Genomic DNA, 72,089 nt, shown 5'->3' with positions numbered 1-72,089 from the left:
ATTAGATGGCCAAAATTCATAAAGTTTTAACTGGAACATTATTTCTTTCAGATGGTTTCCATTTGCCTTCAGCCTTAGTAGGAACAGAGGCAAACATGTTGAAGACCCCATAGGTGGGAAGATGCAAACAAAAGCTCATATGAAAGCCAATTCTGAACCAACCTGTTAGGCAGGTGCTAGATTTACTAAGTTGGTAGCCAGAATGTTATGGTGCTCAGAACAACTGCAACCATAGAAAAGAAGGGACAGGTATGATGTAATCAGGTTTTGACACTCTACTACTAGGGCTGTTTCTCTAGGAGAGAGAAAAGAGTAGGGAGACATATGTAACTTTAAAAATCTCTCATTTCTAAGCTGTTTAAACTCCCCTCTGTCTTTTTTATTTCCTCCCTGCCAAAATACACCTCAAAGAGGGCCACAGATTAAATGACCCAATAAAGTCTGTTTGCCAGATTTGGAAAATACATGGCTTTGTCCCAGGCTTGTCAATCTAGGGATATTTTCATCCTTATTTCCTTCCCATCTTCCCACTCCCTCACCAAAATCTAAAAGGCATGTATCTATCCATAGACCTGTACAGCACACTGGAACAATGCAATGGTTTGGAAGTTCTCACAGTAGGAGCAGGAAAGCCTTAACCAATTTAGTCTATGTGTAATTCATTATAGCATTATAAAAATGTTTCTTTCATTTTCCCCATTCTTGCTCCTTCCCAAAGGACAACTTCAGCATACTATAGAATATATAATATCCTTATCTTCTTAGCTTACAGTCTTGTAATCAGTAAGAGATTTCCCTTTTGCCAGAAATTTTTGTTATATCAGCGAGTACAGAAAAAAAAAAAACCCACCAGGTTACTAATCAGAATTATGCTGGAAATAACCTTAGATATGACTGGAAGTGATGTACTTATGTGTGGCAGAGTTGGGCCTAGAATCAAACTCAGTTCAGGTTTGTTTTGTTTTGTTTTGTTTACCATTCATGGTTGTTTAATCTCAGTAGTTTCAGCAATCAGAAATGTAACTATTTTGTGCAGTTGATGTTAATCATTTATGGGCCATGAATCCCAAATGAATCTGATGAGAGTTGTGAAAAATCAATCTATAAAATGTACATATTCTTATGTGAGGTAACATACATAAATATTTGCAGTTAATTTCAGAGGACTAAAAAGAACATTAACTTTCAAGTATCCACAATTAAGAGCTATTGTTATGACAGATTGTCAGGAGCTATGACAAAATAAAACAAAACAAAACTCAAGATGATCTAGTTCTAAGAGTTTCATTTCTGATACATCATCTTGAAAAGAGTTACTCTGCTAATGTTCTGCATAATTATGCAAAGAAAGCTGTATATACTCTAGACATTGCATGGAAGTTCCCTGGTGACATGAATTATAACATGGTGAATTCAGTTTTGTCCTGTTTTATAATCGTTATTTAAAACAAATCTAAATAATGGAGAGGAAGATGGCCACAGGGTAGGAGGACACTAGGCTCACCTCGTCCAACTAACACTACTAGATAACTATCAAATCATTCTAAATACCCCAGAAACAGACCTGAAGACTGAAAGAAAAAAAAAAACAACTACAGAATTAAAGAGAGAGAAGAGGACACATTGATGAAGGCAGTAAGTGTGGAGATGGGATTAAGGGGAGAAATGGATGGTGTGTGCTGCTGAGTGGAGGGAGCTGTGGTCACAGAGAAGGGTGAGAGAGAAACAATGATTGCACAAGGAGAATATTTCACCAAAGCCATTGGCTTGGAAAATAAGAAGGACTGAATTTCGTGAGTTCTTGCAAATAGAGGGCTTAAACCCTGGAGTTTTAAAGGTCAGTGGGTTTAGTTGGGATAGAGCACAGAGGGCACTGTCCTGCTCCTGGAGAGAAGGCAGGGAAACACAGGGGCAGACACCATAGAAACAATGATCTGAAGAGTGACTGTATCACACAGTGGGGAGATTATTTACACTTCTTGGAGTGCATCCCTGAGAAGCAACCTTCACTGAGACAGCTTTCCAGGAATAAAGGATCTGGCTGGCACCATTTTACTCCCCTGCCTCTCAGCATAAACACAGAGCCACCTGTGGGAAGCAACAAAGCAAATGGTGGCTGCCTAACTTGCTTATACCAAGCCCACACCCCTGTGGTCAGGTGGAAGTGCCCTTCTCAGTCTCACTTTCCCCAGTCCCAGGGCAGCAGGTCCCTATCCCAGAAGACCAACACAAAACCCTACCCCCACCACATCTCCAGACCAGAGAGTTCTGCAGGGCCTCAGTTCTGGTAGAGTTGGTGACAGATCTCATTTCAAAAACAGATCAGAGCACACTTAGTTAAAACTCAGGTCAGGGACCAAACTGCCAACAGCAAGAGAGGAGAACCTTTGTAGATGAATAGCATGAAGGATAAAGCAGACAAAACAGCAGAGTGCATGCAGCACACACCAGAGACACTACCTGAAGCGTCAAGCCCTAGGCACAGAGATAGAGTTAAAAAAGAATCACTCAGAAATGAAGAGTACAATAAATGAGATTAGAAACAAGCTTGATGCAATGAACAGCAGGCTGGAAGAAGGAGAGGAAGGAATTAATGACCTAGAAGACCAAGTAATGGAAAGCAAAGAACATGAACAAAAGAGAGAAAGAAGAATAATTCAGTAAAAGAATAGACTTAGGGAAATCAGTGACTCCATTAAATGTAATAACATTAGAATTATAAGAATCCCAAAGAAAAGGAGAGAGAAAAGGAGGTAAAAATTTATTTGAAGAAACAAGAACTGAAGATTTCCCTAATCTAGGCAAGAACACATATATCCAGAATAAGGAGACAAAGAGAACTCTTAACAAAATTAACAAAAGCAGGCCAACATTAAGACATATTGTAATTTTTTTAATTTAAAAATTTTTTATTATTTATTTATTTATTTTTAATTTTATTATGTTATGTTAGTCACCATACAATACATCATTAGTTTTTGATGTGGTGACCCATGATCCATTGTTTTCCTATAACACCCAGTGCTCCATGCAGTACGTGCCCTCCTTAATACCCAACACCGGGCTAACCAATCCTCCCTCCCCCCAAAAAACACCCTGTTTGTTTCTCAGAGTCCATGCTCCCTCATGGTTCATCTTTCCCTCTGGATTCCCCCCCCCCTTCATTTTCCCCTTCCTTCTCCTAATGTTCTCCATGCTATTCCTTATGTTCCACAAATAAGTGAAACCATATGGTAATTGACTTTCTCTGCTTGACTTATTTCACTTAGCATACTCTCCTCCAGTCCCATCCATGTTGATGTAAAAGTTGGGTATTCATCCTTTCTGATGGCTGAGTAATATTCCATTGTATATATGGACCACATCTTCTTTATCCATTCATCTGTTGAAGGGCATCTCGGCACTTTCCACAGTTTGGCCATTGTGGACACTGCTGCTATGAACATTGGGGTGCATATGGCCCTTCTTTTCACTACATCTGTGTCTTTGGGGTAAATACCCAGGAGGGCAAATGCTGGGTCATAGGGTAGCTCTATTTTTTAATTTTTGAGGCACCTCCACACTGTTTTCCAAAGTGGCTGTACCAACTTGCATTCCCACCAAGAGTGTAAGAGGGTTCCCCTTTCTCCACAACCTCTCCAACATTTGTTGTTTCTTTCCCTGTCCATTTTTGCCATTCTAACTGATGTAAGGTGGTATCTCAGTGTGGTTTTGATTTGGATTTCCCTGATGGCTAATGATGATGAGCATGTTTTCATGTGTCTGTTAGTTTGTATGTCTTCTTCAGAGACGTATCTGTTCATGACTTCTGCCCATTTTTTGACTTGATTAATTGTTTTTTGGGTGTTGAGTTTGAGAAGTTCTTTATAGATCTTGCATACCAGCCCTTTATCTGTAGTGTTATTTGCAAATATCTTCTCCCATTCTGTGGGTTGCCTCTTTGTTTTGTTGACTGTTTCCTTTGCTGGGCAGAAGCTTTTTATCTTGATGAAGTCCCAAAAGTTCATTTTTGCTTTTGTGTCACTAGCTTTTGGAGATGTATCTTGAAAGAAGTTGCTGTGGCTGATGTCCAAGAGGTTACTGCCTATGTTCTCCTCTAGGATTTTGATGGATTCCTGTCTCACATTGAGGTCTTTTATCCATTTTGAGTTTATCTCTGTGTATGGTGTTAGAGAATGGTCGAGTTGCATTCTTCTGCATGTGGCTGTCCAATTTTCCCAGCACCACTTATTGAAGAGACTGTCTTTCTTCCATTGCATGTTTTTTCCTGCTTGGTAAAAGATTATTTGACCATAGAGTTGAGGGTCCATATCTGGGTTCTCTATTCCGTTCCATTGGTCTGTATGTCTGTTTTTGTGCCAGTACCATGCTGTCTTGGTGATCAGGGCTCTGTAATATAGCTTGAAATCGGGCAACGGGATGCCCCCAGCTTTGTTTTCCTTTTTCAACATTTCCTTGGCGAATCGGGGATTTTCTGATTCCATACAAATTTTAGAATTGTTTGTTCCAGCACTTTGAAAAATGTCATTGGAATTTTGATCAGGATGGCAGTGAAGGTATAGATTGCTCTGGGTAGCATAGACATTTTTTTTTTTTTAATTTTATTATCTTATGTTAGTCACCATACAATACATCATTGGTTTTTGATGTGGTGATCCATGATCTATTGTTTTCGTATAACACCAGTGCTCCATGCAGTACTTGCCCTCCTTAATACCCATCACTGGGCTAACCAATCCCCCCTCCACCCTCCCCTCCAAAACCCTGTCTGTTTCTCAGAGTCCACAGTCTCTCATGGTTCATCTCTCCCTCCAATTTCCCCACCTTCATTTCTTCCTTCCTTCTCCTAATGTCCTCCACGTTATTCCTTATGTTCCACAAATAACTAAAACCATATGATAATTGACTTTCTCTGCTTGTCTTATTTCACTTAGCATAATCTCCTCCAGTCCCATCCATGTTGATGTAAAATTTGGGTATTCATCTTTTCTGATGGCTGAGTAATATTCCATTGTATATATGGACCACATCTTCTTTATCCATTCATCTGTTGAAGGGCATCTTGGCTCTTTCCACAGTTTGGCTATTGCCGACATTAGCATAGACATTTTAACAATGTTTATTCTTATCCATGAGCATGGAATATTTTTCCATCTTTTTTTGTCTTCTTCAATTTCTTTCATGAGTGTTCTGTAGTTCCTAGTGTATAGATCCTTTACCTCTTTGGTTAGGTTTATTCCGAGGTATCTTTTGGCTTTGGTGCTATTGTAAATGGAATTGTTTCTCTAATTTCCCTTTCTACAGTTGCGTTCTCAGTGTATAAGAAAGCAACTGATTTCTGTGCATTGATTTTGTATCCTGCCATATTACTGAATTGCTGGATGAGTTCTAGTCATTTGGGGGTTGAGTATTTTGAATTTTTCACATAATGTATCATGTCATCTGCAAAAAGATTTTGACTTCCTCTTAGCCAATTTGAATACCATTTATTTCTTTTTGTTGTCTGATTGCTGTTACCAGGACTTCTAGTACTATGTTGAACAATAGTGGTGAAAGTGGGCATCCTTGACGTGTTCCTGATCTTAAGGGAAAGGCTCTCAGCTTTTCCCCATTGAGGAGGATGTTCGCTCTGGGTTTTTCATAGATGAATTTTATGAACTTGAGGAATGTTCCCTGTATCCTTATAATCTGAAGAGTTTTAATAAGGAAAGGATGTTGTATTTTGTCAAAAGCTTTTTCTGCATCAATTGAGAGGATCATATGGTTCTTCTCCCTCTCTTATTAATGTGTTCTATCACATTGATTGATTTGCGAATGTTGAACCACCCTTGCATCCTGGGGATAAATCCCACTTGGTCGTGGTGGATGATCCTTTTAATGTATTGTTGGATCCTATTAGCTAGGATTTTGTTGAGGATTTTGGAATCCATATTCATCAGGGATATCGGTCTGAAATTTTCCTTTTTGATGGGGTCTTTGCCTGGTTTGGGGATGAAGGTAATGCTGGCCTCATTGAATGAGTTTGGAAGTTTTCCTTCTGTTTCTATTTTTTGAAACAGCTTCCATAGAATAGGTATTATTTCTTCTTTGAATGTTTGGTAGAATTCCCCAGGGAATCCATTAGGCCCTGGACTCTTGTTTTTTGGGAGGTTTTGGATCACTGCTTCAATCTTGTTACTGGTTATTGGTCTATTCAGGTTGTCAATTTCTTCCTGTTTCAGTCTTGGCAGCTTATAGGTTTCCAGGAAGGCCTCCATTTCATCGAGATTGCTCAGTTTCTTGGCATATAGTTGTTGATAATAATTTCTAATAATTGTTTCTATTTCCTTGGTGTTAGTCATGATCTCTCCCTTTTCATTCATAATTTTATTAATTTGGGTCCTTTCTCGTTTCTTTTGGAGAAGTCTGGTCAGTGGTTTATCAATCTTATTAATTCTTTCAAAGAACCAACTGCTAATTTCGTTGATCTGATCTACTGTGTTTCTGGTTTCTAATTCATTGATTTCTGCTCTAATTTTAATTATTTCTTTTCTAATGCATGGCTTAGGCATCGTTTGTTGCTTTTTCTCTAGTTCTTTAAGGTGTAGAGTTAGTTGGTGAATTCGGGATTTTTCTAATTTTTGAGTGAGGCTTGGATGGCTATGTATTTCCCCCTTAGGACCGCCTTTGCAGTATCCCATAGGTTTTGGACCGATGTGTTTTTGTTCTCATTGATTTCTTGGTTGATCCAAACATTCTTGAGCAGAGTGGTCTTTAGCTTCCAAGTGTTTGAGTTTGTGTCAAATTTTTTCTTGTGATTGAGTTCCAGTTTTAGAGCATTGTGGTCTGAGAATATGCAGGGAATAATCTCAATGTTTTGGTATTGGCTGACCGATATTTGTGACCCAGTATATGGTCTATTCTGGAGAACGTTCCATGTGTGCTCGAGAAGAATGAGTATTCTGTTGTTTTAGGGTGGAATGTTCTGTAAATATCTCCGAGGTCCATCTGATCCAATGTATCATTCAAAGCTCTTTTTTCCTTGTTGATTTTCTGCTTAGATTATCTGTCCATTGCTGAGAGTGGAGTATTGAGATCTCCTACAATTAACGTATTGTTATCAATATAACTCTTTATTTTGGTTAACAGTTGGCTTATGTATATGTCTGCTCCCATGTTGGGGGCATAGATATTTACAATTGTTAGATCTTCTTGTTGGATAGACCCTTTAAGAATGATATAGTGTTCTTCTGTGTCTCTAATTACAGACTTTAGTTTAAAATCTAATTTGTCTGATATAAGAATTGCTACCCCAGCTTTTTTTAGATGTCCGTTGGCATGGAAGACGGATCTCCATCCCTTCACTTTCAGTATGGATGTATCTTTAGGTTCAAAATGAGTCTCTTGTAGGAAGCATATGGATGGGTCCTGTCTTTTTATCCAATCTGCAACCCTGTGCCGTTTTATGGGAGTGTTTAGGCCATTCGCGTTGAGAATGATTATTGAAAGATATGAATTAATTGTCATCGTGTTGCCTGTGAAGACGTTGTTTTTATAGATTGTCCTTGTAAATTTCTGTTGTAGATCACTCTTGAGATCTTTCTCCTTTTAGAGAACCCCCCTTAATATTTCTTGCAGGGCCAGCTTAGTGGTCACATATTCTTTCAGCTTCTGCCAGTCGTGGAAGTTCTGCATCTCTCCATCCATTCTAAATGAAAGCCTTGCCGGATAAAATATTCTTGGCTGCATGTTCTTCTCATTTAGTACCCTGAATATGTCTTGCCAGTCCTTTCTGGCTTGCCAGATCTCTGTGGATAGGTCTGATGTGATTCTGATGTTCCTCCCTCTGTACGTAAGGAGTCTCTTCCCCGTAACTGCCTTTAAGATGGTTTCCTTGGCTTGTTTTGCAAGTTTTACTTTTACATGCCGGGGTGTTGGCCTGTTTTCCTTGATCTTAGGAGCCGTCCTCTCTGCCTCTAGGACTCGAATGTTTGTTTCATTCCGCAGATTAGGGAAGTTCTCAGCTATGATTTGCTCAAATACATCTTCTAGCCTTCTCTCTCTCTGCACTCCCTCCGGGATTCCAATTATTCTGACATTGGAATGCCTCATGTTGTCACTTATTTCTCTGATTCTATTTTCATGGATTCTCACTTGTTTTTCCCTGGCCTCCTTTTTTCCCTTTTTCTCTATTATACTGTCTTCCAGATCGCTTATTCTCTCTTCTGTCTCAGTTACCCTAGCTGTTAGATTATCTAGATTGGATCGGATCTCATTGATAGCAGTTTTAAGTTCTGCCAATTCACCTTTTATTTCTGCCTTAGAGACTCTATGTTGCCATTAATTGATTTCTCCATTCTAGCCATTGTCTTCACAATTGCTAGCCTGAATTCCATCTCTGATATCTTGGTTATGTCTGCATCCATTTGTAAATCTGCAGCATAAGTCATAATCTCTGAGTCTTTTCTGTTTTGGGGGCTCCTCCTTTTAGTCATTTTGTTGATGGGTGTTTGAGGGAATGTATAGAGTCGAAATTATTGACCAGAACCCAAGCAAGATGCACCCGTTTTCTTGGGACCCTAGGGTTGCTGGCCTCTTGTTTTCCCAGCCGGTCTTCTGTGGGCGGGGCCTGCCGCGCTTTTACTCAGGCAACCCTGTTTGGGCGGAGTTGCCCTGCGCCCCTGTGGTGGGGGATGGCCTCAGTGGGAATCAGTCTTTGGGGCTTTTGTTCTGTAGCGCCTTTCTCTGGCGGCTTTCCGCTTCTCTTCCGCGAGTCAGAGCAGAAGAGACTGTTTCCAACCCTCTACCTCAGAGCAGGGAGTCCTCAGTCTGTTCTTCAGTGAGCTCTCCAGGCCATACCATCTCCGTTTCTGTCTGTGCTGCTATAAACTACAGCGTCCTGGGTTGTGTGCCCCTCCGCAGTGCTCCCAGTCCTGCCTCCATATTGGGGCACATCTCTGCCTTTTGTGCTTCTAAAACCACAAGCGGATCCCAATTCGTGCGCGCCTGACTCTGCCGCTTGGCGTTTCCATCCCCGTGGGTTGCAGTTCACCAGCTGGACCCCGGCGCACCGGGTTTCCGTCTCGGAGCCTGTAGTTCGCGTGCGCGTGACCGTCGCTCAGGTTTCTGTCCGGGGGAGGGGCTGCAGTTGGCGTGTGCATGATCCCAGCAGTCTGGTTCCCCCCCCCCAGGGGCTGCCCTAAAGTTCTTTCCCGATGCTACCGGTCTGCGAGTCTGTGCTCCGTCCGTAGCGCGTGAGGCTGTCACTCACCAGCAGTGTAGGATCCCCACGTCCAGGCACCCTCCCTCCTCCGTTTGTCCTCTGATATCTGCCCTCAGGATCACGGCTCTTTGCTTCACATGTCAAAACCAACTGCCTGTGATATTCTGTTTGTAGAGATCCAGATCTTCTTACATCTTAGGCTGGTTTCGTGGGTGCTCAGTGTGGTCTGGTAGTTATCCAGCTCAATTCCAGGAACCAGTTGAAATAGGGTCCCCTACTCCTCCGCCATCTTTCCCCTCCCACCCTCAGACTATGTTGTTAAGTAAAAAAATGATTTCAGAATATCAAAAAGAGAATGTTCCTGTAATTTAAAATTGTATATTATTTCTAACCCTTGCCAAAGGACAGAGAAATGGAGGATGTTCTCTTAGACAGCAGTGGTTATCTTTAAAGGCAGAATTTGAGGTAGATTTTACTTTTCTTTTTTTCATTGTATTTTGTACGTTATTTTAATATTTAAATTAAATACATATATCATTTTTTAACTATAAATGTATAAAGAAAGCCTGAAATTGAGGGATAGGTAGTAGCATTGATGCTTTATGCATCTTACAAATCCTCAAAGAAGTCTGGATCAGTAATGATGAGGAAAGTGACATATCACTTCATAGCTAATTTAGCAGGATAAACTTCTATTGCCAAATGTAGAACAATATGTTAAAGATAAAGTCAGAGTGTTATTGTATATCTTGTCTTAACACGTGCTTCAGGGTATATTTAATAGTTTACACCATTAGATCAGTTTCATCATCTGCTTTTATGTGGTATCTTAAGTACAGTTTCTATACACAAATTCCTTGAAATATTTAAGTAAATACATAAAGGGCAGGGTTTTTGCTCAGAAGATGTGGTCCCTTCAGAGATGAGAGGAACTTTCTCCAGGCAAAAAATAAATAAGTAAATAACGGTGATGATGATGTTAATGATTATGATGATAATAATAATAATACTGACGAAGAAGAAGAAGAAGAAGAAGAAGAAGAAGAAGAAGAAGAAGAAGAAGAAAGAAGAAGGAGTAGGAGGAGGATGGGGGAGGAGGAGGAGAAGGTAGGTGGGGGTAGGAGGAGCAGAAATAGTAGTAGCCATTGTTTTAGAGTATATGAAGATGCTGACCTGAATGTATGCATCTGCCTCCCTTTCCTGCTCCAAATCCCTAGATATGGTAGAAAAAATACATATACATATATAACAATTCTTTATACCACTAATTGTGTGGACTCCCTGAGATATAAACACAAATAAGACTAGGTTGACAAAGAAAACCATAGTCATAAGGGCACCTGGGTGACTCAGTTGTTAAGCGTCTGCCTTCAGCTCAGGTCAGGATCCCAGGGTCCTGTGATCGAGCCCCGCATTGGGTTCTCTGCTCAGCAGAGAGCTTGCTTCTCCCTCTCCCATTCCCCTTGCTTGTGTTCCGTCTTTCTCTGTGTCTCTCTCTGCTAAATAAATAAATAAAACCTTAAAAAAAGAAAACCATAGTCATATATGTAGAAGAGCTCATAAAAGATAGCAGTGGTTCAGAGGAGATATAAACTTGAAGCAGAAAAATATAGTATGCAGCAGGAGCTCTGGAGGTCTTGGAACAATTGTCAGTATGATTTTCTGAAGCATTATATTTAAAGTGGCCATACAGGACACCCCTCCAACCCCAATCAAGATTTAGATAGCAGAGGGTTTTGCTACTAAGCTATAGCAGTAGATGTAGATGATTAAACCGGAAAGGACACAAAATGCTTTGAATGGTGGTGATAACAGAACTGTTAAATCCACATACCCTTTAGATAAGTGTAAGCTGCTTGTACACCTTTCCTGGTGGGAATATATTATATTATATTATATTATATTAAATTATATTATATTATATTATATTATATTATATTATATTAATTGTATAATACTCACAAAGATATAAAAGGAGATATCATACCTATCAAATAAGAAGAGGAAATTATAAATAATTGAAGATTGTGCAAATAAAAATGAACACAGGTAAGTAGTGAAATAATGAACTGAAAGATTAAGTAGAATATTTATTACAAAATGCATTGCAAATTAAAAATTGGGCTAGAATGCATGAAACAAAATTAAGAGACCCTCTAAGGTACTTAGCACCATGCCCACCCATACATTCTGACACCAGGTCAATCTCCTGCAGACCCTGGCACCAGGCCTGACTGCAGACTGCAGCACCAGCCCCCCCCCCCCCAGAAAATGGTGTAAATTCCACATGCCTGTGAAATCAGGAAGCAGCCAAACCCACAGACCCACCTTGTAGTCCACATATGGAGTCTTCCAGGTGGCCTGTCTGTGGACCCTGCCAGCCAGCTTACCCATGGTTCTACAACTAGACCACATAGAATCTCTGGGAAGACTGAGTAGGGATGGGCTTTCCCAGATGAATCTAGTCTGTAAAGACTGAAAGAGGTGACTGCTTCTTTAAATGCATGGACAGCAGTGTAAAATTATAGATATCATGAATAATCAGGTAAGAATCACACCAATGAAAAAATAAAATGAAGATCCAGTAGTTTAAAGAATTTGAGATCTACAAACTGCCTCAAAAATTAAAAAATAAACATCATAGAGGAGTTCAGTGAGATACAAGACAACACAGATAGACAACTAAAGGAATATGGAAAACAATATATTAACAAAATAAGAAGTCTTACAAAGAGAGAGAAACCACATAAAAGAACCAAATAGAAAATCTGGGGCGCCTGGGTGGCTCAGTTGGTTAAGCGACTGCCTTCGGCTCAGGTCATGATCCTGGAGTCCCAGGATCGAGTCCCGCATTGGGCTCCCTGCTCGGCAGGGAGTCTGCTTCTCCCTCCGACCCTCCCCCCTCTCATGCTCTCTCTATCTCATTCTCTCTCAAATGAATAAATAAAATCTTTAAAAAAAAAAAGAAAATCTGGAGTGGAAGAATACAATGACTGAACTGAAAAATTCAATAAACAGCTTCAATGGTGCTGTAGTTTTAATGTTTTTATCACCCATTCATATGTTGAAATCCTAATGCATAATGTGGTATTATGAGATGGGACATACAAGAATTATAAGGTCATGAGATTGGAGGCCTTATGAGTGGGATTAGTTCTTATTAAAGATATCCCACAGAGTTCCCTGTTCTTTTTCCATGTGAGGATACAATGAGAAGTGTGCCATCCAGAATTCACTCACTTGACCATGCAGACACCGTGAACTTAGACTTCCGGACTTCAAAACCAGAGAAATTAATTGTTTAAATGTTACACATCTTATTTTATTTTTCCATCCCTTCCCCTATGTTCATCTGTTTTGTTTCTTAAATTCCACATATGAGTGAAATCATATGGTATTTTTCTTTCTCTGACTGACATATTTCGCTTAGCATAATACCTCTAGTTCCACCCACACCATTGCAAATGGCAGGATTTCATTTTTTTGATGGCTGATATTTCATTGTATATGTATACTACGTTTTCTTTATCCAGTCTGCGGTATTTTGTTAGAGATGTTAGAATGGAGTAAGACAAACAGCATTCTCAAGCAGAAAAAAAAAAATCAGTGGACTCAAAGACAGGACATTTGAAATTGTACAGATAGAGTAACAAAAAGAAAAAAAAAACGACATAGTGTACAAGAATTGCTAAAAGGAGTTCTTCAAGTTGCAATGAAAGGGCACTAAATAGAAACATGAAAACATATAAAAGTATAAATTTCACTGCTAAAGCAACATGAAAGCATATAAAAGTATAAATCTCACTGCTAAAGGTAAAGGCATAAACAAATACCAAATAATATAATGTAATGGTGATTTGTAAATCACTATTGACCCTGGTAAAAAGACAAAATATGAAAGTATTAAGAATAATTATAACCAGATTTTGAGGAACCTCCATACTGTTACCAAACTGGGGAAAGAGCCAAGATGTTCTTCAACAGATGAACTGATAAAGAAGATGTGGTTTATATATACAATGGAATATTATTCAGCCATCAGAAAGGATGGATACCCACCATTTGCATCGACATGGATGGAACTGGAAGGGATTATGCTAAGTGAAGCAAGTCAAGCAGAGAAAGACAATTATCACATGGTTTCACTCATATGTTGGACATAAGCCATAGCACAGAGGACCATAGGGGAAGGGAGGGAAATCTGAAGGGGAAGAAATCAGCGAGGGAGAAGAACCATGAGACACTATGGACCTCAGGAAACAAACTGAGGGTTTCAGACAGGAGGGATTGGGGGAAGGGGGTAGCAGGGTGATGGGTATTAAGGAGGGCATGTGTTGTGATGAGTACTGGGTGTTATGCATAACTGATGAATCGTTGAACATTACATCAAAAACTAAAGGTGTACTATACTGTGGCTAATGGAACATAATTTAAAAATATATAACCAGATTTTGGTGTAGAGAGATGTCGGGAAGATTATAGAATAGGAGCTCTTTCACTTGTAACCCATCTCAACAACAATAATTTGACAACAATATATGGACAATAGTGCCTTTGTAGGTGTTTGGGGATCTAGGTAGAAGATGTTGAAACTCCAGTGGAGTCCAAAACTAAAGAGAGTCATTTTGAAAGGGGAGGAACAAAACCAGTTGGCTGACTCTCCAACTGTTCTTCTGGCTACAGATAAAGAAACAGCTCTGTCCCATTTACTTGGCTACAGCCCCATTTGATCTTTGTCCTGCTACCACTAATATTTGCCAAGGGACCCAGGACCCAGAGTCAGGCCCAGCCATGCTTCAGGTAGTAGGTCTACAGGTCTCAGTTCCAGCTGTATATCCAGATGTGGCCCATGACCTAACTCCAACATTTCTCAGTCATGGATCAGGAGCCCCTGGAGGCAAACCCTCCAAATTCAGTCTGACTGTAGATTCTGAAATGATTCTGTCACTGGGCTCAAGCCCCTCACAGCTGCAATTGACAACTGGTGTTGTGGGCCTGGGGATCCCCTGGGAGACTCCAGAGATCCTGAAATGGCCTTGTATCAATTTAGATCCCCCCATGGCAATTCAAAATAAATCTTACCATTCTTGGGACCTACCAGGAGACATGTCCATTTGAACCCCTAGAATCTTGAAATGGCCCTATAACTGGCTCCAGCTACTGGGACTTTTAGTCCATAAGCAGTCTTGCCAGGATAGGGATCCAGAAGGAAAAATGTTGGTCTGCACCACTGGAGATCCTGAAACAGCACAGTAACTTTGCTATAGTCCTTCTCAGATAAAGTCAATTAGCAGCCATGTCAGCCCAGGAGACAACAGGAGACATGCTCATCAGTGCCCATGAAGATAATCCAAGGAACATTGGTTGGTTAGCAGATCCTGAAATAATTCTGTGACTTAGCTACAGCTCCTCTCAGCACATACCCTCCCCAGTGTGTATCACCCAGTCACCCCATCCCTCCCACCCTCCCCCACTCCAGCAACCCTCAGTTTGTTTCCTGAGATTAAGAATTCCTCATATCACTGAGGTCATATGATACATGTCTTTCTCTGTTTGACTTATTTCGCTCAGCATAATACCCTCCAGTTCCATCCACGTCATTGCAAATGGCAAGATCTCATTCCTTCTGATGGCTGCATAATATTCCATTGTATATATATACCACTTCTTCTTTATCCATTCATCTGTCAATGGACATCTTGGCTCTTTCCACAGTTTGGCTATTGTGGACATTGCTGCTATAAACATCGGGGTGCATGTACCCTTTCGGATCCCTACTTCTGTATCTTTGGGGTAAATAGCTAGTAGTGCAATTGCTAGGTCGTATGGTAGCTCTATTTTCAACTTTTTGAGGAACCTACATACTCTTTTCCAGAGTGGCTGCACCAGCTTGCATTCCCACCAACAATGTAGGAGGGTTCCCCTTTCTCCGCATCCCTGCCAACATCTGTCATTTCCTGACTTGTTAATTTTAGCCATTCTGACTGGTGTGAGGTGGTATCTCATTGAGGTTTTGATTTGGATTTCCCTGATGCCGAGCGATATTGAGCTCTTTTTCATGTGTCTGTTGGTCATTTGGATGTCTTCTTTGGAAAAATGTTCATATCTTCTGCCCATTTCTTTGTTCTTTGGAACAAAGATTCTTTGGATTCTTTGTTCTTTGGGTGTTGAGTTTGATAAGTTCTTTATAGATTTTGGATACTAGCCCTTTATCTGATATGTCATTTGCAAATATCTTCTCCCATTCTGTCGGTTGTCTTTTGGTTTTGTTGACTGTTTCCTTTGCTTTGCAAAAGCTTTTTATCTTGATGAAGTCCCAATAGTTCATTTTTGCCCTTGTTTCCCTTGCCTTTGGCGATGTTTCTAGGAAGAAGTTGCTGCAGCTGAGGTTGAAGAGGTTGCTGTCTGTGTTCTCCTTTAGGATTTTGATGGACTCCTCTCTCACATTGAGGTTTTTCAACCATTTGGAGTCTATTTTTGTGTGTGGTGTAAGGAAATGGTCCAGTTTCATTCTTCTGCATGTGGCTGTCCAATTTTCCCAACACCATTTGTTGAAGAGAATGTCTTTTTTCCACTGGACATTCTTTCCTACTTTGTCAAAGATGAGTTGACCATAGAGTTCAGGGTCCATTTCTGGGCTCTCTATTCTGTTCCATTGATCTAAGTGTCTGTTTTTGTGCCAGTACCATACTGTCTTGATGACAGCTTTGTAATAGAGCTGGAAGTCCGGAATTGTGATGCCACCAGCTTTGCTTTTCTTTTTCAACATTCCTCTAGCTATTTGGGGTCTTTTCTGGTTCCATACAAATTTTAGGATTATTTGTTCCATTTCTTTGAAAAAAAAGTGGATGGTATTTTGATGGGGATTGCATTGAATGCGTAGATTGCTCTAGGTAGCATTGACATCTTCACAATATTTGTTCTTCCAATCCATGAGCATGGAATGTTTTTCCATTTCTTTGTGTCTTCCTCAATTTCTTTCATGAGTATTCTATAGTTTCCTGAGTACAGAATCTTTGCCTCTTTGGTTAGATTTATGCCTAGGTATCCTATGGTTTTGGGTGCAATTGTAAATGGGATCGACTCCTTAATTTCTCTTTCTTCTGTCTTGTTGTTGGTGTATAGGAATGCCACTGACTTCTGTGCATTGATTTTATATCCTGCCACTTTACTGAATTCCTGTATGAGTTCTAGCAGTTTTGGGGTGGAGTCTTTGGGGTTTTCCACATAAAGTATCATATCATCTGCAGAGAGTGAGAGTTTGACTTCCTCTTTGCCAATTTGGTTGCCTTTTATTTCTTTTTGTTGTCTGATTGCTGTGGCTAGGACTTCTAATACTATGTTGAATAGCAGTGGTGATAGTGGACATCCCTGCCGCGTTCCTGACCTTAGGGGGAAGCTCTCAGTTTTTCCCCATTGAGAATGATATTCGCTGTGGGTTTTTCATAGATGGCTTTTATGATATTGAGGTATGTACCCTCTATGCCTATACTCTGAAGAGTTTTGATCAAGAAAGGATGCTGTACTTTGTCAAATGCTTTTTCTGCATCTATTGAGAGGATCATATGATTCCTGTTCTTTCTTTTGTTAATGTATTGTATCACGTTGATTGATTTGCGGATGTTGACCCAACCTTGCATCCCAGGGATAAATCCCACTTGGTCGTGGTGAATAATCCTTTTAATGTACTGTTGGATCCTATTGGCTAGTATTTTGGTGAGAATTTTTGCATCCATGTTCATCAGGGATATTGGTCTCTAGTTCTCCTTTTTGATGGGGTCTTTGTCTGGTTTTGGGATCAAGGTAATGGTGGCCTCATAAAATGAGTTTGGAAGTTTTCCTTCCATTTCTATTTTTTGGAACAGTTTCAGAAGAATAGGTATTAATTCTTCTTTAAATGTTTGATAGAATTCCCCAGGGAAGCCATCTGGCCTGGGCTTTTGTTCTTTGGGAGATTTTTGATGACTGCTTCAATTTCCTTAGTGGTTATAAGTCTGTTCAGGTTTTCTATTTCTTCCTGGTTCAGTTTTGGTAGGTGATACATCTCTAGGAATGCATCCATTTCTTCCAGGTTATCTAATTTGCTGGCATATTGTTGCTCATAATATGTTCTTATAATTGTTTGTATTTCTTTGGTGTTCGTTGTGATCTCTCCTCTTTCATTCATGATTTTGTTGATTTGGGTCATTTCTCTTTTCTTTTTGATAGGTCTGGCCAGGGGTTTATCAATCTTGTTAATTCTTTCAAAGAACCAGCTCCTAGTTTCATTGATCTGTTCTACTGTTCTTTTGGTTTCTATTTCATTGATTTCTGCTCTGATCTTTATTATTTCTCTTCTCCTGCTGGGTTTAGGCTTTATTTGCTGTTCTTTCTCCAGCTCCTTTAGGTGTAGGGTTAGGTTGTGTACTTGAGTCCTTTCTTGTTCCTTGAGAAAGGCTTGTATTGCTATATAGTTTCCTCTTAGGACTACCTTTGCTGCATCCCAAAGATTTCGAACAGTTGTGTTTTCATTTTCATTGGTTTCCATGAATTTTTTTAGTTCTTCTTTAATTTCCTGGTTGACCCATTCATTCTTTAGTAGGATGAACTTTAGCCTCCATGTATTTGAGTTCTTTCCTACTTTCCTCTTGTGATTGAATTCTAGTTTCAAAGCCCTGTGGTCTGAAAATATGCAGGAAATGATCCCAATCTCTTGGTACCAGTTTAGACCTGATTTTGACCTAGCATGTGATCTATTCTGGAGAATGTTCCATGGGCATTAGAGAAGATTGGGATGGAATGTTCTGAAGATATCTGTGAAGTCCATTTGGTCCAATGTGTCATTTAAAGTCTTTATTTCCTTGTTGTTCTTTTGCGTAGATGATCTGTCCATTTCATGAGTAGGGTGTTAAAGTCCCCCACTATTATTTTATTGTTGTCGATGTGTTTCTTTGCTTTTGTTATTAATTGCCTTATATAATTGGCTGCTCCCATGTTAGGGGCATAGATATTTACAATTGTTAGGTCTTCTTGTTGGATAGACCCTTTAAGTCGGATATAGTGTCCTTTCTCATCTCTTATTACAGTCTTTAGTTTAAAATCTAATTTGTCTGATATAAGGATTGCCACCCCAGCTTTCTTTTGGTGTCCATTAGCATGGTAAATGGTTTTCCACCCCTTCACTTTAAATCTGGGGGTGTCTCTGGTTCTAAAATGAGTCTCTTGCAGACAGCATATTGATGGGTCTTGTTTTTTAATCCAATCTGATAGCCTGTGTCTTTTGTTTGGGGCATTTAGCCCATTTACATTTAGGGTAACTATTGAAAGATAGGAATTTAGTACCATTTTATTGCCTGTAAGGTGACTGTTACTGTATACTGTCTGTGTTCCTTTCTGGTCTATGTTACTTTTAGGCTCTCTCTTTGCTTAGAGGACCCCTTTCAATATTTCTTGTAGAGCTGGTTTCGTGTTTGCAAATTCCTTTAGTTTTTGTTTGTCCTGGAAGTTTTTACCACTCCTTCAATATTCAATGACAGCCTAGCTGGATATAGTATTCTTGGCTGCATATTTTTCTCATTTACTGCTCTGAATATATCCTGCCAGTCCTTTTTAACCTGCCAGGTCTCTGTGGATAGGTCTGTTGCCAATCTAATGTTTCTACCATTGTAGGTTACAGATCTCTTCTCCTGAGTTGCTTTTAGGCTTTTCTCTTTGTCTTTGAGACTTTTAAGTTTTACTATTAGATGTTGGGGTGTTGACCTATTTTTATTGATTTTGAGAGGGGTTCTCTGTGTTTCCTGGATTTTGATGCCTGTTTCCTTCCCCAAATTAGGGAAGTTCTCTGCTATAATTTGCTCCATTATACCTTCTGCCCCTCTCTCTCTTTCTTCTTCTTCTGGGATCCCAATTATTCTAATGTTGTTTCGTCTTATGGTTTCACTTATCTCTCGAATTCTGCCCTCGTGATCCAGTAGTTGTTTATCTCTCTTTTTCTCAGCTTCTTTATTTTCCATCATTTGGTCTTCTATATCACTGATTTACTCTTCTGCCTCATTTATCCTAGCAGTTAGCGCCCCCATTTTTTATTGCACCTCATTAATAGCCTTTTTGATTTCTACTTGGTTAGATTTTAGTTCTTTTACTTCTCCAGAAAGGGTTTCTCTAATAACTTCCATGCTTTTCTCAAGCCGAGCTAGTATCTTTAAAGTGATGATTCTGAACTCTCGATCTGACATCGTACTAATGTCCATATTGAGTAGGTCCCTGGCAGTCGGTACTACCTCTTGTTCTTTTTGTTGAGGTGATTTTTTCCATCTTTTCATTTTGTCCAGAGGAGAATATATTAATGAGAGAACAAAATGCTAACAGCATAACAACGTTTCCAGAAAATATACTCTAAACAAATCAGAAAAGACCTAAAGCAACGGGAAAAGAAAGGGAAAGAGAGAAAAAAGAAAAAAAAAGGAAAAGAAAAAGATAAAGATAAAAACAAACAAAAACAGAAGAAAACAACAAAAAAAACAGAATGTGATCAAATATGATCAGGCAGGTATATAGATTAGTGCCACACACTAGATTTTGGGTGTATTTGGTCTGTTAGAAGAAAGTGCCTCCCAAAATTTTAAAGAAAGAAAAACTTATATATGTACAAAAATAAGGGTTGATATGATGAAGGGATGGAATATGACTGTAAAGATGGAAATTATAAAAAATTTTATAAAAGGAATTGATAAGAAGTTGTTTGAAAAAAGAAAGAAGAGGATTTAAAAAAAAAAACGAAAAAAAAAGGGAGAGAATGTGATCAGGCAGGTGAGTAGAAAAAAACTATACACTAGAGATTTAGGGTATATTTTGATCTGTTAGAAGAAACTGTCTCACAATTTTAAAGAGAGAACAACTTATATATATATGCCAAAAATACGGGTAACTACTATGAAGGGATAGAATATGACTCTAGAAATGAAAAATAAAAATGAAAAATAATTTTTTTTTTAAAAAGGGATTGATAAGATGTTGGTTGAAAAAGGGAAAAAGAAAAATAAAAAAAAAAAGACAGTTAAAAAAAATTTAACTTTGAAAGACTAAAGAATCATGGTAAAAAAGCCATGAATTCTATGTGCATTATTCCCCTAGCGATGGAGTTCTGCCCTTCTCATTGATCCGTAAGCTTGGTCTTGGCTGGCTGTTCTCGCTGATCTTCTGGGGGAGAGGCCTGTTGCCGTGGTTTCCAGAAGTCTTTGCCAGAGGCGGAATTGCCCTGCCCTTGCCCCGTCCGGACTAATTAATCTGCTCGGGTTTGCTCTCCGGAGCTTTTGTTCCCTTCAAGCTTTCCGTACAACTCTGGAGGCAGAGAGTGAAAATGGCGGCCTCCCAATCTCTGCCTTGGAGGAGCCGAGAACTCGGGCCCCGCTCCTCAGTGCGCCCCCAGAGAAAAGCCGCCAGTCGCTCCCGCCTCCCTGGTCTCTGGCCACACTCCATGCTCACCCGGCCTGTGACCACGCGTTTTTATCTCTGGCACCCGACCCCGTGTGGAGTCTCCAAATCCAGCAGATTCCTGCAGTGTGCTCCCGTACCTCTCCTCCCAGGGGAAGAAAGTGAGTCTCCCCGGATCTGCCGCTTGTTGGGTCCTTGCTGGAGGAGCAGTGGCCCGACTGTGCTGCGGATCACGGTTTATGGCAACCCTGAGCTGAGAGCCCACGCCTGGGCTCTGTCTCTGCAGCCGGCTTCCCCGCTCTGATACCTGGGAGCTCTGCTGCACTCAGGCACCCCCAGTCTTTCTGTGACCCTGAGGGTCCTGAGACCACACTGTTCCGCAAGGGTTCCACCCCTGCTTAGCCACCGGAGTGACTTCCCTCAGCAGAGCCGACTTCTAAAAGTTCCGATTTTGTGCTCCATGGTTCTATCACTTGTCAGAAGCGGCCGACGTGGCCCCTTCCCTGCCGTCTATCCTCCCGAATATCGCTTCCGATTCACTTCTCCGCACGTCCTACCTTCCAGAAAGTGGTCTCTTTTCTGTTCAGAGAGTTGTTGCTCTTCTTTTCTTCAATCTCCTGTTGAGTTTGTAGGTGTTCAGATTGGTTTGATCCCTATCCAGCTGAATTCCTGAGAGGAGACAAAATCCAGGTCTCCTACTCATCTGCCATCTTGCTCTGCCCCCTCCTTTTTAAAAACTTTTTAATTTAAATTCAATTTAGTTAACATGTAGTGTATTGTTAGTTTCAGGGGTAGAATTTAGTGATTCATCAGTTGCATATAACACCCAGTGCTCATTACATCAAGTGTCCTCCTTAATGCCAATCACCCAATTACCCCATCCCCGCCACCCACCTCCCCTCCAGCAACCCTCAGTTTATTCCCTATAGTTGAGTCTCTTATGGCCTGCTTTCCTCTCTGTTTTTATTTTATTTTATTTTATTTTTCCTTCCCTTCCCATATGTTCATCTGGTTTGTTTCTTAAATTCTACATATGAGTGAAATCATATGGTATTTGTCATTCTCTGACTGACAGATTTCGTTTAGCATAATACCTTCTAGTTCCAGTCAAATTATTGCAAATGGCGAGATCTCATTCTTTTTTGATGGCTGAGTAATATTCCATGTATATATATATATATACCACATTTTCTTTATCCTTTCATCAGTCAATGGACATCTGGGGTCTTTCCATAGTTTGGCTGTTGTGGACATTGCTGCTATAAACATTGGGATGCATGTGCCCCTTCGATTCACTATGTTTATATCCTTTGGACAAATATCTAGCATTGCAATTGCTGGTTCATAAGCATGTTTTATTTTTAACTTTTTTAGGAATCTCCATACTGTTTTCCAGAGTGGCTGCACCAGTTTGCATTCCCACCAACAGTGTAAGTTGTACCCCATTCTCCACATCCTTGACAACATTTGCTGTTTCCAGAGTTGTTCATTTTAGCCATTCTGACCAGTGTGAGGTGGTATCTCATTTGGTTTTGATTTGTATTTACCTGATGGCCAGTGATGTTGAGCATTTTTTCATGTGTCTCTTAGTCACTGTATGTCTTCTTTGAAAAAATATCTGTTCATGTCTTCTGCCCATTTCTTGACTGGATTTTTTTGTTTTTTGTTTTTTGGGTGTTGACTTTGATAAGTTCTTTATAGATTTTGGATACTAGCCCTTTATTTGATATGTCACTTTTGAATATCTTCTCCCATTCTGTAGGTTGCCCTTTAGTTTTTTTTTTTAAAACCACACATCTTTTTATTGTTAAGTCAAAAAGAGGTATCAAAAATAAAAGAAAAGATTATAGGGTAAGAGTTTTTTTTTTTTAAAGATTTTGTTTATTTATTTGACAGAGAGAGATACACAGCGAGAGAGAGAACACAAGCAGGGGGAGTGGGAGAGGGAGAAGCAGGCTTCCCGCAGAGCAGGGAACCTGATGTGGGGCTCAATCCCAGGACTACAGGGTAAGACTTAACATAACTACTAAGAGCATCAAAAGAAGTGAAAATGGGACTAGGCGCAGGGCAATATGAATTAATGAACATGGGAAGGACAAGGATGGGGAGAACAGTGAGCATGTGCTGAAGAAGATACTAGGGGAGAGGATCTGGTGAAAATTTTGATCTTAGACAAGCGCCTAGGTAAAGAAATAATGGGAAAACATTTCTAAACCCCACTATGTGCTTAAGAGTCATCCTCGCCATTGGCGCTGTCTCTGTCATCCTCTCCTTCCTCAGCCTCTTTTTCATCATCCTTGATCAACTCTAGCTGGTTATCCCCCTGATCTCCATTATCATCATCCAGTAGGTCCCCCTCCTCAGCAGTGTCATCTGCACCCCCCTCAGACTCCATCTTTACATTAGTCTCGTCTTTCTTCAGGGAGCTGCTGCTCTGCTTCTCTTCTGACTTATCATTCTTCATCTTGTTTGCTCTGTTCTTTCTCAATTTCTTTCCAGTAGAGAATCCACTTTTTGTTTTATCTGGGTCAGCTCCTTCTTAATGGTCTGAAGGTCATCGCCTTTCAACTTTCCAGACTTGGGAGAAGATCCTTGCTGTCCACTCTTAGAATTGAAGCCACTTTTGCCCCTTAGTGAGGTGTTTCCTGATACACTCTGGCGTTTTGAAGGAACTACAGCCCAGGCAATAAGAGGAGGAGGAGGAACATGTGCTGGGTAAGGATACATCCTGTCATAATAATCTCATTGAAAGTCATAGTCCAAGTCAAAAGAGGAGCCGTACATCTCTGCTGCAGATCGTTTCATACCTGCTTTTCCTCTGTTCACTTTTGGCTCTGTGGCCAGATTAATATCTAAAACCTGGCCAGCAATCATTCTGCCATCCCCTCCTGCCACAGCGGCCCAGGCATTTCTCTCATTAACATACTGAACGAAGGCAAAGCCCTTATGGACAAAGCAAACAATTTTGCCGTATTTTGAGAAGATCGCCTCCACATCAGATTTCTTGACCACAAGAGTATTGAGATTCTCAATGAATACACAGGAGTTCATGGAGCGAGGATCTGTCTTGTTGGTAACATTGCTGGCCATTTTCTTTGATGATAAGGTTCCTCACAAAGTCGAAAAATGTAGCTGAAGATCAAAAAAAATCTCACAGGAGGGGGAAGGGAGAATCTCCTACTCCTGAGTTCTACGTGGAGAAGCCAACTGCTGCTCGAGGTGGACAATGTGGCCACACCACTCAGTATTCGTCTCTTCACCAGTTGCCCTTTAGTTTTGTTGACTGTTTCCTTTGTTGTGCAAAAGCTTTTTATACTGATGAAGTCATAATGGTTCAGTTTTGCTTTTGTTTCCCTTGCCTTTGGAGATGTGTCTAGGAAGAAGTTGCTGCAGCCCAGGTCAAAGAGGTTGGTGCCTGTGTTCTCCTTGAGGATTTTGTTGGATTTGTGTCTCACATTTAGGTCTTTCATCCATTTTGAGTTTGTTTTTGTGTATGGTGTAAGAGAATGGTCCAGTTTCATTCTTCTGCATGGGGCTGCCAAGTTTTCCTATACCATTTGTTGAAAAGACTGTCTTTTTTCCATTGGTTATTCTTTCCTGCTTTTTTGAAGATTAGTTGCCCACAGAGTTGAGGGTCCATTTCTGGGTTCTCTGTTCTGTTCCATTGATCTATGTGTCTGTTTTTGTGGCAGTACCATGCTATCTTGAGGATTACAGCTTTGAAATACAGCTTGAAGTCTGGCATTTGGTTTAGCATACTACTGGGGCTTAACTTTATAAGTATTTGCAATCACTGTGGCTTAACTCCGGGTACACTAAAAATTAGTGGGCTTAGCTCTGGAAGAGGCAAAGTGCTGTAGGAATCTGTCTCCACCCTTAAAGAGAAAGCATAACAAATAACCCCATTGAGAAACATCAAAAAAAACAACAGTTTGGGAAAAACACCTAGGTTACACATGAAAGTTTATTTAGTAAGTACAGAAACTCCACTGGAATGGCAGGGATTTTTAGGATATTTCTGTAAGAACTAAATTTCTGGTGGGTGCCATTTCTCTTCCCCTCCCACATTGTCACTTGCAGGAACCAGTGAAAACACTCTCCACCTATGTTGCTAATACAACATGCCCCACTCTTACATTCCCCTATGAATCTACCCATCTGACCCATCCCATTCCTCAGGCATCCTCCAAGTTACTCCTACACTGGGATGGGGAAGATAACCACATACATCAACATGCCTGCAGTTCTAGCAGTCAAACTTTATACCTGGTGGTGCAAGGAGAGTACCCTTCCTATCAGTGCAACTGTAGTTCTGGCAGAGGGATGGAGGGCAGGCATCTATTCTGACTGCCAGACCTGCCCAGCAACAAAAACTTCTCAGGGGCAATGAAGGGATAGTACCCTACAGTTTGGTGTACATGCAATTTCAGCAGATGGACAGAGTCCAGACACCTAGCCTGACTGCTGACACTGCCCAATGACAATCCCAAGCCTCTTATAGTGCAGGGAATAAAATGTACTTGATGCACCAAAAACAGGCAAGGTAGGCAATTGTGCTGCTGGGTGGAATGAAAGCAAATGCAGCTGAGCCACAAAAGAAGGGTATATGCAGCCCACATAGGAGACATCCCTGGAGCACCTGGGTCTGGTGAACAGGAAGCATTGTGCTAGGGCACCACAGGACTTCTTCATAAGGCCACTACTTTCAAGATAAGGATATGCATCTAAACTTCCCAATACTTAAAAACAAATACAGAGATTTAAATAAAATGAGGAGACAGAAAAATATGTCCCTAATGAAAGAACAGGACAAAATCATGGCAACAGAGCTTAATAAAATTGAGACAAGAAATATGCATGGTAAATAATCCAGATGTAGAGGAGTTAAGATGGTGAAGTAGTAGGGGGACCCCATATTTGCCTCATGCTTTGAACACAGCCAGATAAATAACAAATTATTTAAAAAACCCAAGAAATTGATCTGAAGACTGAGACAACAAACTGCATATCTAGAGGAAAAAGAATGGTTGCATCATGGAAGGTAGGAGTTGCAGAGAGTTGATTTGAGGGGGAAAGAATTGTGGGTACTGTGGAAGGGAGGGAGCCCTGATCATGGAGAGAGGAGCAAGGGATAAAGAAAGAAAGAGAGAGAGAGAAACAGCACATGGGGGATTGCACAAGAAAAACTCTTCCCCCAAACCACTGACTGGGAAAAGGAGAGGGGCTGAATACCTCAAGTCTTTATAAGCAGTGGAGCTCAAATTCTGCAGTTTTAAAAGTCTGAGCCATCACTGGAGTCATGCCTGGCAGGCTTAGTGGGACTCTTGTGTGGAAGGAGGGCAGAGGCCTAGGAACAGACAATGTGCTCTGAGGAACCCGTGGGTTGCACGAGGAGAAAGAGTTACCCTTCTTGGAGTGCAATTAAGAGAGGTGACATGGCCTCTCCAGGAATAAAAGAACTGGTGGGATGCCAACTGTGCTGACCTGTTCGTTGACATAGGGACAGAGACACCTGCTGAAGGCAGCAAAACTTGGTGCTGGCTTTTTACCGCACTTTATCATAAATTCTGAACTGCTGCACAGTTGTGCAACTGCTTTTCTGGGACAGACCAGTACCAGTCACAGCATGGTGAAACCCTCCCTGAGAGGATCAGTACATGTCTACACCATGCTGTGTCCCTAAAATGGGGAGTTTTGAAACCCAGGCACGCACCTGGCACCTAAGATAAAACACAGAACTGTGCCACTTGGCAGGCAGACAGCTCAGACACAGACAGGTTGAAAGCAAGGATCTGATGGAAGCTGGGGACACAGGAGTGGAGAACGTTCATTCTTCTGTGAGGGTTTCCTGAAGAGTGGCACATGCAAGCTCCCTGCCTCAGGGATGAGAGAGGGGGTTGATACCATTTCCCCTCACCTGCCCATCAATACTGACTAACTTCAGTGAGCAATAGAGAGCTCCTGCTGGAGCTCCCACTGAAGAAAATTGATTAACCTCCAGTGGGAGCTCTCTATTGCTCACTGAGAGCTCACTGGAGCTGATTACACCAAGCCCCATCCCCATGCACTCTGCAGGTGCACTTTACTAAGGCAGGTGTGCCTGAGAACCAGTGCACCAGGCCCCTCACCCAGAATAGCATAACCCCAGGCATGCACCAAGTCTACTGACCATAAGGTGCTGCAATACTTCAGCCGTAGGGGAAATTAGATCTAATTTCAAAACATAACTAGTTAAAACTTGCCACACAATGGACAAGGTCCCAACAGTACCCATGGCAGGTAAGAAGAAACTCTGCAGAGGACTGACCTTAGGGAAGGAGCAACCAAAACACACCAGAGTGCATTCTCTGAAACACTACCTGAAGAACCAGGCCCAAGACATTATAGGACCTCTTCTTTTTTTAAAGATTTTATTTATTTTTTTGACAAAGAGAGACACAGCGAGAGAGGGAACACAAGCAGGGGGAGTGGAAGAGGGAGAACAGGCTTCCTGTGGAGCAGGGAGCCCAATGTGGGGCTCAATCCCAGGACCCTGGGATCATGACCTGAGCCAAAGGCAGATGCTTAATGACTGAGCCACCCAGGCGCCCCTAGGACCTCTTCTTAATATAGCCATTACTCTCATGCTTAGGAAGCATAAGAGGCTTTCCTAACACACACACACACACACACACACACACACACACACAGAGATCTATACAAAATGACAAGACAGTGGAATTCACTCCAAAAGAATGAACAGGAAGAAGTCATGACTAGGGATATAATCAAAACAGATGTAAGCTGAACCAGAATTTAAAGCAACAATTATAAGGATATGAGCAGGGCTTGAGAAAAGCACAGAAGACACTAGAGAATCCCTTATGCAGTATAAAAGAACTAAAATCTAGCCAGGCCAAAATAAAAATGCTGTATCTGAGGTGCAAAACTGGCTGGATGCAATGATAATGAGAATGGACAAAGCAGAGGAATAAATCAGTGATACAGAAGATAAAATTATGGAAAATAATAAACCTGAAAAGAAGAGAGAAAGAAAAGTGTTGGATCACTAATGTAGGTTTAGGGAAAACAGTACCTCCTGAAAGCATAATAACATTTGTATCATAGAAGTACCAGAAAAAGAGAGGGAAAAGGGAGCAGAAAATTCATCTGAGCAAATACAGCAGAAAAATTCCCTAATTTGGGGGTGGAAACAGACATCAAAATCCAACACCCCAAAGCACAGGAACTCCTATTAAATTCAATACACAATGATCATCAAGATATTTCATTGTCAAATTCACAAAATAGGGGGAGAGGGAAAAGACAGCAGAGGAGTAAGGGACCCTATTTCAACCGGTCCCCGGATTTGAGCTGGATATCTACCAGACCACTATGAACACCCACGAAATCAGCCTGAGATGTAAGAAGATAGATCTGGATCTCTACAAACAGAATATTGCAGGTGTTTGGATTCGAGGTAGAAAGCAGGGAGCTGTGATTCTGCAGGCAGATACTGGAGGATAAACAGAAGGGGGAGGGAGCCAAGCTGTTGGGATCCTCCACCACCAGTGAGCGAGTCTTCCCCGCTGGGGACTGGGCAGGGACTCGCAGAATGGTAGTGACAGGGAAAGGAGTTTAGGGTAGACCCACCAGCGGAAACTGGAGTGGTGGGGCCACGTGTGCCAACTTGGGGCAGCTGGCGGTTTTAGAAGCACAAAGTGCAGAGACATGCCCTGACTGGGAGGTGAGGACTGGGAGCACTGCTGAGGGGTACACAACCCAGGATGCAGCAGTTTATAGCAGCACACACAGAAATGGAGATAATGTAGCCTAGAGAGCTCAGTGAAGAACAGAGTGTGATCTCTCTCCTCTGAGGCAGAGGGTTGGAAACAATCTCTTTTGCTCTGACTCTTAGAAGAGACGTGGAAAGCCACCAGGGAAAGCTTCCAGAGAACAAAAGCCCCCCAAAAATGGTTTTCACTAAGCCCATCCCACCCTCACACACAGGGAGCAGGGCAACTCTGCCCAAACAGGGTTGCCTGAGTAACATCACAGCATGCCCCTCCCCTGAAGACAGGCTGGGAGAACAAGAGGCCAACAATCCTAAGGTCCCTATAAAATGGGTGCATCTTGCTTGGACTGTGGTCAATAATTTGGACTCTGTACATTCTCTCGACCAACCCTCAACACAATGACTAGGAGGAGGAACCCCCAAAATAGGAAAGACTCAAAGACTATGATTTCTGCCACAGATTTACAAATGGATTCAGATATAACCAAGATGTTGGAAATGGAATTCAGGCTAGCAATTGTGAAGACGATAGCTAGAATGGAGAAATCAATTAATGGCAACATAGAGTCTCTAAGGTCAGAAATGAAAGCTAAAATGGCAGAACTTAAAAATGCTATCAATGAGATCTAATCTAATCTAGACAATCTAACAGTTAGGGTAAGTGAGGCAGAAGGATGAGTAAGTGACCTGGAAGACCATTTAATAGATAAAAAGGGAAAAGAGGAGGCCAGGGAAAAACAACTCAGAATCCATGAAAATAGAATCAGAAAAATAAGTGATGCCATGAAATGTTCCAATGTCAGAATTTTTGGGATCCCTGAGGGGGTGGAGAGAGAGAGAGTGGACTAGAAGATATATTTGAGCAAATCGTAGCTGAGAACTTCCTTAATCTGGGGAATGAAACAAACATTTGTGTCCTAGAGGCAGAGAGGACCCCTCCCAATATCAAGGAAAACAGGCCAACACCCCAGCATGTAATAGTAAAATTCCCAAATCTTAAAACCAAGGAAACAATCTTAAGGGCAGTTAGGGGGAAGACATTCCTTATGTACAGAGGGATGAACATCAGAATAACGTCAAACCTATCCACAGAGACCAGGCAACCAGAAAGGGCTGGCAAGACTTATGCAGGGTGCTAAACGAGGAGAACATGCAGCCAAGAATACTTTATCTGGCAAGGCTGTCATTTAGAATGGATGGAGAGATGCAGAGCTTCCAAGAGTGGTAAAAACTGAAAGAATATGTGGCCACTAAGCTGGCCCTGCAAGAAATATTAAGGGGGGATTTATAAAAGGAGAAAGACCCCAAGAGTGATATAGAAAAGAAATTTACAGAGACAATCTGTAGAAACAAGGTCTTCACAGGCAACATGATGACAATAAATTCTTATCTTTCAATAATCACTCTCAACGTGAATGGCTTAAATGCCCCCATAAAATGGCACAGGGTTGCAGATGGGATAAAAAGACAGGACCTATCCATATGCTATCTACAAGAGACTCATTTTGAACCTAAAGATACATCCAGAATGAAAGCGAAGGGATGGAGATCCATCTTCCATGCCAATGGACCTCAAAAGAAAGCTGGGGTGGCAATTCTTATATCAGACAAATTAGATTTTTAACTAAAGACTGTAATTAGAGACACAGAAGGACACGATATCATTCTTATATTGTCTATCCAAGAAGAAGATCTAACAATTGTAAGTATCTACACCCCCAACATGGGGGCAGCATAAGCCAACTGTTTACCAAAATAAAGTCATATTGATAACAATACGTTAATTGTAGGAGACCTCAATCCTCCACTCTCAGCAATAGACAGATCATCTAAGCAGAAAATCAACAAAGAAACAAGAGCTCTGAATGACACACTGAACCAGATGGACCTCATAGATATATACAGAACATTCCACACTAAAACAACAGAATACTCATTCTTTACGAGCCCACATGGAACTTTCTCTAGAAGAGACCACATACTGGGTCACAAATCAGGTATCAACTGATACCAAAAGACTGAGATTATTCCTGCATATTCTCAGACCATAATATTTTAAAACTAGAACTCAATCCCAAGAAAAAATTTGGCAGGAATTCAAACACTTGGAAGCTAAAGACCACTCTGCTCAAGAATGTTTGGGTCAACCAGGAAATCAAAGAAGAACTTAAACAATTCATGGAAATCAATGAGAATGAAAACACATCAGTCGAAAACCTTTGAGATACTGCAAAGGTGGTCCTAAGGAGGAAATACATAGCCATCCAAGCTTCACTCAAAAAAATAGAAAAATCCTGAATTCACCAACTAACTCTAAACCTTAAAGAACTAGAGAAAAAGCAACAAACAATGCCTAAGCCATGCATTAGAAGAGAAATAATTAAGATTAGAGTAGAGATCAATGAATTAGAAACGAGAAACACAGTAGATCAGATCAATGAAACTAGAAGTTGGTTCTTTGAAAGAATTAATAAGATTGATAAACCACTGGCCAGACTTATCCAAAAGAAAAGAGAAAGGACCCAAATTAATAAAATGATGAATGAAAGGGGAGAGATCATGACTAACACCAAGGAAATAGAAACAATTATTAGAAATTATTATCAACAACTCTATGCCAATAAACTGAGCAATCTGGATGACATGGAGGTCTTCCTGGAAACTTATAAGCTGCCAAGACTGAAACAGGAAGAAATTGACAACCTGAATAGGCCAAAACCAGTAACAAGATCAAAGCAGTGATCAAAAACCTCCCAAAAAACAAGAGTCCAGGGCCTGATGGATTCCCTGGGGAATTCTACCAAACATTCAAAGAAGAAATAATACCTATTCTCCTGAAGCTGTTTCAAAAAATAGAAACAGAAAGAAAGCTTCTAGACTTATTCTATGAGCCCAGCATTACCTTAATCCCCAAACCAGGCAAAGAGGAGAATTTCAGACTGATATCCCTGATGAATATGGATTTCAAAATCCTCAAAAAAATCCTAGCTAACAGGATCCAACAATACATTAAAAGGATCATCCACCATGACCAAGCGGGATTCATCCCCGGGTTGCAAGGGTGGTTCAACATTTGCAAATCAATCAATGTGATAGAACACATTTATAAGAGGGGGGAGAAGAACCATATGGTCCTCTCAATTGATGCAGAAAAAGCATTTGACAAAATACAACATCCTTTCCTGATTAAAACTCTTCAGAGTATAGGGATAGAGGGAGCATTCTTCAAGTTCATAAAATCCATCTGTGAAAAACCCACAGCGAATATCATCCTCAATGGGGAAAAGCTGAGAGCCTTTCCCTTCAGATCAGGAACACGTCAAGGATGCCCACTCTCGCCACTATTGCTCAACATAGTACTAGAAGTACTATGATCTACCCTATGACCTACCAATCACTGTACTAGTTATTTATCCCAAAGTGACAAATATAATCACCCTAAAGGGCACATGCTCCCCAATGTTTTTTTTATTATTATTATGTTATGTTAATCACCATACATTATAGCACCAATGTCCACAATAGCCAAAGTATTGAAAGAGCTGAGATGTCCATTGACTAATGTATGGATAATCAAGACGTAGTATATATATACAATGGATTATTACTCAGCCATAAGAAAGAATGAATTCTTACCATTTGCATTAGTGTGGACGGAACTGGATGGTATTATGCTGAGTGAAATAAGTCAATCAGAGAAATACAATTATCAAATGGTTTCTCTCTTATGTGGAATATAAGAAACAGTACAGAGGATCATAGGGGAAGAGAGGGAAAACTGAATGGGAAGTCATCTGAGAGGGAGAAAATCCATGAGAGATTCTTAACTATAGGAAACAAACTGAAGGTTGCTGGAGGGGATTTTGGTGGGGGGTGGGGTAATTGGTTGATGGGCATTACGGAGGGTTCGTGATGTGATGAGCACTGGGTGTTATACATGAATAATAATTTATTGAACAGTACATCTGAAACTAATATATATTAACCAACTATAGTTGGCTAATTGAATTAAAATGAAAATAATGAATGAAAACAAATGAGTCTCTCTCTGGCAGTATATAGATGGGTGTTTTTTTTAAATCAAATGGGACACCCTATGTCTTTTGATTGCAGTGTTTAGTCCATTTTCATCCAATGTAATTATTTATAGATACATATTTATTGCTATTTTGTTACTTGTTTTCTCATTGTTTCTGTAAATTCTCTGAGCCTTTCTTGTCTTTGTCAGTTTGGATTCTCTTTTTTAAAAAAGATTTTATTTATTTACCTGAGAGAGAGAGAGAGGGAGATCAAGATCGAGCAAAGGAGTCAGGGGAGGGGCAGAGGGAGAGAGAGAAGCAGAGTCCCCGCTTAGCAGGGAGCCTGATGTGGGACTCGATCCCAGGATCCTGGGATCATGAGCCAAAGGCAGATACTAACTGAGCCACACAGGCACCCTGGACTCTTTTCCCTCAAAGATTACTCTCTGACATATATTGCAGGGCTGGTTCATTTAGGTTTTTTTGTCAGGGGATTTCTTTATCTCTCCTACTTTCCTGAGTGATAGCGTTGTTGCAGAGAGTATTCTTGCTGCAAATTTTCCCATGTAGCACTTTGATTATATCATGCCACTAGCTTCTGGCTTGCTAAATTTCTGTTAAGAATCTTCCAACTAGGGCACCTGGGTGGCTCAGTTGGTTAAGTGACTGCCTTCGGCTCAGGTCATGATCCTGGAGTCCCGGGATCAGTCCTGCATCAGGCTCCCTGCTCTGCAGGGAGTCTGCTTCTCCCTCTGACCCTCCTCCCTCTCATGCTCTCTGTCTTTCATTCTCTCTGTCTCACATAAATAAATAAAATCTTTAAAAAAAATATAATCTTCCAACTAGCCTCATGTGTTAAGGACTTCCTTTTAAGTTAAGGACTTCTTTTGTATTGCTCTTTTTAAGATTTTTTTATAGCTATGTTTTGCAAATTTAACTACAATACATCTTGATGTTGGCTAGCTTTTGTTGATTTTGATAGGAGTTCTCTGTGCCTCCTGGATCTAGATGTCTATTTCCTTCCCACAAGTAGGGATGTTTTCAGCTATTATTTCCTGAAATAAATTTTCTTCTCCTTTTTCCCTCTTCTTATTCTGGGAAGTCTATAATATGAATGTTACTACATTTAATGGAGTTACTGAGTTATCTAAGTCTGTTCTCATGTTCCATAATTCTTTCTCTCTTTTGTTCAGCTTCATTATTTTCCAATATTTTGTCTTCTGTATTACTATTTCATTCATCTGCTTCTTCCAGCCCTTAGTTTCTTTCCATCAAGCCTTTTTCCAATCTCATTTGTTGCATTCTTCATCTCTGACTCATTATTTTTTCACTCCTTTTTCTCTGTGGTAAGGGTCTCCCTGATGTCTTCTCTTTTCTCAAGCCCAGTGTGTATCCTTATCATTTTTGCTGTAAATTCTCCATTGGGCATGTTACTTATATCTGTTTCACTTAGATCTCTGGCTTGCCCTTATCTTGTTCTTTCATTTGGGATAAATTCTTCCATCTTCACATTTTTTCCTAAGTCTCTGACTTCTCTGTGCTAGTAATACCAGTTATATTTTCTGCTACTGAGAGTAATGGCTTAATGAAGAAGAGGTCATGTAGAGTTCAGTGCCTCACACTTTGGGGAGTGTCCTGTGGTGTGTGCCACGTGCAGTTGGCTGTTGTGTTTTGTCTTCACTATTCTTCTGGGTAGTTGTCTTCAGAGGCCCCCCTTGCCTGCTCTGTGCTGTTTGTTCCCTGGTCTGAATGTGGCTAGTCATAAGTAGATGTGCTTTAATCTGCTTGTGAAATGAGACCTGACATATCCTCCACCAGAATGGAGGCCCTGCAGAACTCTCTGGTCAGGAGATGTCATATGGGCAGGGATTGTGCTGGTTTTCTGGTGTAAGGGCCTGTTGTGTTGTGACTGAGGCAAGGCAGACTGAGAAGGGCAGTCCCACCAGATCACATGGGTGTAGGGCATGGTGTATGCAAGTTAGGCAGCCAGTGGGTACTGCCCTGCATCCTGCATGTGGTACTATGTTTGTGCTGAGGGGTTGGGGAGTAAAATGGTGTCAGCCATCTCCTTTATTCCCGGAGAGATGTTTCAAAGATTGTTGACTCTCACATATGCACTGTAAGAAGAGCAAATATTCTCCCCACTTTGTGCCCCAGGCACTCTTCATTTTGCTGTTTCCATTCTGTCTGCCCTCATCTTGCAAGAACTCATGAAATTCAGCTGCTCTCATTTTCAAAGCCAATGGCTTTGGGGAAATGTTCTGTGCATTCCTCTGTGTGCTCCCCTCTCCCTCACCATTCTCCATAACCAGAGCTCCCTCTCCTTCACAATACCTGTGATCTATTTCTCCCCTAAACCACGTCTCTACACTTCCTTCCTACTTTGATGTGGCCTGTTCTCTCCCTTTATTTGTGGAATTTTTCTGTCAGTCTTCAGGTCGATTTCTGGGGTATTCAGGAAGAATTGATGATTATCTAGTTGAACTGGTGGGACAAAGTGAGCCTGGCATCCTCCTAATCTGCTGCTATCTTCCTACGCCTCAGTAAGTATTTTCTTTCTTTCTTTTTTTCTCAGTAAGTATTTTCTTAATACCCATTTACACTTTGACCCATTCTCCTAGCCATCTCTCCTCTGGTAGCCATCACTTAGTTCTCTATGCTTAACTGTGTGTTGCTTGGTTTATCTCCCTTTCTTTTTCCCCCCCCATTTGCTCATTTGTTTTGTTTATTAAATTCAACATATGAGTGAAATCATATGGTATTTGTTTTTCTCTAAACTGAGTTATTTTGCTTACCATAGTACATTCTAGCTCCATCTATGTTGCTGCAAATGGAAAGACTTCATTCTTTTTGATGCCTGAGTAATATTCCATTGTGTATATATACACTTCATCTTTATCCATTCATCAGTCAATGGATATTTGGGCTCTTTTCATAGTTTGCTTATTGTTGATAATGCTTCTATAAACATTAGGGTGCACGTGCCCCTTCGAATTTGATTTTTGTATCCTTTGGGTACATACCTACTAGTGCAATTGCTGGGTCATAGGGTAGATCTATTTTTAACTTTTTCGGGAAACTCCATACTGTTTTCCAGAATGGCTGCACCAGTTTGGATTACACCAATAGTGTAGGAGGGCACCCCTTTGTCCCTGTCCTTGCTAACATCTGTTGTTTCCTGTGTTGTTCATTTTAGCCATTCTGACAGGTATGAGGTGATATATCATTGTGCTTTTGATTTGTATTTCCCTGATGATGAGAAATGTTGAACATCTTTTCATGTGTCACTTTTGTAATTTGTATATTTCTAGGAATTTGTACATTTCTTCAAGATTGCCACACGTCTTGGCATATAATTTTTTATAATATTCTCTTAAATTTGTTTGTATTCCTGTGGTGTTGGTTGTGAGCTTTCTCCTTCATCCACTATTATATTTATTTGGGTCCTTTCTTTTTTCTTTTTTGAGTAGGCTGGCTAGGGGTTTACGAGTTTTATTAATTCTATCAAAGAACCAGCTTTTAGTTTTGTTGATTTGTTCTACTATGTTTTTTGTTTGTTTGCTTCTATATCATTCATTTGCGGTCTAATCTTTATTATTTCCCTTCTTCTGCTGACTTAGGCTTTATTTGCTGCTCCTTTTCTAGCTCTTTTAAATGTAAGGTTAGGTTGTGTATTTGAGACTTTTCTTGCTTCTTGAGATAGGCCTGTATTGCTATATTCTTCCCTCTTAGGACCACCTTTGCTGCATCCCAAAGGTTTTGGACCGTCGTGTTTTCAATTTCAATTGATTCCATGAATTTGTTAATTTCTTCTATTATTTCTTGGTTAACCCATTTATTCTTTAGTAGGATGTTCTCTAACTTCCTTGGATTTGAGGTCCTTCTAAATTTTTTCTTGTTGTTGACTTCAATTTTCATAGCAATGTGGTCTGAAAATATGCATGATATAATCTCAATCTTTTTGTAGTTGTTGAGACATGATTTGTGACCAGTTTGTGATCTATTCTGGAGAATGCTCCATGTGCACTTGAAAGAATGTGTATTCTGCTGCTTTAGGATGAATTACTCTGAATATATCTGTTAAGTCCATCTGGTCCAGTTTGTCATTCATAGCAATTGTTTCCTTGTTGATTTTTTGCTTAGATGATCTGTGCATTGATGTAAGTGGGGTGTTAAATTCCCCTACTATTATTGTATTATTATCAAGAGTTTCTTTATATTTATTATTAATAGATTTACATATTTGGGTGCTCTCAAGTTGGGAGCATAAATATTTACAATTGTTAGATCTTCCTGATGGATATAACCCTTAATTATGAAGTAATACTTCTTCATCTCTTATTACAATCTTTGGTTTAAAATCTAGTTTGTCTGATATAAGTATGGCTACTCTGGCTTTCTTATGGCATCCATTAGCATGACAGATGGTTCTCCATCCCTCTATTTCAATCTGCATGTGTATTTAGTTACAAAATGAGTCTCTTACAGATAGCATATTGATGGATCTTGTTTTTATTTTTTTTAATCCATTCTGAAACCCCACGTGTTTTGATTGGAGCATTTAGTCCATTTGCATTCAGAGTGATTACTGAAAGATATGAATTTTTTGCAGTTGTGTTACCTGTAGTGTTTCTGATGATGTTCTCTGGTCCTTTCTAGCCTTTTTTGTTTTTAGTCTTTTTTTTCTCCAAAGTGTCCTGAAGATTTCTTGCAGGGCTGGTTTAGTCTTCATGAATTCCTTCAGTTTTTTGTTTGTCTGGGAAACTATCTCTCCTTCCATTCTGAATGACAGCCTTGCTGGATAAAGAATTCTTGGTTGCATATTTTTCTCATTCATCACGTTAAATATATCCTGGTACTCTCTTCTGACTTGCAAAGTTTCTGTGGACAGATCTGTTGCGATCTTGCTCTGTCTTCCTTTGTATGTTAAGGACTTTTTTCCCTTGCTGCTTTCAGGACTCTTTCCTTGTCTGTGTATTTTTGAATTGGCAATGGTCGGCTTTTGTTGAATTTGTTGGGAGTTCTCTGTGCTTCTTGGATTTTGATGTCTGTGTCTTTCTCCAGACTTGGGGAGTTTTCAGCTCTAATTTGCTTGAAAATTTTTCTGCCCCTTTTTCTCTCTCTTCACCTTCTTGGACTCCTATCATTTAATGTTATTATGTTTCAATAATTTTCTGAGTTCTGTATGTCTACCTTCTTGGTCCATTAGCTTTCCTTCCCTCTTCTTTTCAGCTTCATTATTTTCCATTATTTTATCTTCCATATCACTGATTCCCTCCTCTCCTTCATCCATTTTCGTTTTTATGGCATCCATTTTGGTTTTCATCTTGATTATGGCATTGTAAATTTTGGCCAGACAAGATTTTAGCTCTTTGATCTCTGCAGTAAGGGATTCTCTAGTGTTTTGTATGCTTTTTTTCAAGCCCAGCTAGTATCCTTATAACTGTTGTTTTAAATTCTAGTTCAGACATCTTATATCTGTATTGATTAAATCTCTGGCCATGAGTTCTACTTCCTATTATTTCTTTTGAGTTGAATTACTCCAACATCTCATTTTGTCCAGAAAAGAAAAGAAGATAGAAAAAATAACTCAGAAAACAAAACAAAAGAAACAAAGGAAAAAACTGCAAAACAAGATCCTGGGTGTGTTTTGTCTGCTTGTTAAAAGAATCCTGATCCTAATATAAATATATATATATATAATGGATATAAATAAAACATATAATATACATAAAAATTTTAAAAATAATAAAAAAACAAGAAAATAAATGAAAAAATGGTAGTAAAAAATAAAGCATAAAAGTAAAAAGGAAGCTAGGTCCTATTTCCCCTAGAGCTGAAGCTTTGCAATAGTCTATGATCAGTAGACTTGGAGAAAGCAAGGTGTTTGAGCTGGTCTTCTGTGGGAAGGGCCTGTTGTGCTGATTCTCAGGTGCACTTGCCATAGAGGAGATGGGCCTCTATGGCACGGGGGGATGGGGCTGGTGTGAGTGCCTCCAGCTTCCAGTAGGTAGTCCTGTCTTGTTCCCTGAAGGCTTTCAGTACTGATGGGCGAGATGCACCTGGTGGCGACCTACTCTCTAGCCCTGGAGCTGAAAGTTCTTGCCCCCTACTCTTCAGTGAGCCCTCACAGAACAACAGTCAATTACCTCTCTTTTGTCCCTGGTTTCGATCAGAACCCTGTGTTCCCTTTGCCTGTGCCTGAGGTTTTTTAACTGACATGTGACTGAGTTTCAGAACTCCAAATTTTAGGGACTACCAAGGCCTGGACCCACACTCTTCCTCTAGGGAAGGGTCTCACCATGCTTTTGCCATTTGCCAGGCATCTCAGGAAAGAGGTCCCACCACTGCACTGAGATTTGCAGTTTATGGCAAAACAGAGCAGGGAGCCAGCACCCAAGACTCACTGTTCTCAGCAGGCTATCCCTGCTCCTATGCCTGCAAAAAGGACAGCACGTTGGCACCACCTGTGCTTCTTGTGACCCAGAGGATCCTCAGACCACTCTTTCACTCCTGAGATTCCACCTTACTTGGCCTCATGAGCACCATTGAGCCAGGCACATCCCCCTCATCAGCAGACCTTTCAGTTTAGATTTTGCACTGCACTGCTTGGACTAACCTCCATAAGCGGGGTTCCCCCCCACCCTACCCACAAGTATATCTCCCCCAGGTGAACTCCTTGTACCTCTTACTTTCACTTGCAGTTTTTGTTCTCTCATACCTCTGATTGAATTCTAAGGCATTTAGAATGATCTGATAACTATCTAGCTGTGTCTACTCCTCTGCCATCTTAACACCTCCCCCATAATTTCATCTTCTATATCACTGATCCGTTGATTCAACCATTCACATTGTCATTGCATCCATTCAGTTTTGCATCTCAATTACAGCAAATTGATTAGTTTTTAATTCTCTTATCTCTGTAGTAAGGTATTCTCTAGTATCTTCTATGCTTTTCTCAAGCCCAGTGAATACCCTTATGATCAGTTTTAAATTGTGATTCACTCTGTACTCAGAAAACTATAGAATACTCATGAAAGAAATTGAGGAAGACACAAAGAAATGGAAAAACGTTCCATGCTCATGGATTGGAAGAACAAATACTGTAAAAATGCCTATGCTACCTAGAGCAATCTACACATTTAATGCAATCCCTATCAAAATAGCATCCACTTTTTTCAAAGAAATGGAACAAATAATCCTAAAATTTGTATGGAACCAGAAAAAAACCCGAATAGCCACAGGAATGTTGAAAAAGAAAAGCAAAGCTGGAGACATCACAATTCCAGACTTCCATCTCTATTACAAAGCTGTCGTCATCAAGACAGTATGGTACTGGCACAAAAACTGACACATAGATCAATGGAACAGAATAGAGAGCCCAGAAATGGACCCTCAACTCTATGGTCAACTAATCATCGACAAGGCAGTAAGGAATGTCCAATGGAAAAAAGACAGTCTCTTCAACAAATGGTGTTGGGAAAATTGGACAGCCACATGCAGAAGAATGAAAGTGGACCATTTCCTTACACCGCACACAAAAATAGACTCAAAATGGATGAAAGACCTCAATGTGAGACAAGAATCCATCAAAATCCTTCAGGAGAACACAAGCAGCAGCCTCTTCGACCTCAGCCACAGCAACTTCTTCCTAGAAACATTGCCAAAATCAAGGGAGGCAAGGGCAAAAATGAATTACCGGGACTTCATCAAGACAAAAAGCTTTTGCACAGCAAAAGAAACAGTTAACAGAACCAAAAGACAACCGACAGAATGGGAGAAGATATTTTCAGATGATGTATCAGATAAAGGGCTAGTATCCAAAATCTCTAAAGAACTTATCAAACTCAACACCCAAAGAACAAATAATCAAGTCAAGAAATGGTCAGAAGACATGAACAGACATTTCTGCAAAGAAGACATCCAAATGGCCAACAGACATGAAAAAGTGCTCAACATCAGTCAGCATCAGGGAAATCCAAATCAAAACCTCAATGAGATACCACCTCACACCAGTCAGAATGGCTAAAATTAACAATTCAGGAAACGACAAATGTTGGCGAGGATGTGGAGAAAGGGGAACTCTCCTACACTGTTGGTGGGAATGCAAGCTGGATCAGCCACTCTGGGAAACAGTATGGAGGTTCCTCAAAAAGTTGAAAATAGAGCTACCTTGTGAGCTAGCAATTGCACAACTGGGTATTTACCTCATGGATACAAATGTAGTGATCTGAAGGGGCACGTGCACCCCAATGTTTATAGCATCAATGTCCACAATAGCCGAACTATGGAAAGAGCCTAACTGTCCATCAACAGATGAATGGATAAAGAAGATGTGGTATATATATATATATACAATGGAATATTATGCAGCAATCCAAAAATGAAATCTTGCCATTTCTAACGACCTGGATGGAACTAGAGGGTATTAGGCTAAGCAGAATAAGTCAATCAGAGAAAGACGGGTATCAAAGGATCTCATCTTCTATATCACTGATCCGTTGATTCATCCATTCACATTGTCATTGCATCCATTCAGTTCTCAGGTGGACTTGCCCTAGTGGAGAGAGGCACCCGCAAGTTACAGGGTGGTGGTTCCGGGTGGTGTAAGGGGCTTTGGCCTCCACTGGGAGGTGCTGTTGTGCTCACTTAAGTTGGTCAGTGTTGATGGATGGGAGGCCAAATGGCATCGCCGCCTCTGTCATCTCTTGGACAGGGAGTTCACGCTCACCACTCTTCCAAAAGCCATTACAGAAGAGCAAACAATCACATCTCTTGTGTCCTCAGTTTCTGCCAGATCCCTGCCTTCACCCTGCCTGTGTCAGAACTGTCCACCTGCCAGGCAGCACAGTACCCCTTTGTTTTATCTCGGGCACCTGGCTGGGCTTCAAAATTCCAAATTTTATGGAACTGTGCAGCACAGACTCATGCTGATCCTCTGGCGGAAGGTCTCACTGCTCTCTGTCTGGTGCTGGCTTGTTCAAAAATTGATTGCAAGCCTGGGCAGTAGTTCAGAGTTTATGGTAACATGTGGCACAACCTGGAACCAAGTCTTGCTGCCCTCAGCTATTATTTTTATTCTTATGGTAAGGAACAAGGCAGCATATTGGTGCCACTAGTTCTTTTGTCCCTGGAGAGGCCGTGCTGACATTCCCAAATGCACTTCAACCATAGGAAGTGTTTCTCCCTGTGTGACCCAGGGGATCCTCAGACCAAGCCACCTGTTCCTGCGTCTCCACACTCCTTCCCCACAAGAGCACAGCCAATCCCAATAAGCATGACCCTGGTGAAGGCACAGACCTCCAAATGTTCATACTGGGCTCCACTACTTATGAAAAACTTGCATTAGTTAGCCCTTTACACAGACAATGGTTTGGGGGAAAGATTTTTTTCTTGTGCAATCCCCTGCATGGGCTTTCACTCTTTTATCTCTCTCTCTTTCCCTTTCTCTCTCACTCCTCTCTCTGTGATCAGGGATCCCTCCCTTTTGCAGCATGTGCAATTCTTTTCTCCCCCAAATCAACACTCTGTAGCTCCTATCTTCCATGGTGTGGCTGTTTTCTACATGTAGTTGTGCAGTTTTGCTCTCTCAGTCCTCATGTTGATTTCTTGTGTGTTCAAAATGATTTGATATTTATCCAGCTATGTCAAGGGATGAGGCAAGGTTAGGACCCCCTTACTACTCTGCTATTTTAACTCTAACCTCTGCTAGTTATTCTTTTAAATCATGGATTTTTTCTCTGTGCCTCAGGGCTTTGGGGTCTGTGGTGGGTTAAGGACACTGGGCTCAATGAAGGAGCAGGCCAGCTCTGAATTTTGGACTCTGCTGTGGTGGGCACTTTCAAAGTAGAGGGGAAGTGTAAACTGTGTTGCTAACCAGTCTCTCTCATCCATAGAGAGTTAAATCAGTTCCTCAGTCATTTGGTGAATTTCTAGAACAGATCTTTTATAAAGTAACTGGTCTTTTAAGCCATGGCTTTTTTTCTGTCCACAAGGACAGGCAAATCTACTCCCAGTTATTCAGTGCTATGATTCTTCACATCAGTTCACAGCTTCATGAGTGATGGTTCATTTCATTGCTGTGTCTCCATCTCTGTAACTTTCTCTTTTGCTAACCTTTCTCTCTTTTCTTGTCTAGAAGTTGTTCAGTCAAATCTCAGTTCCATTTCAGGAGGAGTTGCTCTATAAAAGCTGTAATTTGGATCTCTGTGGAAGAGGGGAAAGAAGGGTATTCCTGCATCACCATCATGGGCCAGAACTTCCTGTAATAATTTTACGTGTTGACAGATGGTAACTATACTTCCATGGTGAATATTTCATAAGGTATATAATTGTCAAATCATTATATTTCACACCTTAAAATATTGTAATACTGTATGTCAAATATATTTCATTTAAAAATTAAAAATAAAAGAGAGGAGTAAATATGGTGAAGGAGTAGGGGGACCCTAAGTTTGTCTCATTCTTTGAATACAGCTAGATAGTTATCAAATCATTCTGAACACGGGAGAAATGAATCAGAGTTCTGAGAGAACAAATACTGCAAGTCTACAAGTAGAAAAGTGATCAGCATTTGGAAGGTAGGAGGTGGGGAGACTTGAATCTGGTGTGATATAGTTGTGGATACTATAGCAGGGAGGGAGCCTGCTTAAGGAGGCTACTGCAAAGTATTATAAGCAGTGGAGTACAAAATCAGATTTTCAAAAATTGTTATAGTGGGGGATATGCCTAGATTAAAGGTTCTCAGGTGATGAAGAGGGATGGAATTACAGGTATGATAGTGTGCTCTGAGGATCCCCTGGGTGGCAAGAAGAATGGGTGATCCCTAAGTGCTGCACTGTTCCCAGGCATAGGAACATGGAAGGTGGTTGAGAACACCGAGTCTAGGTGCTGATTTCTGCTCTGTATTGCCATAAATTGTGAACTGCTGCATGCTCCTACCATTGCTTTCCTGGGACAGGTCCAGCAAAAAGCAGAAGGGTAGTGAGACCCTCCTCCAGAGGTATCATGGGGGTCTATGCCTCAGGAGTCTCTAAAATTTGGAGTTTTGAAACTCAGGCACATGCTTATGATGAAAAAACCTCTGACACAGAGTGAACACAGGGTTAGGTTGGAAACTGGTGACACAAGAGTGATTGATTTCTCTTCTATAGGGGCTCACTGAAGACTGGCGGGACATGAATTTCCAGCTCCAGGAGTAGTTAGTGGGGAGCCACCATATTCATTCCTCGCATCAGTGTGGAAAGCCTTGATGGAGCAAAAGGGCTGCACCTAATGGAGTCCAGAGCTGCTTACTCCAAGCCCCGCCTCCTTGCAGAGGCACAGAGGACTCCCCTTAAAACATCTTCACTAGGGCAAGTCCTACCTGAGAATCAGCACAACAATCCCTGTGCCAGAAGACCAGCACAAACAACTGGACCCACACCAAGTTTACTGATCATAGAAGGCTGCAAAGCTTCATCTCTAGGGGAGAATAGTATCTACCTTCCTTTGTACTTTTTGTTTATTTATTATTTTTTTTCATTTATTTTCTTATTTTTAATTTTTATTTTTATGTATACTTTATATATATATACATTATTTTTTGTTCCCTTTCATTGTATTATATATGTATATATATTTCTTTCCTTCTTTCCTTTTAAATTATTTTTAATTTTTATTTTTTAATGATTTTATTTATTTAATTATTTGAGAGAGAGAGAGAGACAGCATTAACAGGGGGAGGGGCAGAGGGAGGAGCAGACTCCCCGATGAGCAGGGAGCCCAATGTGGGGCTTGATTCCAGGGTCCTCGGATCCCAGAGCCAAAGGCAGACACTTAACTAGCTGAGCCACCCAGGCTTCCCTCTTTCTTTCTTATTTTGGGATCTAGTTTCTTTTAATAAGCAGACCAATACACACCCAGAATCTAGTTATCTTGTTTTGTGTTCTTGTTCTTGTTATTTTTGTTTTGTTTTGTTTTTCTTTTTCATTCTTCTTTTCTTTTCTGGACATAATGACAAGAAAGAGAAATTCATCCCAAAAGAAAGAACAGGAGGTAGTACAAACAGCCAGGGATTAACCAATACAGTTATAAGTATGATGTCTGAACTAGAATTTAAAACAGTAATTATAAGGACACTAGCTGGGCTTGAAAAAAAACATAGAAGACACTAGAGAATCCATCTCTGGAGAGATAAAAGAACTAAAATCTAATCAGGTCAAAATTAAAAATGCTAAAATCAAGATGCAGTTCTAAGTGGAGGACATAAAAATGAGGATGGAGGAAACAAGAGCAAATCAGTGACATATAAGGTAAAATTATGGAAAATAATGAAGCTAAAAAGAAGAGGAAAAGAAAACTATTAGATCACGAAGGTAGACTTAGGGAACTCAGTGTTTTCATAAAACAAAATAATATCTGTAACATATGAGTCCAGGAAGAGGAAGAGTGGGAAAGAGGGGCAGAAAGTTTATTTGAACAAATTATAACTCAGAACTTTCCTAATCTGGGGAAAAAACAGGCATTCAAGTCGAAGAGGCACAGAGAACTCCCCTCAAAACAACAAAAACAGGTCAACACCACGACATAGAGTAAAATGTACCAACTACAAAGATAAAGAGAGAATTCTGAAAGCAGCTTGAGAGAAGTCCTTAACTACAAGGGTAGATATATAAGGCTGGCAGTAGACCTGTCCACGGAGTCATGGCAGGCCAGAAAGGACTGGGATGCTATATGGGGAAAATATGCAGTCAAGAATAATTTATCCAATGAGGCTGTCTTTCTGAATACAAGGAGAAATAGGGAGTTTCCCAGACAAGCAACTAAAGGAGTTGATGAACACTAAACCAGGCCCACAAGATATATTAAGGGGAATCTTTTAGCAGAAACAGAGACCAAATGTAGCAAAGGCTAGAAAGGAACAGAAACAATCTATAGGAATGACAGCTTTACAGGTAATACAATGGCACTAAATTCATATCTTTCAATAATTACTCTGAATGTAAATGGACTAAATACCACAATCAATGACATACGGTATCAAAATGGATTAAAAAAAAGACTGATCATATACTGCTTACAAGAAATTCATTTTAGAGCCTAAGATACCACCAGATTGAAAATGAGGGGGTGGGGAACCATTTATTATGCTAATGGAAGTCAAAAGAAAGCTGGAGTATCTATCCTTATATCAGACAAACTAGATTTTAAACCAAATATTGTAATAAGAGATGAAGAAGGACACTATATAATAATAAAAGGATCTATCCAACAAGATCTAACAATTGTAAATATTTATGCCTCTAACTTGGGAGCAGCCAAATATATAATCCAATTAATAACAAACATAAAGAAACTCATTGATAAAAATACAATAATACTAGGGGACTTTAATATCCCACTCACAGCAATTGACAGATCATCGAAGCAGAAGATCAACAAGGAAACAAAGGCTTTGAATGATACACTGGATCAGATATACTTAACAGATATATTCAGACCATTTCCTCCTAAAGCAGCAGAAGACACATTCTTTTTGAGTGCACATGGAATATTCTCTAGCATAGATCACCACCTGGGTCACAAATAATGACCCAACTGCTACAAAAAGACTGAGATCATACCATGCATATTTTCAGACCATGATGCTATGAAACTTGATGTCAAACACAAGAAAATTTTTGGAAGGTCCACAAATACATGGAGGTTAAAGCACATCTTACTAAAGAATGAATGGGTCAGTCAGGAAATTGCAGGATAATTTAAAAAAATAATAAATGGAAGGAAATGAAAATGAAAAGAAGGCAATCCAAAACAGCAGCAAAAGTGATCCTATGAGGGAAGTATATTGCAATACAGACTTCCCTGAAGAAACAAGAAAACTCCCAAATACAGAACCTAACCTTACACCTAATGAAGCTGGAAAAAGTACAGCAAATAAAGCCTAAATCCAGCAGGAGGAGAGAAATAATAAAGATTAGAGCAGAAATCAGTCATATAGAAATTAAAAAAAAAAAAAGTAGAACAGATTAATGAAACTAGGAGTTTTTCTTTGAAATAATTAACAAGATTGATAAACCCCTAGCCAGACTTATCAAAAAGAACAGAGACAGGACTTAAATAAGTAAAATTATGAATAAAATAAGAGAGATCACAACCAACATTGCAGAAATACAAACAATTATAAGAGAATATTATGAGTCATTATATGTCAACAAATTAAGCAATCTGTAAGAAATTGATAAATTCCTAGAAAGATATAAACTGACAAACCCAAGACAGGAAAGAATAGAAAACCAGAACAGATCTATAACCAGCAGAGAAATTGAATCAGTAATCAAAAATCTCCCAACAAACCAGAGTCCAGGCTGCAGGTCTTCTCAGGGGAATTCTACCGAACATTTAAGGAAGAATTAAAACTTATTCTTCTGAAACTGTTCCAAAAAAATAGAAATGGAAGGAAAACTTCCAAACTCATTCTATGAGGCCAGATACCTTGATCCCCAAACCAGACAAAGACCCTACTAAAAAGGAGAAATACAGACTGATATCCCTGATGAACGCGGATACCAAAATCCTCACCAGGTTACTAGCTAGTAGGATCCAACAGTACATTAAAAGGATTATTCAACATGGCCCCATGGGATTTATTCTTGACCTCCAGGGGGGTTCAACATCTGCAAATCAATCAACATGATAAGTGACACTAATAAAAGAAAGGATGAGAACCATAAGATTCTCTCAATAGATGCAGAAAAAGCATTTGACATAATACAACATCCCTTCTTGATAAAAACCCTCAACAAAGTAGGGATAGAGGGAACATACCTCAACATCATGAAGGCCATATATGAAAGACCCATAGGTAATATTATCCTCAAAGCAGAAAAATAGAGAGCTTTTCCTGTAAAGTCAGGAATACCACGGGGATGTCCAATCTCTCCACTGTTATTCATCATAGTACTTGAGGTCGTAGCCTCAGCAGACAGCAAAAAAGAAATAAACGACATTCAAATCAGCAAAGAAGAAGTTAAACTTTCAGTCTTTCAGATGACACGATTTTCTATGTAGAAAACCCAAAAAAACTCCACCAAAAAAATTGCTAGAATGGATACAGGAATTCAGCAAAGTTGCAGGATATAAAATCAATGCACAGAAGACTGTTGCATTTGTATACACCAACAGCAGGTAGCAGAAAGAGAACTCAAGGAATCGTTCCCTTTTACAATTGTACCCAAATCCATATGATACCTAGGAAGAAACCTAACCAAAGTGGTAAATGTACTCTGAAACCTTTAGAACACTTATGAAAGAAATTCAGGAAGACACAAAAAGAATGGATAAACATTCCATGCTCATGGATTGGAAGAACAAACATTCTTAAAATGTCTATACTCCCCAAGGCAGTCTACACATTCCATGCAATCCCTATCAAAATAACACCAGCATTTTTCACAGAGCTGCAGCAAACAATACTAATCTGTGTGTGTAACCAGAAAAGACCCCAAATAGCAAAAAATTGTTGAAATAGAAAACCAAAGCTGTGGCATCACAATTCCAGACTTCCAGGTGTATTACAAAGCTGTAATCATCAAGACAGTATTGTACTGGCATAAAAACAGACACATAGATCAATGGAACAGAATAGAGAACCCAGAAATGGACTCTCAACTCTATGGTTAACTAATATTTCCAAAGCAAGGAAAGAATATCCAATGGAAAAAAGACATTCTCTTCAACAAATCATGTTGGGAAAATTGGACAGCCACATGCAGAAGAATGAAACTGGACCACTTTCTTACACCATTCCCAAAAATAAACTCAGAATGAATGAAAGACCCAAATATGAGACAGGAATCCATCAAAATCTTAGAGGAGAACACAGACAGCAACCTTTTTGAACTTGGCCGCTGCCTTTTCTTGCTAGAGATGTCTCCAGAAGCAAGGGAAACAAAAGCAAAAATAAATTATTGGGACTTCTTCAAGATAAAAAGCTTCTGTATAGTGAAGAAAACAATCAACAGAACTACAAGGCAACCTATGGAATGGGAGAATATATTTGCAAATGACATATTAGATGAAGGGTTAGTAATCAAAATCTATAAAGAACTTATCAATGTGAACACCCAAAAAACAAACAAACAAAAAATCCATTCAAGAAATGGGCAGAAGACATCAACAGACATCTGTACAAAGAAGACGTACAAATGACTAGCAGACACATAAAAAAAATGCTCAATATCACTCATCATCAGTGACATACAAATGAAAACCACAATGAGATATCACCTTACAGGGGTAAGAATGGCTAAAATTAACAAATCAGGAAAAAAATAGGTGTTGGCGAGGATGTGGAGAAAGGGCACCCCTCTTACACTGTTGGTGAGAATGTAAGCTGATGCAGCCACTCTGAAAAACAGGATGGAGTTTCCTCGAAAAGGTAAAACTAATACTATTCTATATCTCAGGAATTGCACTACTAGGTATTTACCCAAAGGATACATAAATACTGATTTGAAGGGACATTGCATCCTGATGTTTATACCAGCATTATCAACAACAGCCAAATTAGGGAAAGAGCCCAAATGTTCATCAGCTGATGAATGGACAGTGACGATGTGGTATGTGTGTGTGTGTATGTGTATATATATATATTACTCAGCCATCAGAAAGAATGAAATCTTGCCATTTGATTTGTGATGATGTGGGTTGAGCTAGAGAGTATTATGCTAAGGAAAATAAATCAGTCAGAGAAAGACAAATACCATGGGATTTCACGCATGTGAAGTTTAAGAAATGAAACAGATGAACATAAGGGGGGTAATGAGAGAAATAAACTGTAAAACAGGCTCTTAACTATAGGAACAAACTGAGGGTTAATGTAGGGAAGGTGGGCAGGGTAATGGGTTAAATGGGTGGTGGGTATTAAGGAGGGCACTTGTGGTGATGAGCTCTGGGTGTTATATATAAGTGATGAATCACTGAATTCTACCCCTGAAACTAATACTAAGCTATATGTTAACTAACTGGAATTTAAAAAGGAACCTGATGCAAAAAAAAATTATAATGTTATATACTATGTATTAGAAAATAATTATGTAAAATTTAAAAATCTAATTTGTTTATTTTTGGAAACTAGAAAAAGAAAAAAAAAACATATTAAATTCAAAATATGGAAAGCCAAACAAGATGCTGACATACAAGGCTCCCGAACTCCTTTCATCCCATGAACACACCAAATGTACAGTTACACAGGGTACAATTCCCTCTAAATGAGATCTGGAACCTAGGTAAACAACTCTTACACATTGGACAAATGTGAAAATATCCACACTGAAATGAGTAGAAAACCTGAGATACATTTTTACCATAAACCCCACCCCAAGCATAATGCCATACAATTGGGAGGGAACTACCAACTCCTAGTTTCTCTATTAAGACCAAAGAATTTGGACCCCACATATAGTGCTACAACCTGTAAAGCTCTCTCCAAAAAGATGGTTTCCCAAACCACTTACCTCTGAAAGCCAGTGAGGCTTGTCCCCACGAGTCTCACAAGTATAGCAAACAAAGAAATAAGCCTTGTGGATATATGAACACTCAACATGGCTTTTTCTCCAGGGCTTTATGCATAGGGAGCAAGTAAAAATCACCTTTCTCCGAGTCTTTCCTTGAATGAAGTTTATATGCATATTTTAAACCTGCCTGAGAATCAGGCTTTTAATTTAGCAAGCAGTATGTATTGAATGTGATTTTCTCCAGAGACTGGGAATGCTGGTGAGCAAGACTGCTGCTTTCTCTCTCTAGATTGTTCCAAGTCACAAGTATCTCTCTGGAAGGATCTTGTACACAAGTCTGAGCTTCTGTATTTCCAGCTTCTACCTAAGAGATGGGTCTTACAACTGTCTGACTCTCAGAGACAAAATGGCTTCCATTTACAAACCCATAAGATATAGCAAACAAACAATTATTAACTGGCTATTCCCCCATCCCCAGGACTATGTGCAAAGGAAACAGGCAAAATTACCCATCTTTCAGTCTTTCTTTCTTTTTTTTTTTAAAGATTTTATTTATTTATTTGACAGAGAGAGACACAGCGAGAGAGGGAACGCAAGCAGGGGAAGTGGGAGAGGGAGAAGCAGGCTTCCCGCCGAGCAGGGAGCCCGATGCGGGGCTCGATGCGGGGCTCGATGCGGGGCTCGATGTGGGGCTCGATGCGGGGCTCGATGTGGGGCTCGATGCGGGGCTCGATCCCAGGACCCTGGGATCATGACCTGAGCCGAAGGCAGACGCTTAACAACTGAGCCACCCAGGCGCCCCTCTTTCAGTCTTTCTTGAAAGAGATTTATCTGCATACTTTAAAAGTGGCTTCCTGTGGGAATAGGCTTCTAATTTAGCAGGCACTTAAGGGATGGCTGCAATCCTCTTGAGCCTTGGGAAGCTGTCAGACACCACTCAAATCTTCTCCCTCCAGCCCTCTGTGATAATAAAACCAAGCCACCAGTATGTAGAAAAATCTTCTACATGCATCTGATGCTCAAGCATTTGCAAGAGACAACCAAGCAATGGGCCCCCACATTGCCTGGCTCTAACAATCAATGGGGCTTGCATTCACAATTCTCACAGAACTGTAGCAAAAAATAAACAGTTCATAATGGGTGCAAGAGAACCCCTTCACTGCCATACATTTGAGCTCAGCAGAGAAAGACTAGGCAAAAATGCCCATCTCCCAGTTTCTTCCAGGACAGTGCTTAAATACATACTTTCCCAACTGCTACCTGAGGGTTCAGCTTCTAGTCAGTCTCAGTCTAGATGTCAGCAGTGACTCTCTCCTTTGGGACACTGACAAGTCTTGGGATACCCTCAAATACTGTGAGTAATCAGAACAAAGAAGACATTTTGGACAATCACAAATGTTTGAGAGAAAACTAGGATCATGGGCTGGGGTGATCAATGAGGTTCATTTTCTACACAAGATTATTCTGTCAAGACTGAGAGAGGTGGAACTTTTATCCAGTATGAAGAAATCACCACAGAGTGTGAAGGGAAATGAAGAAATTGAAGAATATTTTCCAAACAAAAGAACGTGAGAAATAGAAAGTATAAACAAGTACCAAAAAGAAATAACAGAGATAATACAATGACTGCATTAAAAAGTTAACAGAGAGTTTCAATAGCAGACTAGATAAAATGGAAGAAAAGTTCTGTTAATTTGAAGACAGAGTGGTAGAATTAATTAAACCAGAGGAGTAAAAACAAAGGAACAAACAAAAATCTATACAAAGAATGAAGATAGCTTAGGGAATTTATAAAACATCACCTTACACCAGTTAGAATGGCAAAAATTAGCAAAACAGGAAACAACAAATGTTGGAGAGAATGTGGAGAAAGGGGAACCCTCTTATACTGTTGGTGGGAATGCAAGCTGGTATAGCCCCTCTGGAAAACAGTATGGAGGTTCCTCAAGATGTTAAAAATAGAGCTACCCTATGGCCCAGCAGCTGCACTGTATTTACCCCAAAGATACAGATGAAGTGAAAAGAAGGGGCACATGCACCCCAATGTTCATAGCAGCAATGTCCGCAATAGACAAACTGTGGAAAGAGCTGAGATGCCCTTCAACAGATGAATGGATAAAGATGTGGTCCATATATACAATGGAATATTACTCAGCCATCAGAAAGGATGAATACCCAAGTTTTACATCAACATGGATGGGACTGAAAGAGATTATGCTAAGTGAAATAAGTCAAGCAGAGAAAGTCAATTATCATATGGTTTCACTTATTTGTGGAACATAAGGAATAGCATGGAGGACATTAGGAGAAGGAAGGGGGAAATGAGGGTAGGGGGGGAATTGGAGGGAGAGATGAACCATGAGAGAATATGGACTCTGAGAAACAAACAGGGTTTGGGGGGGGGGGGATTGGTTAGCCCGGTGATGGGTATTAAGGAGGGCACGTACTGCATGGAGCACTGGGTGTTATACGAAAACAATGGATCATAGATCACCACATCAAAAACTAATGATGTATTGTGTGGGGACTAACATAACATAATAAAATTAAAAAAAAAAAAGAAGTCAATTATGCTTAAAGCAATTAAAAAAAAAAAAAGAAAGAAAACTTGCAGGCCAAAAAGGAGGGAATGATGAACTTAATATGGTGAAAGAAAAAAAAAAAAAGCCAAACAGTAATACTCTACTCAGCAAAGTTATCCTTCAGAATTCAAGGTAATATAAAGAGTTTTTCAGACAAACAAAAGCTGAAGGAGGGTATCACCAGTGGACTTAGGCCTTATAAGAAATGTCAAAGGTAGTTCTTCAAGCTGAAAAAAAAGGACACTACCTAGTAAGAGAAAAATATATATAAGCATAAAACCCACTGGTAAAAGTAGATCTATATTTAAAAATCAGAATGCACTAATATTATAGTGGCAGTGAGTAAATCATATATAGTTCTAACATGAAATTTAAAAGTATTAAAAATAACTAGAATTAGTATATACAATATAAAAGGATTCAAAGTGTCAAAAATGCAAAATGTTGGTGTGGGGGATCTTTTCTCTGTATTCAAAGTAGTTATAAGCACCCCAACATTATATATAATGTTTTATGTAAGCCTCATCATAAGCACAAAACAAAAGCCTATTGTAGATACACAAAAGACAGACATAAAGGAATATAAGCATAACTTTACATTAAATCATGAAATCACAAAGAAGAGAGCAAGAAAGTGAGAAATAACAAAAGAATTATAATACATCTAGAAAAGAATTAACTAAATGGCAATAGTAAGTCCATACCTGTCAATAATAATGTTACATGTAAATGGACTAAATTCTCCAATGTAAAGACATAGAATGGTTGAATGAATTAAAAAAAAAAAAGCATTTGCTTTAGAGTCTCGCATTAGCTTTGAGTACACACATAGACTGAAAGTAAGGAGATGGAAAAAATATATTCCATGCAAATGAAATAAAAAAGAAATCAGAGGTACCTACACCTATATCAGACAAAATAAACTTTAAGATGGTATTAATAGACAAAGAAAGCCATAATATAATGATAAAGAGGCCAATTTCTTAAGAGGACAATTCTAAATATTTATGCACCCAAATAAGATCACTTAAATATATGAAGCAAATATTAACAGATCTGAAAAGGAGAGATAGACAACAATATAATAATAACAAGGGGCTTCAATATCCCACTTTCAACAATGGATAGGTCGTCATATAGAAAATCAGTAAGAATTGGACTTCTGGGGAAGATGGTGAAGTAGGAAGATCCTAAGCTCACCTCTTCCCATAGATATAACTAGATAACACCTGCATCAGTGTAAATAACTCAGAAAATGACCTAAAGACTGGGAGAACAGATTCTTCACAGCTTAATGTAGAGAAGAGACCATATTAAAGATGGTAGGAGGGGCAGACTTAGGGCTGGGAGCTAAATGGAACTACAGTACTTTTTGCAGGAGGAAGGGACATGGAAAGCACTAGTGGTGGGGGGAAAACAGATCTTCACCCCAGGCACCCCTGGCACAGGGAAACTGCATGGGAAGACAAATCCCCATAACATTTGGCTCTGAAAACCAGAGGGGCTGAATTTCCTGAGTTCATGCAATCAGTTGGGCTTAACACCTAGAACTTTTAAAAAACAGTTGGTTCATTTTTCTGATTCATGAGCATGGAATGTTTTTCCATCTCTTTGTGTCTTCTTCAATTTCCTTCATAAGTGTTCTGTAGTTTCTAGAGTATAGATCCTTTACCTCTTTGGTTAGGTTTAGTCCAAGGTGTCTTAAGGTTTTTGGTGCTATTGTAAATGGAATGAATTCCCTAATTTCTCTTTCTACAGTTACATTGTTAGTGTATAGGAAATCAAAGATTTCTGTGCACTGATTTTATATCCTGCCACATTACTGAATTGCTGTATGAGATCTAGTAATTTGGGGGTGGAGTCTTTTCGGTTTTCCACATAAAGTATCATGTCATCTTCAAAAAGAGAGAGTTTGACTTCTTCTTTGCCAATTTGAATACCTTTTATTTCTTTTTGTTGTCTGACTGCTGTTGCTAGGACTTCTAGTATTATGTTGAACAATAGTCGCCAGAGTGGGCATCCTTGACGTGTCCCTGATCTGAAGGGAAAGGCTCTCAGCTTTTCCCCATTGAGGATGATATTCACTGTGGGCTTTTCATAGATGGATTTTATGAACTTGAGGAATGTTCCCTCTATCCCTATACTCTGAAGAGTTTTAATCAGGAAAGGATGTTGTATTTTGTCAAATGCTTTTTCTGCATCAATTGAGAGGACCATATGGTTCTTGTCTCTTCTCTTATTAATGTGTTCTATCACACTGATTGATTTGCAAATGGTGAACCATTCTTGCATCACAGGGATAAATCCCACCTGGTCGTGATGGATAATCATTTTAATGTACTGTTGGATCCTACTAGCTAGAATCTTGTTGAGAATTTTGGAATCCATATTCATCAGGGATATTGGTCTGAAATTCTCCTTTTTGATGGGGTCTTTGCCTCTTATGGGGATCAAGGAAATGCTGGCCTCATAGAATGACTCTGGAAGCTTTCCTTCTGTTTCTATTTTTTGAAACAGGTTCAGGAGAATGGGTATTATTTCTTCTTTGAATGTTTGGTAGAATTCCCCAGGGAATCCATCAGGCCCTGGACTCTTGTTTTCTGGGAGTTTTTAATCACTGCTTCAATCTCATTACTGGTTATTGGTCTATTCAGGCTGTCAATTTCTTCCTGTTTCAGTCTTGGCAGTTTTTAGTTTCCCAGAATGCATCCATTTCTTCCAGATTGCTTAATTTATTGGCATAGAGTTGTTGATAATAATTTCTAATAGTTGTTTCTATTTCCTTGGTGTTAGTCGTGATCTCTCCCCTTTCATTCATAATTTATTAATTTGGGTCCTTTCTCTTTTCTTTTGGATAAGTCTGGCCAATGGTTTATCGATCTTATTAATTCTTTCAAAGAACCAGCTTCTAGTTTCATTGATCTGCTCTACTGTATTTCTGGTTTTCTAATTCATTGATCTCTGCTGTAATCTTAATTTTTTCTCTTATGCGTGGCTTAGTCTTTATTTGTTGTTCTTTCTACAGTCCTTTAAGGTGTAAAATTATCTGGTGAATTCAGGATTTTTCTGTTTTTTGAGTGAGGCTTGGATGGCTATGTATTTTCCCCTTAGGACCGCCTTTTGCAGTATCCCATAGGTATTGGACCAATGTGTTTTCATTCTCATTGGTTCCCATGAATTGATTGAGTTCATTTTTTGACTTTTTTATTAACATATAATGTATTATTTGTTTCAGGGGTACAGGTCTGTGATTCATCAGTCTTACACAATTCACAGCGCTCACCATAATACATACCCTCCCCAGTGTCCATCACCCAGCCACCCCATCCCTCCCACTGCGCTCCACTCCAGGAACCCTCAGTTTGTTTCCTGAGATAAGAGTCTCTTATGGTTTGTCTCTCCCTCTGGTTTTGACATGTTTCACTTTACCCTCCCTTCCCCTATGATCCTGTCTTGTTTCTCAAATTCCACATATCAGTGAGATCATATGATACTTGTCTCTCTCTGATTGACTTAATTTGCTTAGCATAATACCCTGTAGTTCTATCCACTTCATTGCAAATGGCAAGATTTCATTTTTTTGATTGCTGTATAATATTCCATTGAATATCTATACCCCATCTTCTTTATCCATTCATCTGTTGATGAACATCTAGCGTCTTTCCATAGTTTAGCTATTGTGGACATTGCTGTTATAAACACTGGGGTGCACGTGCCCCTTCGGATCACTACATTTGTATCCATGGGGTAAATACCCAGTAGAGCAATTGCTGGGCCATAGGGTAGCTCTATTTTCAACTTTTTGAGGAACTTGCATACTGTTTTCCAGAGTGGCTGCACCAGCTTGCATTCTCACCAACAGTGTAGGAGGGTTCCCCTTTCTCCACATCCTCGCCAACATCTGTCATTTCCTGAATTGTTAATTTTAGCCATTCTGACTTGTGTGAGATGGTATCTCATTGAGATTTCAATTTGGATTTCCCTGATGACGAATGATGTTGAGCACTTTTTCATGTGTCTGTTGGCTATTTGGATGTCTTCTTTGCAGAAATGTCTGTTCATGTTTTCTGCCCATTTCTTGATTGGATTATTTGTACTTTGGGTTTGATAAGTTCTTTATAGAATTTGGATACTAGCCCTTTATCTGATATGTCATTTGCAAATATCTTCTCCCAGTCTGTCAGTTGTCTTTTGGTTCTGCTAACTGTTTCCTTTGCTGGGCAAAAGATTTTGTCTTGATAAAGTCCCAATAATTCATTTTTGCCCTTGCTTCCCTTGCCTTTGGTGATGTTTATTGGAAGAATTTGCTGCGGCTGAGATCGAAGAGGTTACTGCCGTGTTCTCCTGAAGGATTTTGATGGATTCCCATTTCACATTTAGGTCTTTCATCCATGTTGAGTCTATTTTTGTGTGTGGTGTAAGGAAATGGTCGTTTCATTCTTCTGCATATTGCTGTCCAATTCTCCCAACACAATTTGTTGAAGAGACTGTCTTTTCCAGTGGAGATTCTTTCCTGCTATGTCCATGATTAGTTGATCATAGAGTTGAGGGTCCATTTCTGGGCTCTCTGTTCTGTTCCGTTGATTTATGTGTCTGTTTTTGTGCCAGTAACATACTTTCTTGATGATTACAGATTTTTGATAGTGCTTGATGTCTGGAATTATGATGCCACCAGCTTTGCTTTTCTTTATAAATATTCCTCTGGCTACTCAGGGTCTTTTCTGGTTCTGTGCAAATTTTAAATTTGTTCCATTTCTTTGAAAAAAGTTGATGCTATTTTTAAAAAATTTTTTATTGTTATGTTAATCACCATACATTACATCATTAGTTTTAGATGTAGTGCTCCATGACTCATTGTTTGTGCATAACACCCAGTGCTCCATGCAGAACATGTCCTCTTTAATACCCATTACCAGGCTAACCCATCCTCCCAACCCCTCCCCTCTAGAACCCTCAGTTTGTTTTTCAGAGTCCATCGTCTCTCATGGTTCGTCTCCCCTCTGATTCCCCCCCTTCATTCTTCCCCTCCTGCTATCTTCTTCTTCCTTTTTTTTTTCTTAACATATATTGCATTATTTGTTTCAGAGGTACAGATCTGAGATTCAACAGACTTGCACAATTCACAGCGCTTACCAGAGCACATACCCTCCCCAGTGTGTATCACCCAGTCACCCCATCCCTCCCACCCCACCCCCCACTCCAGCAACCCTCAGTTTGTTTCCTGAGATTAAGAATTCCTCATATCAGTGAGGTCATATGATACATGTCTTTCTCTGTTTGACTTATTTCGCTCAGCATAATACCCTCCAGTTCCATCCACATCATTGCAAATGGCAAGATCTCATTCCTTTTGATGGCTGCATAATATTCCATTGTATATATATACCTCATCTTCTTTATCCATTCATCTGTCGATGGACATCTTGGCTCTTTCCACAGTTTGGCTATTGTGGACATTGATGCTATAAACATCGGGGTGCATGTACCCCTTCGGATCCCTACATTTGTATCTTTGGGGTAAATACCCAGTAGTGCAATTGCTGGATCATATAGTAGCTATATTTTAAAAGTTGATGCTATTTTGATTGGGATTGCATTAAATGTGTAGATTCCTCTAGGTAGCATAGACATTTTTACAGTATTTGTTCTTCCAATCCATGAGCCTGGAACGTTTTTCCATTTCTTTGTGTCTTCCTCTATTTCTTTCAGGAGTATTCTATAGTTTTCTGAGTATAGATTCTTTGCCTCTTTGGTTAGATTTGTTCCTAGATATCTTATGGCTTTGGGTGCAATTGTAAATGGGATCAACTCCTTATTTTCTCTTTTTTCAGTCTTGTCATTGGTGTATAGAAATGCACCTGATTTCTGCATTGATTTTATATCCTGCCACCTTACTAAATTCCTGTATGAGTTCTAGCAGTTTGGGGGTGGAGTCTTTTGGGTTTTCCACATAAAGTATCATATCATCTGCAAAGAGTGAGAGTTTGACTTTTTCTTTGCTGATTCAGATGCCTTTTATTTCTTTTAGTTGTCTGATTGCTGAGGCTAGGACTTCTAGTACTATGTTAACAAGCAGTGGTGATAGTGGACATACCTGCCGTGTTCCTGACCTTAGGGAAAAGCTCTCAGTTTTTCCCACTGAAAATGATATTTGCTGTGGATTTTTCATCGATGGCTTTTGTGATATTGAGGTATGTACCCCCTATCCATACACTCTACAGAGTTTTAATCAAAAAAGGATGCTGTACTTTTTCAAATGCTTTTTCTGCATCTACTGAGAGGATCATGTGGTTCTTGTTCTTTTATTAATGGATTGTATCACATTGATTGATTTGCAGATGTTAAACCAGCCTTGTAGCCTAGGATTAAATCCCACTTGGTCATGGTGAATAATCCTTTTAATGTATTGTTGGATCCTACTAGCTAGTATTTTGGTGAGAATTTGTGCATCCATGTACATCAGGGATATTGGTCTGTAATTCTTTTTGATGGGGTCTTCAGTTTTGGAATCAAGGTAATGCTGGCCTCAAAAATGAGTTTGGCAGTTTTCCTTCCATTTCTATTTTTTGGAACAGTTTCAAAAGAATAGGTATTAATTCTTCTTTAAATGTTTGGCAGAATTCCCCTGGGAAGCCATCTGGCCCTGGGATCTTGTTTCTTGGGAGATTTTTAATTACTGCTTCAATTTCCTTAGTGGTTATGGGTCTCCTCAGGTTTTCTATTTCTTCCTGGTTCAGTTTTGGTAGTTGATATATCTCTAAGAATGAATCCATTTCTTCCTGATTATCTAATTTGCTGGCTCATTATATGTTCTTATACTTGTTTGTATGTCTTGTGATCTCTCCTATTTCATTCATGATTTTATTTATTTGGGTCCTTTCTCTTTTTCTTTTTGATAAGTCTGGCTAGGGGTTTATCAATCTTATTAATTCTTTCAATGAACCAGCTACTAGTTTTGTTGATCTGTTCTACTGTTCTTTTGGTTTCTATTTCATTGTTTTCTGCTCTGATCTTTATTGTTTCTCTTGTCCTGCTGGGTTTAGGCCTTATTTGCTGTTCTTTCTCCAGCTCCTTTAGGTGTAGGGATAGGTTGTGTATTTGAGACCTTTCTTGTTTCTTGAGAAAGGCTTGTATTGCTATATCCTTTCCTGTTAGGACCACCTTTGCTGCATCCCAAAGATTTTGAATAGTTGCATTTTCATTTTCTTTTGCTTCCATGAATTTAAAAAATGCTTCTTTAATTTCCTGGTGGACCATTCATTCTTTAGTAGGATGCTCTTTAGCCTCCATGTATTTGAGTTCTTTCTGATTTTCCTCTTGTGATGGAGTTGTAGTTTCAAACCATTGTGGTCTGAAAATATGCAGGGAATGATCCCAAACTTTTGGAACCAGCTGAGACTTGATTTGTGACCTAGCATGTGATCTATTGTGATCCTAGAATGTTATATGGGCACTAGAGAAGAATGTGTATTCTGTTGTTTTGGGATGGAATCTTCTGAATATATTTGTGAAGTCCATCTCGTCCAGTGTGTCATTTAAAGCCTTTATTTCCTTGTTGATCTTTTGCTTAGATGGTCTGTCCATTTCAGTGAGGGTAGTGTTAAAGTCTCCTACTATTATTGTATTATTTTCGATTTGTTTCTTTGATTTTGTTATTAATTGGCTTATATAATTGCTCCCATGTTAGGGGCATAGATATTTACAATTGTTAGGTCTTCTTGTTGGATAGACCCTTTAAGTAGGATGTTGTGCTCTTCCTCATCTCTTATTATAGTATTTTCTTTAAAATCTAATTTGTCTGATATATGGGTTGCCACCCCAGCTTTCTTTTGATGTCCATGAGCATGGTAAATTGTTTTCCACCTCCTCACGTTCAATCTGGAGGTGTCTTTGGGTCTAAAATGAGTCTCTTGGAAACAACATATCAATGGGTCTTGTTTTTTTATCCAATCTGATAGGCTGTGTCTTTTGATTGGGGCATTTAGCCCATTTACATTCAGGGTAACTATTCAAAGATATGAAATTAGTGCCATTGTCTTGCCTGTAAGGTGACTGTTACTGTATATTGTCTGTGTTCCTTTCTAGTCTGTTTTACTTTTAGGCTCTTTCCTTCCTTTCAGGACCCCTCTCAATATTTCTTGTAGGGCTGGTTTGGTGTTTGCAAATTCTTTTAGTTTTTTTTGTCATGGAATATTTTTATCTCTCTTTCTATTTTCAGTGACAGCCTAGCTGGATATAGTATTCTTGGTTGCATATTTTTCTTGTTTAGTGCTCTAAATATATAATGCCAGTCCTTTCTGGACTGTGAGGTCTCTGTGGATAGGTCAGCTGCCAATCTAATGTTTCTACCATTGTAGATTACAGACCTCTTGTCCTTAGCTGCTTTCAGGATTTTCTCTTTGTATCTGAGACTTGTGAGTTTTACTATTAGATGTTGGGGTGTTGACCTATTTTTATTGATGTTGAGGGGGGATCTCTGTACCTCGTGGATTTTGATGCCTGTTTCCTTCCCCAAATTAGGGAAGTTCTCTGTTATAATTTGCTCCAATATACCTTCTGCCCCTCTCTCTCTTCTTTTGGGATCCCAATTATTCTAATATTGTTTTGTCTTATGGTATCACTTATCTCTCCAATTCTGCCCTCCTGATCCAGTAGTTGTTTATCTCTCATTTTCTCAGCTTCTTTATTCTCCACCATTTGGTCGTCTATATTATTAATTCTCTCTTCTGCCTCATTAATCTTAGCAGTTAGAGTCCATTTTTTATTGCACCTCATTAATAGCCTTTTTGATTTCGACTTGGTTAGATTTTAGTTCCTTTTTTCTCCAGAAAGGGATTCTCTAGTATCTTTGATGCTTTTTTTTACAAGCCCAGCTGGTATCTTTATAATGCTCATTCTGAACTCTATTTCCAATATCTTTCTAATGTCTGTATTGATTAGGTCCCTGGCACTCGGTACTGCCTCTTGTTCTTTTTTTTGAGATGCATTTTTCCGTGTTATCATTTTGACCAGAGGAGAATAGATGAATGAGAGAACAAAATGCTAAAAGGATAAAAACAAACCCAGAAAAATATATATTAAAGAAATCAGAAGAGACCCAAAACTTCTAGAAATTGGTCACTTTTCTGTTCATAGAACAGTGGCTATTCTTTTCTTCAATCTCCTATTGAGTTTGTATGTATTCCGAATAGTTTGATAACTATCTAGCTGAGTTCCTGGGACCAGATGAAATTTCGGACTCCTAATCCTCTGCCATCTTGCTCCTCCTGAATTATTTAAGTTCTTCTTTGATTTCCTCATTGACACATTCTATTTTTTTAAATTTTATTTTATTATGTTAGTCACCATACAATACATCATTTGTTTTTGATGGGGTGATCCACGATACATTGTTTTTGTATAACACCCAGTGCTCTATACAATATGTTCCCTCCTTAATTCCCATTACCAGTCTAATCCATCCCCCATCCCACTCCACTTTGAAACCCTCAGTTTGTGTCCCAGAGTCCAGTCTCTCATGGTTCAAATCTCCCTCTGATTCCCCCCTCTTCATTTTTCCCTTCTGTCTCTTAATGTCTTCCATGCTATTCCTTATGTTCCACAAATAAGTGAAACCATATGATAATTGACTTTCTCGGCTTGATTTATTTCACTTAGCATAATCTCCTCCAGTCCCATCCATGTTGATGTAAAAGTTGGGTATTCATCCTTTCTGATGGTTGAGTAATATTCCATTGTATATATGGACCACATCCTCTTTATCCATTTATCTGTTGAAGGGCATCTCGGCTCTTTCCACAGTTTGGCTATTGCGGACATGGCTGCTATGAACATTGGGGTGCATATAGCCCTTCTTTTCACTACATCTGTGTCTTTGGGGTAAACACCCAGGAGTGCAATTGCTGGGTCATAGGGTAGCTCTATTTTTAATTTTTTGAGGCACCTCCACACTTTTCCGAAGTGCCTGTACCAACTTGCATTCCCACCAAGAGTGTAAGAGGGTTCCCCTTTCTCCACAATCTCTACATTTGTTGTTTCTTGCCTTGTCCATTTTTGCCATTCTAACTAGTGTAAGTTGGTATCTCAGTGTGGTTTGGATTTGAATTTCCCTGATGGTTAATGATGATGAGCATTTTTTCATGTGTCTGTTAGCCATTTTTATGTCTTCTTTGGAGAAGTGTCTGTTCATGTCTTCTGCCCATTTTTTGACTTGATTATTTGTTTTTTGGGTGTTGAGTTTGAGTTGTTTATAGATCTTGGATACCAGCCCTTTATCTGTAGTTTCATTTGCAAATATCTTCTCCCATTCTGTGGGCTGCCTCTTTGATTTGTTTTCTGTTTCCTTTGCTGTGCAGAAGCTTTTGATCTTGATGAAGTCCCAAAAGTTCATTTTTGCTTTTGTTTCACTAGGTTTTGGACATGTATCTTGAAAGAAGTTGCTGTGGGCAATGTCAAAGAGGTTACTGCCTATGTTCTCCTCTAGGATTTTGATGGATTCCTGTCTCACATTGAGGTCTTTCATCCATTTTGATTTTATCTTTGTGTATGGTGTCACAGAATGGTGGAGTTTCATTCTTCTAAATAGATCTGTCCATTTCTCCCAGCACCATTTATTAAAGAGACGTTCTTCCATTGCATGCTTTTTCCTGCTTTGTCAAAGATTATTTGACCATAGGGTTGAGGGCTCATATCTGGGCTCTCTATTCTGTTTCATTGGACTTTATGTCTGTTTTTGTGTCAGCACCATGTTGTCTTGGTGATCACTGCTTTGTAATGTAGCTTCAAATTGGGCAAGGTGATGCCCCGGCTTTGTTTTTCTTTTTCAACATTTCCTTGGTGATTTGGGGTCTTTTCTGATTCCATAGAAATTTTAGAATTGTTTGTTCCTGCACTTTGAGAAAAGTCATGGAATTTTAATCGGGATGGCACTGAAGTTATAGACTGCTCTGGGTAGCATAGACATTTTATCATTGTTTATTCTTCTAATCCATGAGCATGGAATATTTTTCCATCTTTTTGTGTCTTCTTAAATTCCTTTCATGACTGTTTTGTAGTTCCTAGAGTATAGATCCTTTACCTCTTTGGTTAGGTTTATTCTGCAGTATCTTATGGTTTTTGGTGCTAATGTAAATGGAATCATTTCTCTAATTTCTCTTTCTACAGTTGCATTGTTAGTGTATAGGAGAGCAACTGATTTCTGTGCATTGATTTTGTATCCTGCCACATTACTGAATTGCTGGATGAATTCTAGTCATTTGGGGGTGGAGTCTTTTCAGTTTTCCACATAAAGTATCATGTCATCTTCGAAAAGAGAGAGTTTGACTTCTTCTTTGCCAATTTGAATATGTTTTATTTCTTTTTGTTTTCTGATTGCTGTGGCTTGGACTTCTAGTATATGTTGAACAATAGTGGCGAGAGTGGGCATCCTTGATGTGTTCATGATCTTAAGGGAAAGGCTCTAAGCTTTTCCCCATTGAGGATGATATTCACTGTGGGTTTTTCATAGATGAATTTTACGAACTTGAGGAATGTTTCCTCTATCTCTATACTTGAAGAGTTTTAATCAGGAAAGGATGCTGTATTTTGTCAAATGCTTTTTCTGCATCAGTTGTGAGAACCATATGATTCTTCTTTCTCCTCTTATTAATGTGTTCTATCACAATGATTGATTTGGAAATGTTGAACCACCCTCGCTTCCCAGGGATAAATCCCACTTGGTTGTGGTGGATGATCCTTTTAATGTATTGTTGAATCCCATTACCTTGGATTTTGGTGAGGATTTTGGAATCTATATTCATTAGGGTTATCAGTCTGAAATTTCATTTTTGATGGGGTCTTTTCTTGGTGTGAGGATCAAGGTAATGCTGGCCTCATAGAATGAGTCTGTAAGCTTTCCTTCTGTTTCTATTTTTTGAAACAGCTTCAGTATAATAGGTATTATTTCTTCTTTGAATGTTTGGTAGAATTCCCCAGGGAATCCATCAGGCCCTGGACTCTTGTTTTTTGGGAGGTTTTGGATCACTGCTTCAATCTCGTTATTGATTACTGACCTATACAGGTTGTCAATTTCTTCCTGTTTCAATCTTGGCACCTTATAGGTTTCCACGAAGGCATCCATTTCATCCAGATTGCTCAACTTATTGGCACATAGTTGTTGATAATAATCTCTAATAATTGTTTCTATTTGGTGGTAGTCATGATCTCTCCCCTTTCATTCATAATTCTATTAATTTGGGTCCTTTCTCTTTCTTTTGGAAATGTTTCACCACTGGTTTATCGATCTTATTAATTCTTTCAAAGAACCAGCTTTTGGTTTTCTTGATCTGATCTACTGTGTTTCTGGTTTCTAATTCATTGATCTCTGTTCTAATCTTAATTATTTCTCTCCTAATGTGTGGCTTGGACATCCTTTGTTGCTTTCTCTCTAGTTCTTTAAGGTGTAAAGTTGGTGAATTCGGGATTTTTCTATTTTTTTGGGTGAGGCTTGGATGGCTATGTATTTCCCTCTTAGGACTGCCTTAGCAGTATCCCATAGGTTTTGGACCAATGTGTTTTCATTCTCATTGATTTCCATGAATTGTTTAAGTTCTTCATTGATTTCCTGGTTGACCCAAACTTTCTTGAGCAGAGTGGTCTTTAGCTTCCAAGTGTTTGAATTTCTGCCAAATTTTTTCTTGTGATTGAATTCCAGTTTTAAAGCATTGTGATCTGAGAATATGCAGGAAATAATGTCAACCTTTTGGTATTAGTTGAGACCTGATTTGTGACCCAGTATGTAGTCTATTCTGGAGAAAGGTCCATCTGTGCTTGAGAAGAATGAGTATTCTGTTGTTTTAGGGTGGAATGTTCTGTAAATATCTATGAGGTCCATCAGGTCCAATGTGACATTCAAAGTTCTTGTTTCTTTGTTGACTTTCTGCTTAGGTGATATGTTTATTGCTGAGATTGGCGTATTGAGGTCTACTGCAATTAATGTATTATTATCAATGTAACTCTTTATTTTGGTTAATAGTTGGCTTATGTAGATGGCTTCTACCATGTTGAGGATGTGGATATTTACAATTGTTAGATCTTCTTGTTGGATAGACCCTTTAAGAATTTTATATTGTCCTCCTGTGTCTTTAACTACAGTCTTTAGTTTAAAGTCTAATATGTCTGATATAAGATTTGCTACCCCAGCTTTCTTTTGAGGTCCGTGGTCAGGGAAGATGGAACCCAATCCCTTCACTTTCAGTGCAGATGTATCTTTAGGTTCAAAATGAGTCTGTTGTAGACAGCATATGTTTGGGTCCTGTCTTTTTATCCAATCTGCAACCCTGTGCTATTTTATGGAAGCATTTAGGCCGTTCACATTGAGAATGATTATTGAAAGATATGAATTTATTGTCATCATGTTTCCTGTGAAGACCTTGTTTTTATAGATTATCCCTGTAAATTTCTGTTTTATATCACTCTTGGGGTCTTTCTCCTTTTATAGAATCCCCCTTAATATTTCTTGCAGGGCCAGCTTAGTGGTCACATATTCTTTCAATTTCTGCCGGGTTTAGCGGTAATGCTTGTGTAGTGGTATCATGCAAGATTCCCAATTTCTGCTGGTCTTGGAAGCTCTGCATCTCTCCATCCATTCTAAATGACAGACTTGCCGGATAAAGTATTCTGGGTTGCATGTTCTCGTTTAGTACCCTGAATATGTCTTGCCAGGCCTTTTTGGTTTGCCAGGTCTCTGTGGATAGGTCTGACGTTATTCTGATGTTCCTCCCTCTGTACGTAAGGAATCTCTTCCCCCTACCTGCCCTTAAGATGGTTTCCTTGGTTCTAAGATTTGTGAGTTTTACTATTACATGCTGCAGTGTTGGTTTGTTTTCCTTCATCTTGGGAGGGGTCTCTGCTTCTTGGACACAAATGTTTGTTTCATTTCCTAGATGAGGGAAGTTCTCAGCTACGATTTGCTCAAATACATCTTCTAGTCCCCCCTCTCTCTCCATCCTCTCTGGGATTCCAATAGTTCTGACATTGGAACTCTTCATCGTGTCATTTATTTCTCTGATTCTGTTTTCATGGATTTTGAGTTGTTTTTCCCTGGCCTCCTCTTTTCCCTTTTTATCTATTAAATGGTTTTCCAGGTCACTAATTTGCCCTTCTGCTTCACTTACCCTAGCCGTTAGATAATCTAGATTAGTTTGGATATCATTGATAGCATTTTTAAGTTCTGCCATTTCAGCTTTCATTTCTGCCCTTAGAGACTCTATGTTGCCATTAATCGATTTGTCCATTCTAGCTATTGTCTTCACAATTGCTACCCTGAATTCCATCTTGACATCTTGGTTATATCTGAATCCATTTGTAAATCTGTGGCATTATTCATAATTCCTGAGTTTTATTTTGGGAGTTCCTCCTCCTAGTCATTCTGTTGATGGGTGGTTGAGGGAATGCATAGAGTCTTAATTATTGACCAGAGCCCGAGTAAGATGCATCTGTTTTATAGGGACCTTAGGGTTGTTGGCCTCTTGTTTTCCCAGCCTGTCTTCTGGGGGAGGGGTCTGCCTTGCTTTTATTCCTGCAACCCTTTTTCGGCATAGTTGCCCTGAGCCCTGTGGCAGGGGATGGGCTCAGTGAAAACCGGTGTTTGGGGGCTTTTGTTTTCTGGCGGCTTTCTCAGGGAGCTTTCCGCATCTCTTCCAAGATTCAGAGCAGAAGAGACCGTTTCCAACCCTCTTCTTCAGATCAGAGAGATCACAGTCTGTTCTTCAGTAAGCTCTCTAGGCTACACTAACTCTGTTTCTGTCTGTGCTGCTATAAATTGCAGCATCCTGGGATGTGCGCCCCTCAGCAACATTCCCAGTCCTCACCTCCAGGTGGGGGCACCTCTCTGCTCTTTGTGCTTCTAAAACTGCAAGACACCCCCAGTTCATACACAGGGCCCCACCACTCCAGTTTTCCATCCAGGGGCTGCCCTAAAGTCCTTTCCCCGCAGCTACTGGTCTGCCAGTCTGTGCCCCATCCCCAGTGTAGGAGGCTATTGCTCACTTACTGTGTAGGATCCCCATGGCCAGTCTCCCTCCTGCTGCCATTTATCCTCCAATATCTTCCTGCAGAATTACAGCTCCCTGCTTTGTACCTCTAAACCAACTGACTGTGATATTCTGTTTGTAGAGATCCAGATCTATCTTCTTACATCTCAGGCTGATTTTGTGGGTGTTCAGATTGGTCTGGTAGCTATCCAGCTCAATTCCAGGGACAAGTTGGAATAGGGTCCCCTATTCCTCTGCCATCTTTTCTTCCTCAGATCGGATGCAAACATTCTTAAGCAGGATGGTCTTCATCTTCAAGTGTTCGTATTTCTTCCAAATTTTTTCTTGTGATTGAGTTCCAGGTTCAAAGCACTGTGTTCTGAGAATATGCAAGGAATAATCTGAGTCTTTTGGTACCAGTTGAGACCTGATTTGTGACTCAGTATGTGGTCTATTCTGGAGAAATTTCCATGTGCATTCGAGAAGAATGAGTATTCTGTTGTTTTAGGGTGGAATATTCTGTATATATCTATGAGGTCCATCTGGTCTAGGCTGTCATTCAACATTCTTGTTTCATTGTTGATTTTCTGCTTAGATGATCTGTCTATTGTTGAGAATGGAGTGTTAAGGTCTCTTCTTATTAGCGTATTATTATCAATATGTCTCTATTTTGGTTAACAGTTGGCTTATGTAGTTGGCTACTCCCATGTTGGGGGCATAGACAATTACAATTGTTAGATCTTCTTGTTGAAGAGACCCTTTAAGCATCATACAGTGCTCATGGATCAGAAGAATAAACATTGTTAAAATGTCTCTGCTGCGCAGAGATATTTATACTTTCAACACCATCCCTATCAAAATACAAATGGCATTTTTCAAAGTGCCAGAACAAACAATACTAAAATTTGTACTGAACCAGAAAAGACCCCAAATCGCCAAGGAAATGTTGAAAAAGAAAAACAAAGGTGGGCACCACATTGCCTTATTTCAAGCTGTATTACAAATCTGTGATCACCAAGACAGCATGGTATGGGCAATAAAACAGACATATAGATCAATGGAACAGAATAGAGAGCCCAGATATGGACCCTCAACTCTATAGTCAACTAATCTTTGACCAATCAGGAAAAAATATCCAATGGAAAGAAGACAGTCTCTTCAATAAATGGTGCTGGGAATATTGTACAGCTATATACAGAAGAATAATACTCGACCAATCTCTTATACCTTACATAAAGATAAACTCTAAATGTATGAAAGACCTCAATGTGAGACAAGGATCCATCAGAATCCTAGAGGAGAACATAGGCAGTAACCTTTTCGACATCAGCCACAGGAACTTCTTTCAATCTACATCTCCAATGGCAAGGTAAACCAAAGCAAAAATCAACTTTTGAGACTTCATCAATATAAAAAGGTTCTGCACAACAAAGGAAAAGGTCAACAAAAGAAAGAGACAGTCCACGGAATGGGAGAAGATATTTGCATAGACACTACAGATAAAGGGCTGGTATCCAAGATCTATAAAGAAGTTCTCAAACTCAACACCCAAAAAACAAATATTCAAGTCAAAAAATGAGCAGAAGACATGAAAAGACACGTCTGCAAAGAAGACATAGAAATGTGTAACAGACACATGAAAAAATGTTCATCATCATTAGCCATCACGGAATTTCAAATTAAAACCACATTGAGATACCACCTTACACCAGTTAGAATGGCAAAAATTGACAAGGCAAGAAACAGCAAATTTTGGAGAAGTTTTAGAGAAAGGAGAGCCCTCTTACACTTTTGGTCTGAATGCAAGTTGCTGTAGCCACTTTGGAAAATAGTCTGGAGGTTCCTAAAAAAGTTAAAAATAGAACTACCCTATGACACAACAATTGCACTACTTGGTATTTACCCCAATGATACAGATATAGTGAAAAGAGTGGCCATATGCAGCCCAATGTTTATAGCAGCAATGTCCATTATATCCAAACTGTGGAAGGAACCTAGATGTCCTTCAACAGACGAATGGATAAAGAAGATGTTGTCCTTATATACAATGGAATATTACTCAGCCATCAGAAAGGATGAATAACCAGCATTTGCATCAACATGGATGGAACTCGAGGAGATTATGCTAAGTGAAATAAGTCAAACAGAGAAAGACAATTATCAAATATCACACATATGTGGAACATAAGGAATAGCATGGAGGACATTAGGAGAAGAAAGGGAAAAATGAAGCAGGGGGGAAATCAGAGGGGAAGATGAACTATGAGAGACTACATACTCTGGGATTCAAACTGAGGGTTTTAGAGGGGAGGGGGTGGGGGGATGGGTGAGCCCCTTGATGGGTATTAAGGAGCTCACTTTTTGAATGGCGCACTGGGTGTTATATGCAAACAATGAATCATGGAACACTCCATCAAAAACTAATGATGTATTGTATGGTAACTAACAGAACATAATAAAAAATATCAGTGGGTTCAGCTCTGGGAGAGCCAGAAGTTGGAGGTGAAACTGAGTTCCCACCCTTAAAGTTAGCACATATACACATACATACACATGCATGCATGCATGCACACACACACACCAAACAGCCTAATGGAGATACAGCATAGAAACAGCACTTTGAAAAATGTCTGGGGTATACTGGAGGGAGATTTGTTTACTAAACTCAGAGCCTATGGGGGAGGGACAGGGATCCTTGGAAGACTTCACCAGGAGTTGGTGACACCATTTTCCTCCCCTACCTCCCAGCCTAGTCACACAGACACCTGCAGGTACCACCATAGCACTAACAGTCTCTAACTAATTTGCTAACCCTGCACCCCACTCCATGTTCTCTTTTATACACACGACTCTATCAAAGCCTCAGCTTCAGACCCCTCCCACAGCCCACCAGCTCAAACCTTGCTAACAGTGTGGGCCCCATCCCTGCATTCTTTGGCAGACATGCCTATTCCAGCACAGCAAGCTTCAGGCTGCTACAGGTCCCCTCCTACAGTGGAGCAGTGCAAACCTTGCTGACACCAGCACCCAAGTACCATTTTGCCTGAGGATCTTCCCCCTTTAATATGCACTTGGCCAGACCAATCCAAAGCAGTGCTAAATGCTTGGAAGTGTGCAAGCACCCCTGAGAAGAACGAGCATCGTTCAAGTGTGACTCTTGCCTTGGGGGAAGGAAAGATAACTACATTCACCAATCCAAATTGTGGCTCCAGCAATGGAACAGGTGTAGACATCTGATTTGATTTCAGGACAAACCCACAAATAAAAGTTTCTCAGTGGACAACACAGGGAAAGTGCCCTGCAGTTTGTTGCTGCTGAATCTCTGGCAAACACCTAGTGTTACTCAGCTTACAAACCAAGTGACCCCAGAGTGGACCACTAACATCAGAAGGACAAAACCCTGCCAACTACAGGTAAAGAGAGCAACTGAAGATGACTGGACTGTAGACAAAATTGACTCAGCCGGAAAACATACCACACACTACAAATGTAGGAGACTTTCTTTTTTTTTTTTTAGTAATTTTTAAAAAATTTTATTTTATTATGTTATGGTAATCACCATACATTACATCATTAGTTTTTGATGTAGTGTTCCATGATTCATTTTTGCGTATAACACCCAGTGCTCCATGCAGAACGTGCCCTGTTTAATACCCATCACCAGGCTAACCCATCCCCCCACCCCCTCCCCTCTAAAACCCTCAGTTTGTTTCTCAGAGTCCATAGTCTCACATGGTGCATCACCCCATCCGATTTCCCCCCTTCGTTTTTCCATTCCTACTATCTTCTTCTTTTTTTTTTTTTAACATATAATGTATTATTTCTTTCAGAGGTACAGGTCTGTGATTCAACAGTCTTACACAATTCACAGCGCTCACCATAACACATACCCTCCTTGATGTCTATCACCCAGCCACCCCATCCCTCCCACTGCCTACCACTCCAGCAACCCTCAGTTTGTTTCCTGAGATTAAGAATTCCTCTTATCAGTGAGGTCATATGATACATGTCTTTCTCTGATTGACTTATTTCGCTCAACATAACACCCTCTTGTTCCAACCACGTCAATGCAAATAGCAAGATTTCATTCCCTTTGATGGCTGCATAATATTCCATTGTATATATATACCATGTCTTCTTTATCCATTCATCTGTCAATAGACATCTTGGCTCTTTCCATAGTTCGGCTATTGTGGACATTGCTGCTATAAACATCGGGGTACACATACTGCTTCGGATCCCTACATTTGTATCTTTGGGGTAAATACCCAGTAGTGTAAGTGCTGGGTCGTATGGTAGCTCTAGTTTCAACTTTTTGAGGAACCTCCATACTGTTTTCCAGAGTGGCTGCACCAGCTTGCATTCCCACCAACAGTGTAGCAAGGCTCCCCTTTCTCTGCATCCCTACCAACATTTGTCATTTCCTGACTTGTTCATTTTAGCCATTCTGACTGGTGTGAGGTGGTATCTCATTGAGGTTTTGATTTGGATTTCCCTGATGCCGAGCGATGTTGAGCACTTTTTCATGTGTCTGTTGGCCATTTGGATGTTTTCTATGGAAAAATGTCTGTTCATGTCTTCTGCCCATTTC

At 39.8% G+C, this 72,089-nt stretch overlaps 1 pseudogene; it reads right to left on the bottom strand.

The window, feature by feature from the left end:
- Positions 1-22,608: 22,608 nt before the first annotated feature.
- Positions 22,609-23,955, bottom strand: LOC118026840 (annotated as a pseudogene).
- Positions 23,956-72,089: the final 48,134 nt, after the last annotated feature.

This window comes from Mirounga leonina, unplaced genomic scaffold (genome assembly GCF_011800145.1).
Source record: "Mirounga leonina isolate KUSES-001 unplaced genomic scaffold, KU_Mleo_1.0 Mir_101529, whole genome shotgun sequence".
NCBI classification, from domain to species: Eukaryota; Metazoa; Chordata; class Mammalia; order Carnivora; family Phocidae; genus Mirounga; species Mirounga leonina.
Note: the sequence above shows the minus strand (reverse complement) of the source record. Positions and strands in the feature narration are given on the sequence as shown.